Below are 72,089 nucleotides of genomic sequence, written 5' to 3'. Positions count from 1 at the left end.
GTATGCATGTATTTATTGATTTATTTAGTACTGTTAACATATCAGAGTTCTGAGTGAATTTTTCTTAAGATAGGCAAAGGCCATTTATTGATCACATATAGGCTGTTAAATGTTTATTAAAAACTAAAAAGCATTTAAAAAAAAACAACTGAGGCATTTATTGAGTCACTAAAATACTGTAGAGTACAGACCACATCAGCATGATTATAAGCATCCTCTGGTAAATGAACAACCAGATACTGATGTCTCTCACCATATGGACTTCAGGAGATGACTGGGGGATGATAAACTGTGACCTACTGGTTGGGTTCTCTCTGTTCTCATGTTTCTTACATGTTTGTCCCTGACAGCCGGGTCCTAATGTTTTTTGAGCAACACACCATACTATGACGTTTTTACAATGATGGTTCTACTATGGAACCAGTTTGACATGTTCAGGTGTTCTTTGTGTGAAAACTCAGAGATTTCAGGGATCAGAAGGTGGTTTTCAACTTTCTTTATTAACTTTCTGCTTCAGCTTTAAATTAAATTTCCTTCACTAACCCAGCCCTCTGGACTTCCAGTAAGCTGTGTTCCTATTGGCTGTCCAGGTGGCTGCTAGGTGTTATCAGGAACACCTGAGCAGCTGCTTGGTGTTATCAGGAACACCTGAGCAGCTCAGTGTCTTCCTGCTTTATGTGGCTGCAGACAAACATTTCCTCTGCTTCTCCACAACTGAACTCAGTTTGGCTCCATTGCTTTAGTTTGTTCTTTAGGTGTTGGCTTGCAGCTTCCAGCAGTAAAATCGTCTTTAATGTGTTTCTTGGTGTTTTAGGGCTTTGTACTGGATAGTTGTCTTGGTAAATGTGGTTCTTTAGCCACAGTTAGCACATGGTGCTAATGTGTGCAGTGATTAGTGGATTTGGTCCAGCTGAGTTGTGTCTTTATCTTGGCTGTAGTGAGTCTTTAGAGGTTTTTGGTCAGACACATTCTGTATTCTTGTTTGAGAACCAGCGTTGGTTGTCCAGAAGGTAAGAGTTCCTGTCCTGATTCTCTGTTCTCAGAGGTTCTCTGGTAGGCTGCAGGAGACTTTAGCGTTTGGGTTGTGCTAGTTTGGTTTTTGTATGGTTTCATTTGGACGACTATCTTGAGGCTCCTCCATGTGGTTTAGTGAGGTTTTCTGGAACAGTTCTACAAAGCAACCTGCAGCAGAAGAGACTTTGAGAGTTTTTAGGAAGTTCTGGAGACCAGACTTTAGAGCAGCAGAAACATTTGTCAGCAGTTTGAGCAGGAGAAGGTGAGCTTCAGAGTAGAAATGAGATGGAAACCTTCTTGATCTGTGTGGTGAGGTCCTGTACCAAGAGTTTGAGCAGGTTGTGAAGAGTCTGTAGTTCTTTGGTCTGAAAGCACAAGAAGAGTCGACTCATTAAAGGAGAAAACAGGAGATATTGATGGTTCTTCTGTAGCTCTGCAGTTTCCTTAGACTGAATATCAAGTTTATATATTAAATGATTTCCCATGTGAGCCCAAGAAGACTTCAATAAACTCCCTCCATCCCCTGGACACAACATATTTTATTACCATGTTAAATTTTTTTTTTTTTCATGTTTTTGAGTTTTAATCACAGTTTTAGCATAGTTTTTTCCTCTTTGCTTGTTTAGTTTTGTCATCTGTGTAAAAGGTGCTAAACAAATAAAGTTGAATTGATAAACTGAATAATTGACTAACTCATGATTGTGACAACAGAAGTATTTTCATTGTGATTTAAGGGTTTATTTCATTTTTAAGGCTGGGGTTAAAGTCTTGACAGAAAAAGAAGATTCAAGAAATAAACTACATAACAAAAAGCAATTAAATCAAAGGAAAAAAATTAATACAATAAAACTTTTAAAAAGTTTTATTATTAAAAAGATTTAAGAAATTTAAGATGTAATTTTCTAATTAAACATTTAATTTTTTAATTAAATGTTTTGTCTTTTTAAAGGTTTAATAATCTAATTAAATGTTTTGCATTTTTAAAAATTGTTTACTATTCTTCTTGTTTAATTGTGTTTTTTAAATGTTTAATGATGGAAAATATTTTATGTGTAATTTTTCATATTTGTATTTTAAAAATTTTGTTTAATTTCATAATGACATGCATTGTATCTTGTTGAATTATCTAATTCAATATTTTGTCTGTTTAATAGAGTTGAACATTAATTACAATTAAATTATATATACATATACCACCTTTTAATGTTTAGTTTTCTTTTTAAATGCTTCATTGTATTTTCTGTTTAATTCCTATTTGAAGTTTTATTGTCTTTAAGATGTAATTTTCTAATTAAACATTTAATTTTGTAATTCAATGTTTTGTCTTTTTAAAGGTTTAATGATCTAATGAAATGTTTAGCATTTTTTAAAAGGTTTAATAGTGTTCTTGTTTAATTGTATTTTTTTTCAATGTTGAATGATGGAAAGTATTTCATCTGTAATTTGTAATATTTGTATTTTAATAATTTTGTTTAATTTCATACTGACATGTATTGTATCATGTTGAATGATCTCATTCAATATTTTGTCTATTTAATAGAGTTAAACATTAAATTACATTACATTCTATTAAACAGACAAAATATTGAATGAGATCATTCAACATGATACAATACATGTCAGTATGAAATTAAACAAAATTATTAAAATACAAATATTACAAATTACAGATGAAATACTTTCCATCATTCAACATTGAAAAAAAATACAATTAAACAAGAACACTATTAAACCTTTTAAAAAATGCTAAACATTTCATTAGATCATTAAACCTTTAAAAAGACCAAGCATGGGTACCCGTATAGCTCAACGGGTAAAGTGGGTGACCCATGTACACGTGCTGGTCCCCGATGCAGCGGCTGGGGTTCAAGTCCCGCTCGCGGCCCTTTTCTGCATGTCTTCCCCCGACTCTTCTCCCCCGTTTCCTGTCTGTCTCTCACTACGCCTATCCAATAAAAAGCTGGAAAAGGCCAAAAAAAAAAAAAAAAAAAGACAAAACATTTAATTAAAAAATGTAATGTTTAATTAGAAAATTACATTTGAATGTTTAATTAGAAAATTACATCTTAAAGACAATAAAACTTCAAATAGGAATTACACAGAAAACACAATGAAGCATTTAAAAAGAAAATTAAACATTAAAAGGTGGTAAAACATTAAAAAAAAAAACCTTAAAGATTTAATCGAAACATTAAATATTGGGAAAGAAAAAGAAACTCAAACAAGCCGATAAAACATTTGAAAAAACAATTAAACATTAAAAAGACAAAACATTTGGAAATCAAATCAGACATTAGACAAGAATAAAAGGTGAGAAAAGAGCAAAACTAAACGTTTAAGAAGAATCAAACTAAAGACGAAACATTTCAAAAGATACCAGTTAGACTTTAGAAGATCAAATTAAACAGAAGAGACAATAAAACGATCAAAAAGAGCAAAAACATACAGGTCTTAAAGCGTTTTCTAGTCTGAAACAAAAACATCAAGTGGTTTCTTCAAACATTTCCTCTTTCTATGTTCTTGGTTTGATTGTGGATAGATTTACAAAGAACTCATTTCAGAAAACTGCTTTCCAGATAAAGTCTACTAGTAGTTGAAGGCATTGATCAAACTAATGTTACCTTCTGATCTCCACAAACTTTACTGTTCAGTGAAGAGAATCAAAGTTTGTTGAGGATTTCTAAAAAACCCACAGGTGGAGGTCTGAGAAGAACTCATATGGATGGTCTAAATGTGAAATCAAGACTCATGGTCACAAGTTTTAAGGCTTCTGTTTACCAGAAAGTTCAAACTAACAGAGAAGTACTGAGAAACTTTTAAAATTTCAGTCCTCAGACTGTCTGAAGGTTCAAACTAACAGAGAACTACTCAGGAACTTTTAGGATTTCAGTCCTCAGACTGTCTGAAGGTTCAAACTAACAGAGAACTACTCAGGAACTTAGAAGATTTCAGTCCTCAGACTGTCTGTCTCAATCGTACGACGCAGTGTGCAATTGTATGCAGCACAGTGAGCCGGCATACTTGTTTCCATTTTTACGCTGTCTACATCAACGGAGTGCACTGAAACGTTGCCCCCACTAGCTTAGCCTCGCCGTAGCACGCAGCTCAAAGGGGCGTGTCCTATCTACTCATTCATATCTATGAGAACAACGGTGGCTACACATAAGGACGCCTGACGTTGATTAGCTGCGTAAATACCATTATATACAGTCTATGGTAAATACGTATGTGAATCGCATCATTGGCTGCAGCAGCCAGTCACCGGTCACTCACTGACTCACATTGGAAAAATGGCACAGAATGAATTGTTAAGTGTCTATTTTATTTACAATTTAGGTTGGATTTTTTTTTTTGTGCGCAGCACAGATTTACTGTGCGCGGAGACCGTGTCAGCAGTGCGCAATTGCGCACGCGCGTAGCTTAGAGGGAACAGTGCTCATATGGCACGTTTTTACAACATGTTGAAAAATCACATTTTTTTTCGGCATAGTGTACTATGGAGTTTTTCTTGCGCCAAAATTCATGATGATTTTTTTTTTTCAAAGAAAACTTTACCATAGTGTTTTTCACGGCCTGCTTTACATTATTTCCTCATATGGCACGTTTTTACAACATGTTGAAAAATCAAATTTTTTTTTGGACAAAGTATACTATGGTGTTTTTTTTGTGCCAAAATTCATGATGATTTTTTTTTCAAAGTAAACCTTTCTGGAGTGTTTTTCATGCCCTCCTTTACATTATTTCATCATATGGCACGTTTTTACAACATGTTTGAAAAATGGCATTTTTTTTCGACATAGTATAGTAAGGCGTTTTTTTTGCGCCAAAATTCATGATGATTTTTTTTTCAAAGAAAACCTTTCTGGAGTGTTTTTCACGGCCTCCTTTACATTATTTCATCATATGGCACGTTTTTACAACATGTTTGAAAAATCGCATTTTTTTTCGACATAGTATAGTAAGGCGTTTTTTTTGCGCCAAAATTCATGATGATTTTTTTTTCAAAGAAAACCTTTCTGGAGTGTTTTTCACGGCCTCCTTTACATTATTTCATCATATGGCACGTTTTTACAACATGTTTGAAAAATGGCATTTTTTTTCGACATAGTATAGTAAGGCGTTTTTTTTGCGCCAAAATTCATGATGATTTTTTTTTCAAAGAAAACCTTTCTGGAGTGTTTTTCACGGCCTCCTTTACATTATTTCATCATATGGCACGTTTTTACAACATGTTTGAAAAATCGCATTTTTTTTCGACATAGTATAGTAAGGCGTTTTTTTTGCGCCAAAATTCATGATGATTTTTTTTTCAAAGAAAACCTTTCTGGAGTGTTTTTCACGGCCTCCTTTACATTATTTCATCATATGGCACGTTTTTACAACATGTTGAAAAATCGCATTTTTTTTCGACATAGTATAGTAAGGCGTTTTTTTTGCGCCAAAATTCATGATGATTTTTTTTTCAAAGAAAACCTTTCTGGAGTGTTTTTCACGGCCTCCTTTACATTATTTCATCATATGGCACGTTTTTACAACATGTTTGAAAAATCGCATTTTTTTTCGACATAGTATAGTAAGGCGTTTTTTTTGCGCCAAAATTCATGATGATTTTTTTTTCAAAGAAAACCTTTCTGGAGTGTTTTTCACGGCCTCCTTTACATTATTTCATCATATGGCACGTTTTTACAACATGTTTGAAAAATCGCATTTTTTTTCGACATAGTATAGTAAGGCGTTTTTTTTGCGCCAAAATTCATGATGATTTTTTTTTCAAAGAAAACCTTTCTGGAGTGTTTTTCACGGCCTCCTTTACATTATTTCATCATATGGCACGTTTTTACAACATGTTTGAAAAATGGCATTTTTTTTCGACATAGTATAGTAAGGCGTTTTTTTTGCGCCAAAATTCATGATGATTTTTTTTTCAAAGAAAACCTTTCTGGAGTGTTTTTCACGGCCTCCTTTACATTATTTCATCATATGGCACGTTTTTACAACATGTTTGAAAAATCGCATTTTTTTTCGACATAGTATAGTAAGGCGTTTTTTTTGCGCCAAAATTCATGATGATTTTTTTTTTCAAAGAAAACCTTTCTGGAGTGTTTTTCACGGCCTCCTTTACATTATTTCATCATATGGCACGTTTTTACAACATGTTTGAAAAATCGCATTTTTTTTCGACATAGTATAGTAAGGCGTTTTTTTTGCGCCAAAATTCATGATGATTTTTTTTTCAAAGAAAACCTTTCTGGAGTGTTTTTCACGGCCTCCTTTACATTATTTCATCATATGGCACGTTTTTACAACATGTTTGAAAAATCGCATTTTTTTTCGACATAGTATAGTAAGGCGTTTTTTTTGCGCCAAAATTCATGATGATTTTTTTTTCAAAGAAAACCTTTCTGGAGTGTTTTTCACGGCCTCCTTTACATTATTTCATCATATGGCACGTTTTTACAACATGTTTGAAAAATGCATTTTTTTTCGACATAGTATAGTAAGGCGTTTTTTTGCGCCAAAATTCATGATGATTTTTTTTTCAAAGAAAACCTTTCTGGAGTGTTTTTCACGGCCTCCTTTACATTATTTCATCATATGGCACGTTTTTACAACATGTTGAAAAATCGCATTTTTTTTCGACATAGTATAGTAAGGCGTTTTTTTGCGCCAAAATTCATGATGATTTTTTTTTCAAAGAAAACCTTTCTGGAGTGTTTTTCACGGCCTCCTTTACATTATTTCATCATATGGCACGTTTTTACAACATGTTTGAAAAATGCATTTTTTTTCGACATAGTATAGTAAGGCGTTTTTTTTGCGCCAAAATTCATGATGATTTTTTTTTCAAAGAAAACCTTTCTGGAGTGTTTTTCACGGCCTCCTTTACATTATTTCATCATATGGCACGTTTTTACAACATGTTGAAAAATGCATTTTTTTTCGACATAGTATAGTAAGGCGTTTTTTTTGCGCCAAAATTCATGATGATTTTTTTTTCAAAGAAAACCTTTCTGGAGTGTTTTTCACGGCCTCCTTTACATTATTTCATCATATGGCACGTTTTTACAACATGTTGAAAAATCGCATTTTTTTTCGACATAGTATAGTAAGGCGTTTTTTTTGCGCCAAAATTCATGATGATTTTTTTTTCAAAGAAAACCTTTCTGGAGTGTTTTTCACGGCCTCCTTTACATTATTTCATCATATGGCACGTTTTTACAACATGTTGAAAAATCGCATTTTTTTTCGACATAGTATAGTAAGGCGTTTTTTTTGCGCCAAAATTCATGATGATTTTTTTTTCAAAGAAAACCTTTCTGGAGTGTTTTTCACGGCCTCCTTTACATTATTTCATCATATGGCACGTTTTTACAACATGTTGAAAAATCGCATTTTTTTTCGACATAGTATAGTAAGGCGTTTTTTTGCGCCAAAATTCATGATGATTTTTTTTTCAAAGAAAACCTTTCTGGAGTGTTTTTCACGGCCTCCTTTACATTATTTCATCATATGGCACGTTTTTACAACATGTTGAAAAATCGCATTTTTTTTCGACATAGTATAGTAAGGCGTTTTTTTGCGCCAAAATTCATGATGATTTTTTTTTCAAAGAAAACCTTTCTGGAGTGTTTTTCACGGCCTCCTTTACATTATTTCATCATATGGCACGTTTTTACAACATGTTGAAAAATCGCATTTTTTTTTCGACATAGTATACTATGGCGTTTTTTTGCGCCAAAATTCATGATGATTTTTTTTCAAAGAAAACCTTTCTGGAGTGTTTTTCACGGCCTCCTTTACATTATTTCCTCATATGCAATGTTCCCTGTAGTTTTTCCTGAGTGTGAGCAAACACACAAACTCCCTGAGCGTTCCTTGGACCACTGTGAGCAACATCAGACGTGTGCACTGTGGTCACACCAGCATCGCATCAATTCAAGTTACATGGTTTATTAAAAGAATCAAATTACAGCATTTACATTTCTGTTAAAACACTTTGTCAACAGGAGCCAGTTGAAGGCTGCAGTGATTTTAGTGACACTACAATGTATAAGAGTGAAGTTATTGAACATTTGTCTCTCTTTACTGTTGCAGTGGTTTTGGAAATTGCAGACGGACCCTGTTCACTCCATAGACACCAGTGTTATTCCTGTAGCTTGAAAGACAGCTACTTTTGATAAAACTGGGCTTGTAGCACATTGTCTGCCTTGCAACAATGGGAAAGAGGCACCGTTTATGTTTTGACAACCTATATCTAATGAGTTATTGATGCTGGAAGTCTGAATCTGTGGATATCTTTCCAACTTTACTGAACTTGGGGCCACTACCACCTAAGGAGTAATATATTTAATTCTGAAAAAAGCATTTAGCCATACTTAAAGCTTTAAGTGCTTTATTAACACAGAACTAAAAATTTTGTATTGTTTTATTATCACAGGTTCTGTCTGAAAAGAGGTGGCATCATTTTAAACAGTGAAATCAAACTAACAAAATGTAATGACCAACCAGTGAGCAATACTGGATTCTGCAAAAACATAAACAACTTTTTAAAAAATCTAAATCTTATCTTAACACAGTTAATGTATCAACTTTTTTTTGTGTGTATGCATGTATTTATTGATTTATTTAGTACTGTTAGCATATCAGAGTTCTGAGTGAATTTTTCTTAAGATAGGCAAAGGCCATTTATTGATTACATATAGGCTATTAAATGTTTATTAAAAACTAAAAAACATTTTTAAAAAAACAACTTAGGCATTTATTGAGTCACTAAAATACTGTAGAGTACAGACCACATCAGCATGATTCTAAGCATCCTCTGGTAAATTAACAACCAGATACTGATGTCTTTCACCATATGGACTTCAGGAGATGACTGGGGGATGATAAACTGTGACCTACTGGTTGGGTTCTCTCTGTTCTCATGTTTCTTACATGTTTGTCCCTGACAGCCGGGTCCTAATGTTTTTTGAGCAACACACCATACTATGACGTTTTTACAATGATGGTTCTACTATGAAGCCAGTTTGACATGTTCAGGTGTTCTTTGTGTGAAAACTCAGAGATTTCAGGTATCAGAAGGTGGTTTTCAACTTTCTTTGTTAACTTTCTGCTTCAACTTTAAATTAAATTTCCTTCACTAAGCCAGCCCTCTGGACTTCCAGTAAGCTGTGTTCCTATTGGCTGTCCAGGTGGCTGCTTGGAACAGGAACACCTGAGCAGCTGGGTGTTATCAGGAACACCTGAGCAGCTCAGTGTCTTCCTGTTTTATTTAGCTGCAGACAAACATTTCCTCTGCTTCTCTTCACCACTGAACCGGATTTGGCTCCATTGCTTTAGTTTGTTCTTTAGGCGTTGGCTTGCAGCTTCCAGCAGTAAAATCGTCTTTAATGTGTTTCTTGGTGTGTTTTAGGGCTTTGTACCGGATAGTTGTCTTGGTAAATGTGGTTCTTTAGCCACAGTTAGCACATGGTGCTAATGTGTGCAGTGATTAGTGGATTTGGTGCAGCTGAGTTGTGTCTTTATCTTGGCTGTAGTGAGTCTTCAGAGGTTTTTGATCAGACACATTCTGTATTCTTGTTTGAGAACCAATGTTGGTTGTCCAGAAGGTAAGAGTTCCTGTCCTGATTCTCTGTTCTCAGAGGTTCTCTGGTAGGCTGCAGGAGACTTTAGCATTTGGGTTGTACTAGTTTGGTTTTTGTATGGTTTCATTTGGACGACTATCTTGAGGCCCCTCCATGTGGTTTAGTGAGGTTTTCTGCAACAGTTCTACAAAGCAACCTGCAGCAGAAGAGACTTTGAGAGTTTTTAGGAAGTTCTGGAGACCAGACTTTAGAGCAGCAGAAACATTTGTCAGCAGTTTGAGCAGGAGAAGGTGAGCTTCAGAGTAGAAATGAGATGGAAACCTTCTTGACCCGTGTGGTGAGGTCCTGTACCAAGAGTTTGAGCAGGTTGTGAAGAGTCTGTAGTTCTTTGGTCTGAAAGCACAAGAAGAGTTGACTCATTAAAGGAGAAAACAGGAGATATTGTTGGTTCTTCTGTCGCTCTGCAGTTTCCTTAGACTGAATATCAAGTTTATATTTTAAATGATTTCCCATGTGAGCCCAAGCAGACTTCAATAAACTCCCTCCATCCCCTGGACACAACATATTTTGTTACCATGTTAAATCTTTTTTTTTTTTATGTTTTTGAGTTTTAATCATAGTTTTAGCATAGTTTTTCTCTTTGCTTGTTTAGTTTTGTCATCTGTGTGAAAGGTGCAAAACAAATAAAGTTGAATTGATAAACTGAATAATTGATTAACTCATGATTGTGACAACAGAAGTATTTTCATTGTGATTTAAGGGTTTATTTCATTTTTTAAGGTTGGGGTTAAAATCTTGACAGAAAAAGAAGATTAAAGAAATAAACTACATAACAAAAAGCAATTAAATCAAAGTGAAAAAAAATTAATACAATAAAACTTTTAAGAAGGTTTATTATTAAAAAGTATTTTTTGAATGTTTGTATTTGAAAAATTTGAAAAATTTTGTTTAATTTCATAATTACATGTATTGTATCTTGTTTAATTATCTAATTAATATTTTGTCTGTTTAATAGAATTTAATTGTATTTAATGTTTAACTATATTAAACAGACAAAATATTGAATTAGATAATTAAACAAGATACAATACACGCAACTATGAAATTAAACAAAATTTTTCAAAACATTCAAAAAATACAATGAAACAAGAAGAATATTAAACATTTAAAAAATACAAAACATTTAATTAGATTATTAAACCTTTAAAAAGACAAAACATTTCATTACAAAATTAAATGTCTAATTAGAAAATTACATCTTAAAGACAATGAAACTTCAAATAGGAAATAAACAGAAAATACAATAAAGCACTTAAAAAGAAAATTAAACATTAAAAGGTGGTAAAACGTTTAAAAAGAAAAACCTTCAAGATTTAATCGAAAAATTAAACATTGGGAAAGAAATTAAAATTTTTCAAACAAGCCGATAAAACATTTGAAAAAACAACAAACATTAAAAAGACAAAACATTTCGAAATCAAATCAGACATTAGAAAAGAATAAAAGGTGAGAAAAGAGAAAAACTAAACATTTAAGAATAATCAAACTAAAGACAAAACATTTGAAAAGACACCAGTTAGACTTTAGAAGATCAAATTAAACAGAAGAAACAATAAAATGATCAAAAAGAGCAAAAACAAATAAAGATCTTAAAGCGTTTTCTAGTCTGAAATGAAAACATCAAGTTGTTTCTTCAAACATTTCCTCTTTCTATGTTCTTGGTTTGATTGTGGACAGATTTACTAAGAACTCATTTCAGAAAACTGCTTTCCAGATAAAGTCTAGTAGTAGTTGAAGGCATTGATCAAACTAATGTTACCTTCTGAGCTCCACAAACTTTATTGTTCAGTGAAGAGAATCAAAGTTTGTTGAGGATTTCTAAAAACCCACAGGTGAAGGTCTGAGAAGAACTCAGATGGATGATCTAAATGTGAAATCGACTCATGCTCACAAGTTTTAAGGCTTCTGTTAACCAGAAAGTTCAAACTAACAGAGAAGTACTGAGAAACTTTTAAAATTTCAGTCCTCAGACTGTCTGAAGGTTCAAACTAACAGAGAACTACTCAAGAACTTGTAAGATTTCAGTCCTCAGACTGTCTGAAGGTTCAAACTAACAGAGAACTACTCAGGAACTTAGAAGATATCAGTCCTTGGACTGTCTGAAAGTTAAATCTAACAGAGAACGACTGTGGGACTTAGAAAATTTCAGCCCTCAGACTGTGTGAAAGCTCAGGTCCTGAGGACTCGGGAGGTCTGGAAGCTTTGGAAAGTCTTGGAACTGAGGGTTCCACCCTCCAGCACAAAGGCTGAAGTCCAACCTCCTGAGAAAAACGGTCGAGACGAGACTCGAGTTAAAAAAAAAAACTCGAAAATGACAAAAAATAGATGATAAATGCGCAAAAAAAAGAAGAATTAGTATCTGAGCGGTTAGCTCAGGGGGTTAGAAGAGAGACTACCAAGTGGAAGGTCGCAGGTTCAAGACCCGCCACTGGCATTTTTCTTTGTCTTTGTCAGGATTTTGATAAAATTTAAGAAGTGTCTGGTCTTGAACCAGCGACCTGCAGCTCCACAGGCAAATCCTTAACTCACTGAGCTACAGATCAGATACAAAGAAATAAATTCGTCGTCCCTTTGGCATCGTAGTTAATAAAGTGACCACATGGGCAGGGCCAAGGCGGAGTCTGGGTGGAGTCAGGGCGGAGAGTAGGCGGGGAGGTGGGTGGTGGCCTCCCCCCTCTACTTCCCCACCTTCCCCCGCCCGACGAGTTCTTCGAGTCTCGACGAGTTCCTCGAGTCTCGACAGGTTTTCCCGAGTTTCTTGAGTTTCCACAAGGTCGGAGGCAGAACAAGTTGTCATGAAGAGGTGTTGAAGTCGGCCAGGATGGACTGACTTTTTACAGCGACTAGAAGGAAGACCACTAGAAGAGCAGGTCTTTAACCACCATCCATAAAATCCATGGAGTCGACTCCAGAGAAATGAAAGAAGGTCAACTTTCATCAACCTCCATCCAGATGTTCAACTTGATATCTTTACTTTGAGATTTTTAGCACCACAAACCTTTAGTATCACACTTTATTATCATTTATTAGGACTTTCATGGAATCCACCAGCAGATTTAGTTTTTGTTGACAAACTTTATTCTTGTCGTCATGGGACTGCAGTATTTAAAACTGTTCCTTCTATTTGACCTCATGTTTATTAGTTTTAGTGGAGAAAGTTATTTTAGTTGTCAATTAGTCTCTTAAAAACTAAATAATAAATTGGATTAGTCAAGAGGTTTAAATTTCTTACTTTGTCATATTTTAAATATGACAAAAAAATATAAAAATAAAGCATCTTGAGACAATTTGACATGTAATTGGCATTATATAAATAAAATTGAATTAAAATTGTATCTTGTAATATTGGAGTAATTGAGCCATACATGTTAGAAAACACATTTTCTTTGTCCATTAATCTGTCGTTTTCTCCAGTAATTCATTTCTTGTTTTGGTTTATAAAATGTCAAGCCCAAATATATTCAGTTTACGGTCATAAAAACCAAAAACATTTACATTCATGATGCAGGAATCAGGCAGTTTTTCACTTTTTATCTTAGTTTAGTCAGAAAGATAGTTGATAATGTGTAAATTGTTGCAGCTTGTGAGCCGTAGAAGGTTTTAATCTTTGGGGCCGAGTGTCAGAAAACATTTAGAAACAAACATCAACAAAACACTCAGCAAAGATTTGAACATCATTAAAGGGAAATCCAACTTTTGCATGACAATGTCTAATTAAAGGACATTTATTTCCAACTTAAATGTGTGATATTCATCCTCTGGAGTTTCTCTTCACATCGTCTTCCACCTGGACTGGTTTGGTCGGGAGCATGTGCAACAAACATTTGAAAAACTGCACTTTAACATCAATTAATGACACTGAAGTTAAATCTCTACATAAATGAGACTGAGTCTGGATGTGCTGCTTTGTCATCAACTCTTAAGTTTAAGGAAAGTTCAAACAAAAGAGGACAGTTCAGATAAGACTTGAGAATGAGTTTATTTTGAACAAACATGTCAGACTTTCTGAGCTTCAGCACCTCTAGCAAGATAATTTAACAAGTAACTCAAGAGATCCAGAAGTTGGAGAGAGTTAGCTTTAGCTGAGCCAAAGAACATGTTGGACGCTAACCTAGCAAACATTTCAGACTTTTCTCTGTGAATTCTGACAAATAATTTCCTATTTAATGACAGAGCTACACATCTTAACTCAGTCTCATTAAAACAGACTCTAATTCAGTGTCATCCATCCATATTAAAGTGCAGTTACCCAAAATGTTTGTTGCATGAGCTCCAACAAAACCTGTCCAGGTAGAAGGCCACTTTGACAAACAGGAAGTGGAAGATTCCAAGCAGATTTATAGAAGGGGGAACCGGACTGTACTAAGTGTGGTCGAGTATAGAGGGGTGTTTTGTGGGTTTTTAAGGCTGATAATGATTATTAGTGAGACATTTGGAGTCGATATTCATTTGCAGTAAATGAAAGTATTTAAAATCTTGAGTTAAACTTAGAACACAAACTCTAACAGAAAACTGTGTTGATGTGTTTTTGTTTTGTTTACAGATGTTAAGTTAAAGGAGTTTTATTCGTTACGTATAACCAATCAAATCACTCCAGAAGACAGAGCGACCACAGGCAGATAAAGGTTCAGAGCCAAAGGAGCGCCATTTTTAAATTTATTTATTACCGTAAATCAGTAAAAAATAAAATACTGATAATCAGTAGATCAGTCAGCCCACAATTACTACAATTCTACAATGTATGTCTCTTTCCTTTGACTTGTTATTTGTACAATCTACGATGTATATGATGGCGTTTTTTCATACCAAAGGCTATACTATGATGTTTTCTAAGAGACATATGATGCTACTCTGCCTGTTCTGGCCCTGGGATGCTGCACTCCTCCTCTGTTGTTTTCTGGATTGTACTCAGCTGCATGCCTTCGTCCACCTGGCCTCCGTTGACTCGTCCCGCCTGCCGTCTCTGGAGCTGAAGTTGGATTGGAACAGACCAAAGTACAGTCCAATCACGATGCCAGCTGCCTCTCAAAAGGTTCCTTCATCTGGCAGCACTTCTTCTGAGGGGAAGCTGAGCTGGCCCGGCAGAACTTTGGAGATGTGTTCCAGTGGTTGGTGGATGTGTGGGGAGATGGAGAGGGACCTTTGAATTGTTCAGAAAGGAAAACAGGGAACCCATTGGTAGTTTTAGTTTAGGGTGCTACTGCGGTGCGTTTTGGGGTTTTAAGAGGTGAACAGGAAGAGTTTTTTTTTCGTATTGATTATCTTTTACTTTGTTTCTGGTTGGAATGCCCATCAATGTCAACATGAAGTTCACTTTTAGTTCTGTTGATTTATTTTTATTTTACTAACACCCATTTGTTTTTAACTCCCTCACATGTTGTGCTGTTGTAAACTTACTCTTTCAAATAAATTCTCATCTAACCCTCTGGAAACCAGCGTTTGGACTGTTTTTGTGTTGCTCCTCACCTACTGACAGCTGTGGACTAAAGGCTATACTGTGACGTTTTTAGAGCGACATGCTATACTATGATGTTTGTTGGGTGACACGCTATACTATAGGCTTTTTTAATTGACATATTACTGTGACTTTTTTTGTTTTAGTTTTTTGTTTTTTTTAGCAACATATAAGAATTCGAAAAGTTTTAAAAGTTACTATACTTTTACTTGTGCAATGAAATTATTATTCTATGGCATTTTTTAGATGACATATTATACTCTGATGTTTTCTTGAATTACATACTATTTTGACAATATACTGCACTATGACATTTTTTGAACCACATATCATACATGACAATTTTAGGCAACATCCTATCATTTTGCGCTTTTTGAACCACATAATAATCTATGTTTTGTTTTTTTTTTCTTGCCAACATGCTGTACTATGAACTACAGGCCATACTATATTATTCTTGAGTAAAGTATACTATACTTTGACGTTTTCTGAACTACATCCTATACTATGGCGTTATACACAGAGTGCTTTGTTACATGTTGATTTATAATCTAGATTTTTTTCTGTTTTGTTTTTTGATGGGATTACCACAGACCTGACTGTGAACACTGTTGATACCCACCTCAGGAAGACGCTGTCTAAGATCTCAAGGCTGCTTGGTCGTGGTCTTTCTGGCACGTACTCTTCCAAGATGAGCCGGGAAGTTTAACACTGATGGAATGACACCAGGTCTAAGCCGACAAACTTCCAATTCCTCCTCAATCCATAGTCTTTGGGAAACCTACATGGAGTAAGAAAAGTAGACAGAGAAGTAAGTAAGTCTCAGGGGCGGATCCAGAAAAATATTTATGGGGTGGCAAGAAGGGGGCAGGCATTTTTGAGGGGGGCAACATATGTATACAGATGTATATATACTGAATTTAATAGTTTGATGAGAAATAGTATATACACACTACATATGGGCACAGGCTGCCATTTACAATCTCACACAGACAAACTTAATCTCATTTGAAGTTTCATGTGAAACAGTTCATACAGTACTTATTAGGAGATAGATGTATGCTAACACTACTGTAAGTGGGGCATTATCACAGGAAAGGCATTAAAGGAAGCAAGCAGTTTTTGACTGTGTCAGAGTGGCAGCGTTGCAGGCACCATTTGTACAAGAAGAAACTACTCACAGAAAAACTTACCCATGAAGATCTATAGACTGAGCTGTGCTAAGGTGAGCATAAATACACTGGGTGGAAATAAATGGGTCCCGGCACTCAAACAAGGTACTGGACATCACTTTTATTCTTTACTGAGAACACACATTCTCTCCACTTCTCCTTCTGTAGTTTGAACATTTTTTTTTTGATAGATGAGGTGTTTAGTGATTATTTTGATGTTGTATTTACTTCATACAGTTCATACAGGGCCTTTCTGTACAGCTTTATAATGTATATACAAAAGAACATTAAAAAACAATAACAATACTGCTTCCTGTTCAGCAGGATTTACACCATTTACACTAGTGTTACATTTTAAACTTTTTTTCTCACACTAGGTTTTATTAAAAGTGATATCAGATTTTCTCAGTTGCCAAAACAAAGATAGAAATACAGAAAAAAGAAAACAGTGCAGATTCTGTTGAGGTCACCATTGAACAGCTTTGTAAAGGCTCAGCAGTGAGCGTAACATGACGTTGGGATGCCTAGAACAGCTGAATGCGGAGATTTCCATGCTGCTCAGCAAAACGCTTCACAAGTTTATCTAGATCTAATGCTTTTGTGCGTTTTCATTCAATGCTGAGTACAGCCAAACTCCATAGTCTCTTTTCTGTCATAGTAGACCGTAAATAAGGCTTTATGAGCCTAAGAGATGAAAAACTTTGTTCACAGGTAAAACAACCACTATTTTACACAATCTGAACAACTCATAAAAACATCCTGGTATGGGTCCAAAAACTGAGTGACCTCCATTACAGTGGTAGGACTCTCCTTTTCCAGCTTTTTTCTGTCCAGTACTCTCCTCGTCTGATGTAACTCGTGTTTGAGATCCTCAATATTTGAATCATAAGCTTCAGCCAGTAACAGAACAGCTTCCTCTCTCAAAAAACTTGGACTTGACGGATTTAGTGCCTGGACACCCTGCATAATTTTACAATTCATGTTAGAAAATCTTCTTCCTATTTCTCCAACCATGTTATCCAGAACTGGATAGTACACAGAGACAAAAAAAGTGTGTTTGCTATCTGGAACTACATGCTGTCCCAAGGTGACAAGACGACAGTATCCTGAAGCACCTTTGTTGTCTGTCTTGGCCTCGTTGGTTTGCTTTGACTTCTATCAATGTTACTTCGTTGACATAAATCAAGAATTTCACTCCACATTTCCCCAAAAGAGGCTTGACTACGGTACTGGACCAGTGTCTCTTTAAGTGCTTCAATAAGTTCAACAGCCTTAGCATAGTCCACTGTTTTAGACTGGAGCATGTCTGATAAAAATTTGGAGTCACTCAGGACCTTTCTGAACAGAACAAGAGATCCAGCAAAATTCAGATCTAAGCCAATATCCCTCTTGCTTCAACAGCTCTTTGTGGATGGTTGTCAGATGCCAGCTCCTCAAGCACCTGTACTATTGCAGCCCACCTGTCCATAACATTGCGACATGCTATGTGCCTACAGGCCCAACATGCATCACTTAGCTGTTGGAGGCTCCCTTGGTGCACCATCAAACATTTACATTACATACATTATTTATCCTGAATTGTCTTGTTCTCTGTCCATGCAAACACTGCATTTACATGTCCTTCAGATCTGGCATGAGAAGAGAAACCACTGTCTTTCATTGTAGCCTTTTTCCAGTTGTGATAACCCTCGAATGAGGTGAAAACAGTCTTTGGAGCATTCAGGAGGGAAAAATGTCGACATGCAAAACAGTAAGCTGCATCTTTTGATTGTGAGTTTTCTAACCAGGGATGAAATTCGTACCAGTCGCTGCAGAAGCTTCTTCTGGCTCCTCCCTGGAGGGTCTTAGGGAAACTGTCTCGCATTGGCTGCACTGGAACCTCACACCTGGACTTGGATACATCTAGAAGATGGAGGGAAGGAAAGATTCAAACTGCATTACATCTGAACTAATTATACAATATAACAACTAGTAAAAACATCATTGATTATAACCATCAGACTGTGTTAACATACACTAGCATTTTAGCTTGGGAGAGTATTTTTAGGTTCATTTTTTTAATTTTGGAATTCAACCTGGCCAATATATCTAAAACACATTGTACACAAAATATTAAAACTCTGTCCCCATCTCATTACACATTCACAATTTTCCCACAAGTTTCCTCAATTATTCATATTTAAGCAAATATTTTTATTTATTTGAAGAAGTCTACATTTGAAGAACAAAATGTCTGTTAATGTCATTTGTTGTTCTTATTTATATGTAACTTATTATACTATGCTGCAACAATTTCCATCCCATGAGGAGCAGCTGGACTGCAGATGGTTGGTGATGGATCAGGAACTCTCCTTTCCCTTTCACTGTTTGAACCCTGCATATCATCTTGGTGATGCTCTCCCTCCTCCATCTCTTCTCCAACCTCCTCCTGTCTCTGCTCACCATGGGCTTGTATTTCATCACATTTCTGTTGTCTTTCTCTCTCTCCTTCCACGTCTTCGTCTTTTCTCTCTCCTTCCACCTCATCTTCTCTATCACCTTTGCTCAATTGTTCATTTTCTATTTCTGTCGCCTTTCTCTTTGACGAGAAAAAACTGCAAATGCTGCCTTTCCTCTTCATGTCTGTAAGATTCAAAGTGATTTCAGCGTTTCACAGACGGCGAATCAATCTTGGCTTTTGTAGCCTACTTTACACAGATAACGTCAGACCTAGCTAACATTACATGTGTTGTTAGCAAAACAACGTTCTTCAACCTGATTTTAATTATCTCAAAATCAGCACTGCAACTATATTAGCACTGTGCTTTCATTATAATTACATTTCTTAGTAGATAGACATATCGGTAGTTGCTCAGTTTCTACCTCTTTCCTCCTGTGTCTTCTTTTCTTGCGACTCCTGGCTCCCTCACTTTTTCGAAACAAATCAGTCTCTTACTGTGCATGCGCTGCAGCCGCTCGCTGCCGCTCTGGCCTCATCTCGTGCTGCATTCAGGGCAGTCAGACATTGGAGTTCCTCGGTCGTAAATGTCAAATTCGTCGGTGCAAACTGGGGTGGCAGCAGGGGTGGCAAGGCTTTTTTTTAGGGGGGCATTTGCCCCCCTATGCCCCCCCCAGTAGATCCGCCCATGTTAAATCTGTACACAACATATTAAAAAGAAATCATGCTAATAAATTAAGTACAAAGAACTGAATTCGCCAATATACTGGAGACCAGAGCTATTTAATTTGATAAGTATAACCTTGTTTAGTAACATTTCAATTATTTGAAAGCAGTCCTAAAGAACTGCCTGTAATCCCAATCATAAAATGGGTTTGGAGGAAGAACATAGACGATAATCTGGATATACATGAGTTAGGCTTTATAACTGCTATTGGTAGTATTGGTGGTAGTAATAGTAATGTGACTACTACTAGTAGTAGTGATAGTACACACTACTCCTGCTGATAGTGGGACCGCTACTACAACTTGTAATACTATTACAAATGCTGACACTACTTCTACGACTCTAACAGCTGTTTATACTACTACTGCTGCTTGTACTTTTAGCATTACTACTACTGCTTGTACAACTATACTACAGCTACTATTAATCGTCTGGTATTTGGTTGTCAAGCTACTAGTTCGCCTTAGCGTTTTGCTAGTGGCTAACTAGTTAGCTCTCATAGACTGGAAGCTCTCAACAAGATTTCATAATGAAAAAAGAGCCAAAAACTATTCTTACCTATGAAAAGTCATTCCAAGTTTCCTTGTCTCAATCGTACGACGTAGTGTGTAACTGTATGCAGCACAGTGAGCCGGCATACTTGTTGTTTCCGTTTTCACGCCGTCTACATCAACGGAATGCACTGAAACTTTTCCCCCACTAGCTTAGCCTCGCTGTAGCACGTAGCTCAAAGGGGCGTGTCCTATCTACTCATTCATATCTATGAGAGCAACGGTAGCTGCACATAAGGACGCCTGTCAATGACGTTGATTAGCTGCGTAAATACCATTATATACAGTCTATGGTAAATACGTATGTGAATCGCATCATTGGCTGCAGCAACCAGTCACCGGTCACTCACTGACTCACACTGAAAAATAGCACAGAATGAATTGTTACGTGTTTATTTTATTTACAATTTAGGTTGGATTTTTTTTTTGTGCGCAGCGCAGACTTTCTGTGCACGGAGACCGTGTCAGCAGTGCGCAATTGCGCACGCGCGCAGCTTAGAGGGAACAGTGTATGTGAATAATATAGGTACGTTTATAATTTTTTTTGCTTGCATATGACAGGGGATGGGTATTTATCATTGTAGCTAATACATTATTTAAAATAATTTCAATAAAATATACAACATTGTCACACCCAATAGTGCAATAATTTATTGAAAATGTAATGAAAATTTGCAGTTAACTGAAAATGTAACAAGACCCAATAATTTAATAACATAATCAGTAATGCAGTTAGAAGTCCTGATGGATATTGCAGAAATACTTAATAAATTAATACTGTTTACAGATATTGTAATAGTATATTCATATTCATTTGGGTTTTAGGAGTTTTATACGCAGGGGCTGCACAGTGGCGTAGTGGTTAGCACTTTCGCCTTGCAGCGAGAAGATCGCTGGTTCGCGTCCTGGCTTTTTCGGGATCTTTCTGCATGGAGTTTGCATGTTCTCCCTGTGCATGCGTGGGTTTTCTCCGGGTACTCCGGCTTCCTCCCACAGTCCAAAAATATGCTGAGGTTAATTGATCATTCTAAATTGCCCGTAGGTGTGAATGTGAGAGTGATTGTTTGTCTATATATGTAGCCCTGTGACAGACTGGTGACCTGTCTAGGGTGTCCCCTGCCTTCACCTGAGTCAGCTGGGATAGACTCCAGCCCCCCCCCCCGCAACCCTAGTGAGGATTAAGTGGTGTATAGATAATGGATGGATGGATGGAGTTTTATACACATTGGTTAGGATTAAAAGAAAGACAATTAGGGATGACATCTTCCTCAGTATTTAAAACATGTACATTTGTTCTCCAAATAAGAACATGAAAGAGAACTTTACAGAACATTATACGAGAAAATGTAACAAAATTTGCATGTAACGTAATCAAAAATGAAATAAAACCCAATAATGTAACAACTTCAACCAATAGAATGTTCAAAATTATGCCATTATGTCAATGAAGGGGAATTTTTCTGCACTAGTTTGTATCATTTCTGCATCAGTTTATGGTGGAAGTGTCTGTTTAAATAGAGAAAACACAAAATGAAGGAACAGATGACAGTTCAAAAATATAACTGAACATAATGCAGTAAGGCTCTCGGGCCTTCTGTACTGGTTTCAAATATTTATTCCACGCTACATCAACTCATTCTCATTTATTATTATCCCTGCTGAGTCAACACACATATACAGTAGGCATGATTCACACTTCTGTCCTCTGCCATGTCTTTTACTTCGGGAAAGTAACACTCTTTAAATGTGCATGTGGGATCTTTTCTCTCAGATGATTCATTTTAATACATTTATAAACCAATGGACTTCTGGCCATATGCATATGGCCGTATGGTGGTCAAAGACTGCAGTTTCACCTAATAGCGTTCTGTCATTCCAAACCAATGTATATAAAAGTTCTTAAATCAAAAAAGTGTAGAACTCTTGAAAGAAAAATGACCATAATCTTACAATATCAGTCAAAAATATTATATTGAGAAATATTACATTACCAGTAACGTTATAACAATATTAGTTAGGACATTTCACATCTTTTTGGGGTCTTATTACATTTTCGGTCAAGTTAAGTACATATTCTATTACATTTTAAATAGATTATTACATTATTCGGTTCTATAATGCTGAATATTTTCTTTAAATGAATTCTGAAACTTATGTAATGTTTTGCAGCACTGATATATTTGTACATGCCAGAAATAAGAGGCAGGTTTCAAAGCAGCACATTGCATTTAACCATATAGATTTTCGCATATGTCAGCTTGTGATTGACTAGCTTTCCAATATGTACAGCTTAAAACAGAAAAGTGCATGCTGGTTCTGCAGCCATGATTTCAGTAGCTGTAGCTTCACTTCATTGCATTTATGATATATTTTTTTGATGTAAAGTGCTTTTAACACTTTCATCCTTGTGTGTATCGTTTAAGCAAGTTAAAGTATTTTAACATGTCACGGAAGGACATAATCAGAGGTAAATAATCAAATTAGTACTGGCTAAAGTCCCTGTAGCTGCTTTAGTTCCAGGCTTTAAAATGACTCAGTCTTATGTCTTACTGGAACCCTTGAAAAGAGTCATTGATGCTTCTTGTAACGCCCATAATCCAAATGTAATTTTCACTGCCACCATAAGACAAGATAAGATAAACTTTATTGATTCCTCACAGTAGCTAGATGCAAATGGGGCATGGAAGACGCCTGAAATCGCTATCTGATCTCAGTTTCTCGCTGTTTCTGGAAGCGGATTCAGAGAGTTTCCATTGAAAGCAAACCTTAGATGTCCACATTTAATTGCTCAACTTCTTTGTGCTCGCTAAATAAATAAGACCTCATTATGTGTTTGTGTGGTGCCAGGATTCTGGACTCGTGTGCCATCTGCTGAAAGAATGTGGTGTGTCTCAGCCTTCCCTCTAAATGCGGGACAGTATGAAAACATGGGTGGGTTTGGCAGAAGAACAGCTGACTGGCTTCTCCTCTAAAGCTTCTGACAGTCATGCAGCTGACACTTACTAAAATGGCTGCCTCGGTGTGAATCAGGGAAGCAGGGTGATAACAGGACACATGCAGCTCACTCACTACCTTTTTTATGAATTATTAGTTCTGTTCACACTGGGAAATATAGAAATGCAGCTGTGGCTTCGTCCCTAAATGTGCCAAACACTGAACCGTGACATTAAGAAGAAAGCTCCTCTTTTTTTGGTTCTGGACTCAGGGAATGACAAAGTCACACTCCCCAATCACCGACTGTCACAGTTCTATCACCTTTCTAATTATAAACCTGAGTCTCGACTCTCCAAGAATGGAAATTTAGCCAGGCCCATCTGTGGCCTAAAATTAGCCCCCAGACACCCCCCTCAGAAAGGAGCTGTGGCCTCTTCACATGCACACACACACACACACACACACACACACAAACACACAGCATACTGCAGTTTTCACAACTTATAGCTGCCGTGGGAGAGTCACACACTCCTTGGAGGACCTTCTCTTTCTTTCTTTTCTCCACGTGACCTATAATGGAGCTCTGAAAGTGTGGAACTTCTCCTCTAAGATCTTTGGAAACACCATCAACAGGGTGAGGTAGGTGTCTTGTTACAGTGATTCCCATTTACTGCTGTTGACATGAAATGATTTGTAGTGTTGTGGTCAGAGTGTTTATTATTTCACTTTCATATGTACAGCTGGAATACAAAAACCACTCTACCAGAAAAATAACCCAAATGACAGGCGCATGTCAAGTGTGTATGGGTGCGTTATCGTCTTCCCTGCCATTTCAGATGGAAGGGTTTTGACGTGTGCTAGCCTGGAGTTACATTATGGTTCTGGGCCGAGCTGTCAGCATGAGTTTGATGGACATTTCCAAGATCTTCTCCCTGCTGCAGCCCAAGGAGGAGGATGAAGACAACGAGCAGTGTCAGGCCCTGAACAACGCCGTGAGCAGCGACAATGTCACTCTGCTCGCCGAGCTTCTGTCACAGGAGAATTACAGGAAGTCTATCAATGCTAGAAGTGGGTGGGGGGTCCCGGTAACCCCTTTGCGCACTGCTGCCGCTCTGGGACACCTGAGATGCCTGGAGTTGTTGTTGGAGCACGGTGCAGAGGTGAGCTTGTTGTTGTACAGCTTTCAGTTAGGGATGGTGAGATGGATTTTAGAATGGGTGTGAAGGGACCCCACAGCTGTGCCTGCTGGTGGTTGTAATGGATTTAAGTATCCTATTTAACAACTAAAAATACACACTGCACTCAGCCATTTCATGTAAAACCCCCCCTTCAAAAAAGGTTCCCAAATTGTTCCTTTTTCATTTATTAAAAATGATGAATAAGAAATTAGATCATTACATTTTACATTTTGTGCATTAAAGTTGCATTAATGATTTTTTTTCATATGAACAATGGAGCAAATGTTTAAGTATGATATGAAAGCAGTCACCAGTAGCCCATATAGAAATATCATTCAACTCAGATTCAGTTTTTCTGAGCCTGTTAGCATCTATTAGCTCTTCTCTGCTCTTCAGACTCCTTCTGTCACCAACAATCCATTTCCATAACCGTCCACCATGGCCTTGATGCTCCGCACATGAGCGACCAAATCTCTATCAACAAATTTGCAAAGTCTACCAACAATACTGAATGACCATTGTCTCTGGATGAATCAGTGGCTTTTGGCAATAGACTCTCCCTCACTTGTGGCCACAGGTGCCATTGTCAGTGATTCACAGTACATTAGTTCCTCATTAAAAGCATTTTATGGGACTGTGGAAGCCATGAAAGCAAATCATAAAAATTTCACTTGTAAATGATAATGTGATGCTGAACTATTAACCTTATGTACCGTGTTTGTGTAGGTTTGTAGTGGAGTGAAGGTGACAGCTGGGATTAGAATGGACTGAACCAACATTGAAAGTCAGACTGTGTGAACGATGATACGTGGTTATTTCACTTATATAATGCCGTTGATGCATTCCCCTACAGCTGTACTGTGATGCATTCATTCACTGACATATGTGGTGAGATGCATTTGAAGGGTGATGCAACCACCATGCTTAGAAAAAATAAGAGAAATGAACCACATAGCCAACGACTATGAATCTTTGAAGTGATTGTGATTCCCATCCGTGCACCCCTGAGTCTGACAGTGATGAAGGAGCGCAGTGATAGATCACTGGAGTCCTGGTTTGTATTACCAAAGACACTGTTTGTCCAGAATGTGTTTCCTATTGTTCAAACATGTTGCTGTTTCTTTTAATCCAGATTGACAGTTTGGACGTGAAGGCTCAGACGCCTCTGTTCACAGCTGTCAGTGGGAAACATCTGGACTGTGTGGTGGCTCTGCTGAAGGCCGGAGCCGATCCTAACGGCAGCCAGTACAACAACTGCTCCCCGGTGCTGACTGCGGCCCGAGAAGGTGATGTAGACATACTCCGAGAGCTGCTGCGCTTCGGAGCAGAGGTGGACGTCAAACCCAAAGTACCAGAGTGGGCCTCCAACGCCACGGCCTGCAGAGGCCCTCTGTATATCTCAGCTGTGTACGGACACCTGGACTGCTTTAAACTGCTCCTTCTTCATGGAGCCAACCCCAACTACAACTGCACAGACGAGAAGATGCTGGCCAGGATAAAACAGCCAAAGACAGTTCTGGAGGTGTGTCTCCGTTACGGTTGTGGGGTGGAGTACATTCAGCTTCTCATAGACTTTGGGGCAGATGTTTATCTACCTACACTCATCATTGACAAAACCACAAAGCAGAATGAAGCCCTGGTTCTTCTGCTCAAGGAAAGAGGTGAGACCCGTTAGCAGACTCAGCACTCATTGTGGTAGTCTGGGATATTCAAAAATGTGAAATGTTTCATCTTTCTTTGTCACTTCTGTTTCTGCTCCAGTTTGTCCCAAAACACTGATGTCGCAGACTCGTCTGGCAATCCGAAGCTTCCTCCCTTTTGCGAGTAAAGAGCCTGAAATTGACAGATTGGACATTCCTCTGATCCTGAAGAACTACTTGAAACATGACACCTCGGAACTCATGTGATGCTCAAGTTAGCCTGTGCCTGTGTTTCTTATCTTATCTCTTCATCTTTTTTTCTTTTTTTTTACCTCAGTGCTGTAAGCTCATGTCTGGATGATTAATTTCTTGGTTTGCTATATCTCCCCACTGCCAGAACAAGATAAAGGGCTGCTTTCAGTGTGTAATATAAAGTTTACATGAGATTTTTTAGCTCTATTAAGCTCATAAAGATGTCGCTTACCAGCTAAGAACAATGATCACCCTTAAGGGCTCCATGTTGCTCTGTCCTTGGAAGTGTAACACCAAGGCTGACCACTAGAGACCACAGTAACACTGCACATTGTTATAGCACACGTTCAAGTCTTCTTATTGGCAATTTTACTAATTTGTAGCCTTTTTTCAGTTTACACCTGACATCACACAGAAAATGTAATCTCACTACAGTAATTTAGACATCCAGACATAACTGAAGAAACACACACACACATACACAAGCTGTCTGTGTTACACCAGGAAGTCTTAGATCTCTCCTGAAAAACAGTCTTGCATCTTTGGACTTCAAAACATCAGGAAGCGGAGTGAACAGCCTACACTTCATTACAGAAAACTGGGAGCATATATCTGCATAACTCTCATTACTTATTGATTACGGCATAGTTACTTGCAGGCTACCATTTGTGGTCAGAAGTTTGTTGGATTCCCCCCCCCTTCATTTTGCAACTTGTGAACGCCACATTGACAAGGTTATTTATCGTGTTCCCTTGAATTTTTCCTTTGTAATGTATCCAGGAGTCAGTGTGTCAGCTGTTGGGAATGAGCTCTACAAACAGGAGATGATATCACACGACAGGAAACCCAGCACAATGCTCTCACTCGCACATTGACGCCTCGACACGCAGTTCGGTAGAGGTTTTATTTTCAACAAAAGTACAGCTATATCAGATATGGATTTATTTTTTACAGCGAAGTACAACATATTCCCAGTGCTTCTGATTACATCAAAACATATAATGTACATACAGTTAACATCTCCACTCTCCCATTCACAGTTTCTGGATTGAATAGGCATTATTTTTCAGGTTTTTCATTTCTACAACAAATAATTGAACTCAAAAGGCCAGCAAGAAAGAAAATGACAAACGTTTGCATATGGTGACAAAAGGATATGGATACTGTGAGTAAATTGTTCTGTGATAGGAAAAAATCTAGACCTCAAACTAGATGGTATTATACAATGACTAGTTTCCAAATGGGGGATGTCAGTCTTCTGTTTACCTTGTTGTCATTGAAAAACCACATCAGCATATGGCTCATTGAAGACTTGTACCCTGACTATTCTGAAACAACACAGGACTGCGTGATCAACTGCAAAGGTGTTCCTACTGAAGATGTCACTATGCTTAAATGTGAGTGAACTACACCCTGGACTGAAAGGAATAACAGAAATCTGAGCAACCTCTGGTGCATTCGGTTGACAGTCTGCTAACTTGGCTGTCTTGGTTATATGACCGTAAAGGGGGGGGGGGCCGAAAAAAAACAACTGCACAGAAGGCTGTCCTCTCAGCTCCCCGTACAAGGTCAGATTCATAATTGTATAAGAAAAATAAAACCAAATATATACACCCTTTAAAACAGCGTGGCCACATTGTAATACTGTTGTCAGTAAATACAAGTGAGGAATCAATTTGTGATGTCAAGTCATTGTACTTCAAAGAATCATTTCTTAAGTAGAAACAAGAGCATGATATGAATTGCAATGAAGTACTGTGTGTATGTGTCTTCAGGATTATGTTTATTTTTAGCTCATCCCGAGAGGTTTTCGAATTTATTCAGCTCTTCTGCTTGACTACAAATCTATACACAAACACCCATGATCAGTGCTAACTCCTATTTGGTTCACTGTTGTCATAGAAAAATTATACCCGTTTTGCCTCCGCAGATAATGGCATTCCAAAGAAACATTACCAGCAGTCTGGAGCATGACAGTGTAGGTTGGACTCAAAGAAAAAAAAAACGAAAAGTTATAAAATAATGTTACAGTTTATAGTACCCATTTTATCTGGGCAAAGAGAACATCAGTGCCTTTCATTTCACCTATCAACAGTTCAGTCTTTGATTCAGCGTGAGGAAAAGATGCTTCCCTCCACTTGTCAATAAATAAAAAACAGAAGCTACAACCTGTAATGTGCAGTGAGCAGGAGACAGGTGGACAGAGAAAAGAACTCCCTTTAGTGAGATGCTATTGGTTTTACAAATGAATGGTTCTGCGTTGTGGAAAAAATAGAAAAAAAACAAAAAAACAAAATTCAATTGGAAGTTAAATGAAACTAAACAATCTGTTAAGAGTTGCCTTAAGTCTCATGCAAAATATTGGATGCCACAAGCATGCATTTACCTGGTACTGAGGTCTACCGCACGCTAGAACTGGAACAACATTCGTCTCCAACGCAAAATACCAATATCCAAATATATGATCTGTTCTTTTTACAGTATTTACAGTGTGTATCTGATAAAGGTAAAATAGATGATTCTTCTTTTGATTCATAACTCGTTGTTAATAATATACTTTGAAATGTGAAACCTAAACTTGACTAATGAAAACTGTTTCCTTTTTAGTATGTTAAATAGATAACAATAAATGAACTCTATGCAGTTTCTAAACATCTGAAATTCTTGTGCAATAAAATTGCTGCTATGTAAGTGTGACAGAATATAATAAAGGTGTTTTTAGGTGTTTCAGTCAGACAGCACAGTATATCTACTCATATGGAAAAGGCCTGACCTCTAAAGTTTCTGTCCGTGTGGATCTCATGCACTGGGGAACGAGGAATTCCCAGTGTGGACGAGAGACAGAGAGAGAAAGGAAGAGAGTGAGAGATGCACTGAAGGGAAAATACATGACTAATTCAAATCTGCCTGTGAAACTGAATAGATAATCACTAGTGGAATGCTGGAAGGCACTGTTAGATAGCATCTCTCTTCTCCGCAGCAGAACGGGCCAGCAAGTGCGTATTATGTGTGTCAGTGTTGTGTGTTTGCCTGCATGCTTGTGTCTGTATGTTGGTACTGGTGGTAGTGTTGAAAAGGGAGAGGTGTGTGTGTGTGTGTGTGTGTGTGTGTGTGTGTGTGTGTGTGTGTGTGTGTGGGGTGGTGGAGGGGGTGGGAGGAGGAGGAGGAGTAGGGGGATGGGTGGGGGGTGGGCGTAGCACGGGACCTGAGGTTATCATGGCCTGGGAACCATATCTTTTTGCTGTGCCAGACAAGAGAATTATCTTCCAAAACAATCTCACTGGGAGCCATCTCTACAGACACCAGCAGCCAACTCACCCATTTCTCAACTTTCTTTACTGAAACAGAACATAAATTACACAACATACAAAGGAATTTTCTAAGGTCTTTTTTTTCTCCAATAGGTTATAAGGCCTGTAAGAAGGCAAACAAATGACAAAGAACAATATATAACTCTTCCATATCACGTTGTAGTGAATAGTGAAGATATATAATGATATATCACATTGCACAAGTTGTCATACTGTATATGTACTGTCCATCTGGTGATAATTCAACACAAAATCTGTATCTGAGGTCAAAATATGATCACAAACCATGGACAGATGTTTCACTTACATTCCAAGTGTAGAAAAGAACACCTTCATGATGTGTGTAAATTGGTAGTTTCTCGTCAGTTCCTCGGATCGTCGCTTTTCTAACTCCTCTACTGAAGGACTCTGTGGCAGGATCTCTCTCACACAGCAGCTTCGGGGGCTTTGTTGATTAAAAAAAATCAATCTGATCAGGCCACAGTCCTTTGTGAATCACTTAATAGCGCCGGAGCTAACTGCCAGAACATGGATCAGATCAGGAAAACAACGTGACGGGGCGGAGAGCCAAGATTGGAAGCTTCAGTCTTTAGAGATGCGTGAATCTGTCAGAGGACACCTGCATGCTACAGATTAAATTCACCTTTCTACCTCCCTGCGGTATCAACTCGCACTACTGCAGTGGACTTTTTTTCAAGTACTGACTCAAAATGCAGTCCACTTCCCACAGCATATTCCATTTTTTGACCATTTCCCCCTGTGCTGGATGGGGTTCCAACTACTCCTCACACTGTAGCATTGCATATTTGTATCGCTCGTACTCAAAATGAGAGAAAAAAAAAGAATTCAGGCTGAATATGTGCTGTGCTTTTTACAGTGTGAGCAAATCGTTAACTGAAGAAGTCTTCTTTTACAGCTGACACGGAAAAAAAGAGATATTATTTTAGACCTTGGCCAATGCATCAACTTCATTTTTTAGCACTCATTTCCAGAGGTAGGCTGTGCTCTTTCCAAACACCCAGTGAGCTGCCAGCACAGTGCTACAGGGGTGGTCTCTGGGGAGATTGGGGGGGAGGGACTGCAAAACAAGGCAGGTGGACCATAGCCTGCCTATCTCCTGCTCCCAGCTGTTTCATCTGAGCAGCAAGCTCTCCGTCAAATGCAACGCACAGACCCTCGCGTGACCGAATATGAATACCCTGTCACAAGTGGTTGGTGAAAGGATGTAAATATTCTATTGATGTTCAGACTATTGATTCGCTGCCTGACCCATCATATCATGGCCAATGGCAGGTGTCCAAAGGAATGAACCTCCTCCTCTGAGAGCTGCTGACTCACCGAGGCTGAGCAGGTGGATAGAGAGATAGAGAGGGACAAGAGGGATGCAGGGCAACGCTGAAACGTCACACTTTGCGAAGAGAGGGGCTAGAGAGAGGAATGTGGAGCGCTGAGAGTGAAGTGGAGATCCAGATGCAGACATCAGTAGAGCAGAGATGGCCTGATCAGCCTGTGATCAGTGGTGGAATGGATCTAACTCAGAGGCGATGCTGACAGTCGAGCTTGGCAGGTCCTTCGCTCACCACAGCCAGCAGCTGAGGTCGTCGTTAATTCAATCTCACATTCAGAAGAATGCAACAAACAATCTCACATAGCAGCACAGCAACATCTCAGCTTTTGGACACAATCATACAACTAGGAATGACCCGGCTTGACCTTGCGATTCTCTCCAGATATGATGGGTTATAAATGAAATCAAAAACAATCTCAACAATTCCAGGACATTCAGATGATGCGTGAGTATGCAGAATCCAAGGGAAAGAGTTCATGACAGTTGACTCGGCTGGAGAAGCATGATAACTAAGAACGGTACTAACATATATGAATTGTAAAGTTGTATTTTTTTTCTCAAGTCTTCAGTCCTCTCGCTGCTTCCAATCACACTTTATATTAACATTGGTCCTTAACTTCAAAGTCTCTTGTGTATGTGTGTTTTTCGTATTTTTCTTCATCATGGGACATGATCATCCAGTGTTTAGTGCTTCTAAGAAAAATAGCTGGTCCTTCAGAAGAGTCTGTGTATCTCTATTTCTTAAATGGAGCTAATCTACTAAAATTCTGCCAGAAGGGAGCCTGGCCTCTTTTGGGTTGACTGAATTCAAAAACCTCTCCTTGTGCCATGTCCTCCGTTACCTCATACTGCCCCGCACTGAGGGGGTCCTGAGGGGGCGGGTATGAGGGGGGCGTGCACCTGTTTACACCTAGGAAGGCAGGTGCAAAAACAGCCAGAAGGGGGTGTGAGGGGGAAGGGGGCAAGAAGGCAGTGCAAGGCACAAAGCAAAAGAGAAAAAAGAAGGGAGGTGGACAGCAAAGAGGAAACATTATCAGTATTGTATCAGGAACAGGCACAACAACACAACATCAAGTCATGCTTCCACAAAAAAAACAGGCACGTAGACGTACAAAATGAGCCCTTAGTGTTAACATTCCTGCATATTAATCCTGAGATATGGCACAGTATGATCATATGATGAAAGCTGAATTTGGAATAAAAGTGGAATTCAGCTCTTGCAATGACACAAGGGAGACTAAAGATGCTATTCAATCAAATTCTGTAGCAGGCAAACAAGAGAACCAACAGATTACATCTGATACAATGAGGAAACCAGGCATTTGGACACGGGACACTGTTCTTCCATGTTTGTTAACAGCACATTTGTTTGAATAGCACCCTTGGCACTTGAGAACACAAGAGTGGCAAAAATAGAGCCAACAGAAAGCTGTTAATATGCATTTAACTACAGTCTACAATGTCATTTAGCTACAGTCTACAAGCATCACAACTATGCTACTGTAATTAATAAATAGATACAATCAATATTTGGAGATGAAATATTCAAAAGTTGCCATGGCATCTTCAAAAAAAATGAAAAGATGAGAAACAGTGTCTTTTGTTACGCATATTTTGCCAAACACTGTTTTAGCAGTTAGAAGGGTTCAGTCTATTAGTGTTAGTAGAACCTGTTTATCTTGGATAGTCAAGATAATGCTTGTAAACAGATTGGACAGTGACTGCATGCTCCAATGCCAACGTTAAACACAACACCTCCCAATGCTGCTTAGCAGTTGCCATGGCATCTTATTGTGCTAGCTCTAAGGAGAACTCTAATGCATATACCTTTATCATTTTCAAACCATGTCCATACAACATGGCCCTCTTTCTCAAGATGAAATCTATAAATGAATCTGAAATTCAAGAGAGTACTTCACCTTGTGCCAGCCACGTACACATACAGCACTTAGAAACACACAACATTTACTTCTGACAGACATCTACAGGGATCCTAACGTCAGAGAGAACATTCCAGCAGTCGTCATTAGTTCATTAATACCTTAATGGATGGTCATGCTTATAGTGAAACTGGCAAGAACATCAGTAATGGTAAATGTACAAACATCTAGCCTAGCACTAAAATGGCTAAATCTTAAAGGACAATACCAGCAGTTTGGATTTCTAGGTTTTCTGTCGCTGATGCTGTCTGAAAGTAGCGTCTCGAATAACTTGTTCGACATGCTCCTCTGTTACTGAGATAGTAGGCAGGTGTTGGTGAGGACCAAATTATAAGTGAACTGATGTAGTTTTTAAACATATGCGGCTTTAAAACAGAGCATATTAAACCATAAAAGTTAAAGAAAAGACATGATTCTCACAACTTCAGGGTGACGTGCTATTGTGGTAGAAAACGCAACACAAATCATGACTCACTGGGCTATGTGTGGGCTGCACAGTGGCTTGGTTATTAGCACTGAGATCCTAGGTTCACGTCCCGGCCTGGGCCTGGGATCTTTCTGTGTGGATTCTCCATGTTCTCCCTGTGCATTCGTGGGCTTTCACCAGGTTCTCGGACTTCCTCCCAAAAAAACCCTGCTCAGGTTAATTGGTGATTCTAAATTGTCCGTAGGGGTGAATGTGAGCGAGTGTGTGTGTTTGTCTGTCCAGGGTGTACCCTGCCTACGTCCTGAGTTGCTCCAGCCCCCCACAAGCCTAATGAGGATTAAGTGGTACATAGCTAATGGATGGATGGATGTGCTACGTCGTACAGAGACATTAACAATTATTGAAAAATGTCAACCAAGAAGTGCAGTGCCAGCCTAAAGAGCTGCTTTTTGCTTCGTCACTTTGGATGTAAATGTAAATGGAAGCACCAACAACCACCCTAACTCAGTAAAAGAAAAAAAATCAAACAGTCGGCTGAGGTATTAAATCAGGTCTAGACAAGCGTGACACAAGACCCACATGTCATGAACACTGGTATCGTCCTTTAAACTCAATACTTCATGCAAACAGCCCTCTGTCTTTTCATTGATGCTTAACAGCTGCTTTACAACTCATATTAAGTCATCCTCATGTACGGCCTGACAGACATTTAACTCAAAAGAAAAATATTGGTAGTAAAATAGCGAGAAGACATGAATCCTCTTGACTCTTCTAGCTTATGTAGTACAAGGCTAGTCTACGTGTATTCATAAACAAAGTATGTGTTTAAAAAAGGGCGTAAAAGTAAAAAAAGAGAGCAGGGTAAAGGAAGAGTAAACAGCGATGAGAAGACAGAGCACACCAGCGAGGAAAAAAAAAAAAGGGAAATCACCTGATATCTTCTTGTTGCCTCACCTTTCTGTTTGGTCACCTTTCTCACTGTCATGGCTGCCTGTCGCTTCTGATACTCAGAGATCTCGAAACCTAAACAACGACAACATTGTAGGTTGGACACATGTTGCACACAAGGTCTGCAGAAAATGTAAGTTAGAAGAACTTGCCTTTTATTGTTGCTACAGAACAGCTAAAGCAAAAATAAAGTCAAAGTATAAAAATATCACCTGCTGCAATCCTAATAATGTGTCTTCAGAAACAAATGTATCGCCTTCTACTACATTTTGATCTAGAGCCAAAGCCTGATCATCATGCTCATTCTATGCCAACTATGGTTTTAATATTGTACGTATTACACATTGCAAAAACTCAAAATCTTACCAAGTCTATTTGTCTTATTTTTAGCCAAAATGTCTCATCCCACTTGATTTAAGATAAATTCACTTAACAAGTGACATTTCAGCAAATGGAGGGGCTTGTTTTAAAACAATGGATCTTAAATATCTTAAGTCAAACAATCTTGAAATGATCTTGTTTTGAGTTGAATTTTACAAGAAAACTCAAAATAAGTTCAACCCTCGTGTCGTCCTGCGGGTCAAATTGACCTGTTTTAAAGTTTGAAAATGTGGGAAAAATACATTTTCACAGTGAAACTTCTGATGTCCACATTTTCAACAATTTTGAGAAATCTCTGAACATTTTTTGGTAGAAAAAAAGAAATGTTAACAATGTTCTTAAAGAAAATATTAGACGTTTTACTGATATATCTGTAATCACTTTAGATATTTTTGGGATTTTTTGGGAAGATTTTTAGTCATTTTTTGAAAATACTTACAAGAATTTTCTTGCCAAATTTGAGGGATTTAAAAAAAAATAAAAAATTTTAAGGGAAATTTTTAAGGAATTATTGGAATTTTCTTCCTGAAGATTTTGCAAATTTTCAGAAATGTGGGGAATTTTTTTGCTGATTTTTTTGGATTTTTTTCAGACAAAGAACCAATATTTTTTGGTGCCTGTAAATGAAGACAGCAGGAGGGTTAATACATGAAAATCTATTTTTGAGTGAAAAACTTCTTTTTTAAAATCTTTTTCATATCTGGCTTATTTTAAGACACCTAAGCTTGGCAATCCTGGTAAAATATAACTTAAAATAAGTTTTCCCAGCTAATTTTGAGATCTCAAGATTCTAAATATCATATCTTATTTCAAGAAATCGTACCAAGCCATTTTCACTTGTCCATTGGCAGATTTTTCACTTATTTCAAGGGAAAAGTTCCTTGAAATAAGTTTCTTTTTCTTGTTTTGAGAGGGGTATTTTTTCCAGTGCACAGGAAAGCTCATATTGTCTGCTACAAATTCCCCTTCTAGTGTGCTGCAGCAACATGTAACTGAAGCTTCAGAGCCCACTGTGAATGAAACTAATGGTTTCCAAACAGGGAGGTGCAGGGAGGTGTGTGACTAACCGATTTTCTCATCCTCCTGCACCATCTTCCTCTCCTCATGGAAGGCCCTGAGCCAGCGGATCTTCTCCTCCGGCTTCTTGGCCAGGAAGATGTGGATCTCCTCACTGTCTTTGTTGCACAATTTGAATGCGTTCTTCACACTGACGTTGAAGTCATCGTCACGCCCGTCGATGGCGTCCCGCACCTCATAGCGATCCATGTCGATGCGGCCCTTGTAGTACAGGATGTCCCGGCGTATCAGATCCTGGTGAACAGAAGAGAAAGATGTCTGTTATTGTGTGTGTCATTTGAGTGTGTGTGTGTGTGCTGAACCTTAGAGGTGTCAACAAGCATCTTACCCTCGGTATCCTCAGAGTCGGTCTTATGCAACCCTTTCCATCTGCTGCCCAAACATACAAACACCTTCCACCACACATTGCAAAATGCCATATTTCTTAGTAAATCTGCTCTTGGCAGCAGAACGTACACATACTAGTTTGTCAAGCACGCCAGCAGTCTAATGCATAATCACACTACAACATTGTGATAAATCCAATCTTTGCAAAGCTTACAATGCTCAGTTTTCAATCCGTTTTTGTCAGACAGGTGTTTATTTGACTGTATTCAACTCTATTTTTTTGTTGATGAATTTTGGAGGTGGTTTGGTTGCATAATGATTGTTGTGATCCATAATTAACCCTCTGAATCCCAAAACTGGCAGGTTTGAAAGACGTTACCTTTTTTTAGAAAAAAAAACATCAAAATTCCACAATTTTATCATAGCTACAAACTGTACATCCAGAATTAATAGTTCTGACTGTGCTTGTACTACTCGTCTTTGATGTGACACTCTGACCAAATCTAAGCTTAAAATTGTAATATTTCATCAAAATCATTTTTTCCTGCATGCCAATAAAAAAAAAAAAAACGCAAAAACAAAGCATTTATACTAACTATATTCTGTAAAATACAAACAATTCCATGCTCATCTGCGCAACCATGAAGCCATTAGTAACTAGCGACCAACAATCACATGACAAAAATGTAGGGACTTTTAGCTAAACTGGGCTGAACTGCAGGCTGTGTTTGCACCGTGTAGATAGGAGTACAGAAACAGATTTAAAATGTAAACAGTAAAATATCTATAGTTTGAAGAGCTTCCTTTTTTCCAGCGTTGCCAACATCTGTGGGCAAAAATGATGACTATGTTGATTCCGGGTTTTCTCAATTTTTGTAGAATAAATAATCAAAGAAACTGGACTTTTTTTTTCATTTTCAAAAATGATTTATGGCATTACAACTTTGGTATCCTAAAACATCAACATTTTGGGTTCTCTCTGCTTCTAGTGATGGTTGTTTGCACAGAGGTGCAGGACTTTACACTGCAGTGAAAAACGGGCTCACAGTAAGTGACAATGCGACAGAAACACAAAAATGTCCAAACTGCTGGGGGTTCATAAATACCACAAAAAAATGCTACTTTCCCAGAAATATTTTATTATTTCCAATCAGCGATTCCAAAACCTCAATATATCTCAGTTTATGATAACAGATAACCAATTTGGATTTGAGAAGCTTTTAATTTTCTGAGAAAATGATTTATTAATGATCACCATTCATTGTAACTGACTCTGCAGCTATTTTGGACTGCACTGAAGCATGTTTCTTCTAACACCACCAGCAACTACAACACATATAGCATATATGTGCATATATGAGATACATTAGGAGGAGATGAACATTACTGCTGAACAGCTAAAAATAGCTGTTATCTGACATTAGTGACGGATAATTGATTTTCCCCTTCAGATAACAGACTGAATAAGAATGGGACACTTTGCATTTGAACTCCACACAAATAACCAATGTAACCTTTAGAATTTGCACTAACAAGATGGCCACATAGTAGAGTAAGTCCTTGCTGTGACCTCTCCCTTAGGATAATATAACATCCAGTTACGCTATAAGGTCAAGGAAAGTACAAAGAAAAAGCGGATATTTTAATAAGCATAAAGACGGAAATGTGCATCTTTGTGCTGATAAGGTAGAGATGAGAGGAAAAGATGGAGGGCTACATGCCACGTGCACCTAACACACCCTGAGGGCTGTTAGGAGGCAGTACACATGTTATGCTGAGAGTACAACAAAGACTGGAATTTATAATTTAGTGCGTCTTGGAGCTGACTTTAGTTAGTGGACCAGAACAGCAAACACACATGGTGATCTGCAGACAAACTGGAGTTCATTTCTGGTGCCAGAGATGTTAAATTATGATAGAGAGGAAGAGGATAAGGACAGAAGGAAGGACTGCAAAAAGGCAATATATGTATATGTTAGTTCTTTCTGTGTGTGTTTGTCTGTGTAGTGATGAAATTATTGTTCTCCTGTGTGTGTGTGTGTGTGTATTCAGCCTCTGTGCATGTCCAAGTGTCTGTCTGCATTTGTGTCTGTATCTCTGTGCATGTACTGAGGCGAGCCAAGCGTGAACATTTGTCTGACAGCAGTGCACAACCTCGGTGCATTAGAGCCCAAACTACCATAGCTCCATTTTGTGAAAGGTGCTGAGGATTTGAACGCCTCTTCATTGAGGGCTGACGCGTCTCATACAACATTATGTAATCTATTTGCAGCTCTTGACTAAGAGGTCACATTGTCTTCAAGCATCTCTGTCACCAGCCATGTAATACAACTACTTTCAAGAACACAAAATGAGGATGCATTTTAGCTCATCAGTTTGTTTTCACCCAACTGAATCTTGAAATAAAAGAAAGAAATTGAACAAAAAAGCAGAGAGAAAGCCTACCTTCTTACAGAGGACCAGCTGGTGGTCAAAGAGGAAGAAGACTCGCTGTTGGCTGCGTCCATACGGCTGATAGATCCATGACAGCTCCCCAGTGTAGATGAGCTCCGAGCTCCTGTCCAAGATATCATCCCCCTAGACGTGAACACAAATAAATAGTAAGTTAAAAAGGATTTTCTTGGTACAGAAAAAAATCAGTTTACTTGTCATTGTTAGTCTTACTCAGCCGTATATGCAGGAAATATAATATCGTTTTTGGCTTTGAAGGATCTTTCACAAGTGTGAGACATTAAACCTGATAATATAACTGTTTCTTTACAGTTACATGTTACAAAACATGGCTGTTTATCAAATCCTAGCTGCAGTTTTGAGCATCCATACATTCACTCTCCAATACATGGATGGGGTAACAACAGGGGACGAAGAGACGCCCAGGCCTCCCTGTCTCCAGCAATTTCCTCCAGCTCCTCCTGGGAGATATAATCCCTACAGCGAGTCCTGGGTTGGCCTTGGGGCCTCCGCCCAGCTGGCCATGCCTGGTGGACCTCTAAAGGGATGCACCCAAGGGGCATCCTTATCAGGTTCCTGAACCACCTGCACTGGCTCCTCTCAGTTTGAGGTAGAAGCAGGTTTAAACTGAGCTCCTCCTGGAATTTTTATACGCCTTTACAGTCTGACAGTCGGTCTAATTTCTAATTTAGGATCAGGTGTAGGTCTGAAAGTCAAGATGTCCTTTTAGTTTAATTAAATAGGGAAACATTTAGGGAATTCAAGGAGTAATTCAGGGAATTATGAAAGCATAAATGGAATGCTTTTATAAATTGCATACAAACACATACCTCCCAGTCAAGAACCGAGGCTTGCCATTGGGCGATCTTGTCGATGTTCTCCAGCCTCCTCTTCCTCTCGTTGATCTGCTGAGTGACGTTCCGCATTACTGCCAGAGCTGCTGCCACGTATCGATAGTCACTGCAGACACAGTGTAAACATAATTACTCCGGGGTGTTAAAGGGTAAAATTATAGCTCTTGGAGGTGGGCCATTCAGAGACATGTAATGTTACAGCAGTGAATGATACTGGGTAGCCTATTAAAGACAGGGGTTATAAACTCAAGTGACAGTAGTAAGTTGGTTGGAACACGGTCAAAAACCACACTGCTGTTTAATTCTAATCAGCCATTCTCTATTCACAGTTAACTCTGACTGCGCCTAAGCTAAGTGAGCTGGATTTATCCCTCTGGCTTAGATGTGCTATGGATCCAATCCTCACTTTGGAAGATAATGTGTGTGTGTGTGTGTGTGTGTGTGTGTGTGTGTGTGTGTGTGTGTGTGTGTGTGTGTGTGCGTGCCTGCATGTGCGACAGAGACAGGCCTATATCTGGCAGATTCTCCACAGCTCCTAACAGTCAAACACTGTGATCTGGCGGGCCTTGCTGGCAGAGCTGGCACCTGTCCCTCTCTGGCTGAGAACGCGTGGTTTGTGAATGACCTGGAGCTGGCTGAGACACGCTGAATCACTTACACCATGTTTCTGTGGGTTTGCACGCATGAGTTTGCACATCTGGATACTCAAGCATTCGTCTGTGCGCGAGAGCTCAACTGCAAATGTTTAAATTGTATACTATGCTTCTGTGCTGTGCATGAAACGTGTGGGAAATGTTGACTCTCGTATATGTGTCGGCGAAAAGCCCCAATTCATATTTAATCTGCAGTTTATTTATAAACACAGTTCTGCGCAATGATCCTATGGTGGTGAGTTGAGACAAAGATGATATGACTTCCTTCTAAAACATTCACAGAAAGGTGGTAAAACAGTGCAAAACAGGATTTGTTTCAGCTTGTGTCTGGATAATTACCACTTCAGTATTATAAACCCAGCGTCTGCAACAGCTGCATTGCAACACAATGCATCTGGAAAACAATGATGCATCAGTAATGGCTTCTTTTAGAAACAAATGAATTACTATGAAACAACAACAACATTCAACAGATTAAATGTGGTCCTGGTCACAGCCTACAGTACCTGTGCTCCTGTGCGGTGTATTTAAGAAGCTCAGCCAACTGGAGTGGATATTTGCAGATTTTCTGGACAGGGGTGAGCAGGAAGCCGTCTATGGCAATGTCAATCATTTGCTGGAGGAGGCGACAGGCCTCGAAGAAGTGCTGGTACCTGCCATCCCTCATCAGTTTGCTCAACTCCATACAGGCATCCAAGTGGTTGTTACAGTATTCTGAGTAGATCCAGAAACCGTCTTGCTGTAGTGTAAAGGAGCAGAGTGGTGCACAATCAGAGAATACAATAACTTTTAGACCCAATGAAACATACTGTGATGGGGAGTGCCAAAATGTACAGAGGGTGGCTACAGTTTCTAAACTTTATTATTAGAACCCAAGATCATGACTTAATTAACTCCTTATCTTGAGATAAACGGGTTGCTGGTGACTTAATTATCTCCACAGCTTAAATGTTATATCAAGATAACAAGATAATTAAGTTCAAATCTTGTGATAACGGGCCTATCAAAATTATTAGCAATTATGGCTGCTCTTGGCTGGACAGTGTGTATCATTCCTTTTTGTGTGCTGAAAAATAAGAAAATACTCACATGTTCTAAAAAGCAGGGCCCGATTTCAGAGAGGTGCGGTTCCTCTGTGTTGTACTGTTTCTCCAAATCTCTAACAAAACCCATCTGGAAGCGGTAAATGTCCTCGATGTTTCCAAAGATGACCTTCAGCTGGTCATCATTAAACATGTCCACACGCTTCCTGCACTGGCGCAAGTAGCCCTACAACAACATAGAATTATAGAACTACTGTACTGGCTCTCAAAGATGACACTGAAAATCTGAGCAAAAATGTTTTCACACTAAGCACCAGGCCCTGTATTGTAACTAGGCTACTTGTGGTCAACTAAGCAGCCCAAAGCTTTGGCACTTTGTGAAAGGAGCTGCTGTATGATACCCCAAATTCTTGCTGTTGCTGTGAAATCCTTTTTGTTTGGTGTCTTAAAATCAAGCTCAATCCAAGTATCAGAGCGAAAACTCATTTCACGTTTTTCCATTTAGATATGTGACCTATTCCTGGTTATCTAATAATTCCTGTTAATGAATTGAAACTACTTATCTTGTATATTTTGCAGTGTATATAAACACAGGAAACATTGTCGTTGATAACCAAATTAGCAACTAGCACAGACATCACAACCATAGAGGATTTTAACACCTCATTTTGAGTTCTTTTGACATCAGTTGAGCATTCCTAAATTCCTAAACCATTTAATGTAACCTCCATAAAGGAATATGTTTGAAGATGCTTATGACAAAGTACAAATCTCCCCTCTCACTGACTTGTTCACATCTACTTCAAAGTGTCACTACACCTCTTGCCTGTTCATGCAAATGTGAAAAACGCAGGATGCTTCCATTAGCGAGAAGTGTAAAGGTGAGAAGGTGAAAATTTACGCTTTATTGCAACTATTTTTAAACATTATGCCTCACCTAAAAAACAAACAAAGGGTATACAGGGGATTAAGGAGAGATGATTAGATAAGCTAAAATGTGCACTAGAAACCACCCAAAGTCAAAGTACTGCAAAGGTGCTGTGTATTATACTGTATTTTTATATGACCGCTATGACTGCTGGTGACAAACAGCATTTTAGAGGGAAAAATACCCTGAAAAGTGGACCAGATTTCTGCACTCCTTCTTGGCTGTTCTCAGGCTTTAGAAAATGTATTTTAGGAATTCAATTGTTAATATATTCAAATGGTGTATGTGTGACATAAGTGTTTTCAAATGATATTAAATAATATGTTCAGATTTTACATTCAGATTTACAAAAAGAGGTTTGTTTTAAGGTTTTATAAAAGGCTTACCGTCCTAATAATATAACAAATGGCGTGTTTTTTGTTTAATTTCATTAGGTGTGAATTCTAGCTTGTCACTTTAGTATGATTCATAATATAATGACAAATTTCTGGGCTGCCAGGATAGCTGTGTACAGCTGACATATTGTGGTTTTGTGTTTAACAAAAAGAGCAATATTTTTGGACTGTTTTGAAATCAAGTGGAAAAAATATGCCTGGAATAAAAGTGTGAATGTGGGAGTGTTACAAATACATAGGCCGCTTCCTCTCTTCAACACGTTTCAGTTGATTCAGCTTTTTACCGCTGCACTACCGGTCCTAATCTCGCTGAAGGTATTAAAGCGCTGCAGTTTACTGTACGTGCACGTGTGTTGGTGGACGTGTGCACATGTTTAGTACCTCACAGATGTCCTTGAGGTGTTTGATGTAGTGTCTCTCTGTGCTCATGATCTCATTGATGACGTTGGCCCTCATCTGGTCTCGGTTTTGGAGGGGTGAGCCCAGACACAGGCAGTCATTGGTTGGATCCAGGTGCCCGTTCTGCACCTCACTGGTCCCCTCGGCTGGCTCCGCTCCACCGTCCTCCTGATTCACCCACAGCTGAGGACAAATACATTCACACAGACCCACACACGCACTTGAGTAAGAAATGTGCACTTTAAAGTGTTAAGTGTATAAATCTGATGAAAAAAGTATTAGTAAATTAGTAGTAAACAGATTCATATAGAATTATATATAGACATTAATATCACACTATCTTTGACGTATAGTACCAGACACTCTTCAGTATGAAGGCACACACACACTCAAACCACATACACAAACACACATCTCACACACACAGAGCTTCATTTAGAGCGTTTTCGGTAGTTTGGACAGCAAGTAAGACTCTTGGTCCAGCATGATAGAGAGGTGAGGAACATACTGCCAAACACTCCGGAGTGCAAACAAAAAAGCCTCCTTCTGAGACTGAGGATATTCTGAGGATATTCAATTGCCAACTTTGGCCCTGTGTGTGACTCAAAAAAAATCACCCCCCTACACATATGCATGCATATACACTCACACACCACCTCGTGATTTCCTCACACAAGCATGCACTCGCCAACACACACTCACACACAGATCCACATATATAGCGTATTCCACTCTTGCTCATAGAAAGGGCCAAGTGAGCGTGGTTTCAGATGCCCAGCAGCCAACACCTGATGACACACAGTTTGCCAAGAGAACATCAAAGAACCGACGGGTAGAATGCCAAACACAAGATGAGAAATGTAGCGCCACAGACAAGCAGAGTGACGGGTGGTAGAGCACTGACTGCAGACGAGAACTAGTAGCGCAGCGTTAGGACTGAGAAAGAGTCAGAGTCAATAGTAAATAGAGTACTGAGAAAAATGATTCATATTTGAAATAGAAATAACCATGAATGTTAGCAAGAAGAATTATCCCAAAACTAGGCAGATTGGTAGAATTTTAGCACAGGCCATGAAGAAGACATTTCACATTATCTTTACTTTTGACTCATCAGTTCTGCCTTTCTATCGACCCCGTTGAGGAATGATGTGAGAACGTCATGGGTACGTTAAATGTTTGGTAATGTCGAGGGTACGTTGCGTGGACAGACTGGAGCGGGGCGGGTGGGCGGGCAGGCTGGATGGGTAGATGAAGCTGGGAAAAACGCACCTTTGACGTGGTGTTTTGGAACCGTGGAGTTGCTATGGGGTTGATATAGAAAACCTGTTTTGTTTGGGGCTGAGGAGGGTGGGGTTCCACCTTGGAGAGAGAGAATGACAGAACAGAAAGATACTTTTTGGTCGACAGTCAGTCAGGCTGTCTGCCCTGCCCTCTCAGGAGTGAATATGGAAGGGTGGACAGGTGGGAATGGCCATGAGAAGTGTCTGGGAGGGAAAGGGGGTGTTCCTTTGTGGGAAGCCTCCACCTACACCAAGGATGCTTATTCTTCCTTCAGTAAAATAAAAATCCACTCCAGGCATGCTCAAAGGTATACAAAAGTACTCTGCTTTATGTGATAATTAGGGGCCGATGAAGTTTTACATAAAAAGTTAAATTAGCTACACCTCCTTCCTCATTAAGCATTTCAGAATCTATATGCATAAGCAAATATTTTTCAATTTACAAGTTTCACTTCTGGATACAAGATGTTTCCTACTTTACTGAAAGTTTATTCTCATTTTATGTGCTGTTTTCAAGTTGCCACATCGTCTACTTCTAAACAGATCAGGACCAGCTTCCAAACTGGTCAAAAATCATAGTCGCAGATGTGTTTTCAACTTTTAGCTCAGAGAAATTCTATGTTCATCGAGGAATTTAAAAAAACATATTTTGGTGTCAAACAGTCAAGGTCCAGCAGCCAACAATAGTACATTCAAAAGAAATTAGAAGTTAAAGAAGTATGGAACAACATGCAGCAGCTGCATCAGACATATGTGTTCATACGGTTTTGGTTTTACTTGACCTAATATATGGGTAAAATTATATAATCACAATTTTAAAATGAGGATGTTGTAAATTTAATTGGGTTTCAAGAGTAGCAGTTGAAGGAGATGCCAAAATAAAACAGAAGGGCTCATCAGCATCTTTGTTTCCTTGTCCCTGAACACCCGATAAAGGCACTTAGCTAGCTGTTCTCTAATCTCCTGGGTGTTATATATTATTAAAATAAGGCCTTATTTAACTGGAGCAAGCATATCTAACGGGTATGTTTTGTGAATGTGACTTTGTCTATATGACAAAACAATTGTGCATGTGTACCTTCCAGTTCGTGCGCATATGTTCATGTGCCTCCATTTTTGCTCGTGTGTGGGAGTCTGTTGTGTCTATGGTCACTGGCCAGCGATGGCTGTAGCTAACTCACCCGTACAAAGCTGGCAGGGAACCATCCTTCCTCCTCATCAATCTGGCCCCACCACCAGTCCTTGTTGGAGGCGTCCAGAACCTTGATGACGTCACCGGCCTTAAACGCCAACTCCCGGTCCGCCATGGTCACATGGTCCCATACCGCCTCAGCGTTGACGATTGACCCTCCACTTATCAACTGAAGGAACGAGAGGGAGACACAGTGTATATCTCATGTTTTATTCTTGTTACGTAAAGCCAATCTTCGGGAAACACCACTGAGACAAAAATGAACATCAGACACTGATCAATACAGAACACAACCACGTCATCTGAAATCAAATTTGAAACTGACTGTAATACCGTAATATGCCTCATTTTGGCCTCAGTTTGTGTGAATCCTTGTTGTTAAACCCACTCAGATTACTAATGGATGCAAATACACACCCTCAAAGCCAGAGCCCACTGGCAGCTTAGGGATTGCATTGCAAATAGAACAACACAATAGCCAACACGGACCATAGTACAACACAACAAAATACAAAAACACAAAAAGGCAGGGCCATTAGTGGAGAAACAACACAGCGCTCAGGAGCACAGCACCAGTCTCTGCACAGGGACGGTAATTGGCCCATTATGACATTAGAATAATTACATGTGTTAATGTAATATAAATGCTGAGGAGCAAACAAATGTGAAGGGATAATCTCCTTTCCTTCATGCTGTCACCGGGGTTGATATTTTATCTGCAGCACACTCGCCCATGAAACATGGAAGGATGACTCATCAAATCTTTTCTATCGATTTCAAAATCATGAATAAATAATGTGGACATTATGAGACGCTGAAAATAAATGTTTAAAATGTACAACTGCGTGCATGTACACGAGCAGAGTACGCATCAACTGAGTATAGCCAGAGCATGGCAGCCAGTCAGGTGATCAGTATTCTTTGGGGGATCTGGAGAGGCTAAAGGTTGCTCTCATTAAAGGACAAGAGAAGGGAGACAATGTTCTTGAGACGGACCAGAGTCTGACATCATCAATCTACAGCCTCACCATCCATCACTCCGACGACTGAGCTTTGTTGCCTCGAGAAGTGCACACCCATGCATACGTGTGGCCACACTTTCAACTTTGTATGCATTGAACCGGTGTATGCATCTGTGGCACAGTTCCAGCTGTTTGTTCCAATTGTTCTCTCCACAGCAGTGTTCATCAGCATTCTCCAGTCCAGAGCTAACCATGCATCCAGTCCCTGGGGCTGTGGGCAGAGCAGCGCTAACCAAGCCTGACAGGAGATGCTTAGGCTCTAGGTAAGGAATTATCAAAGGCCTGGAGATAGGGATGGATACAAAATTAGTTCCTTACTTGTATTAAGGCATTTGCATAATCAAATCAAGCCCCTATTATTTTCTAAATTAAGCTAATTGTCTTTTTTCACCCCCTTCAATCATTGAAGATTATTTTGCCTCTTACAAAATCGACTTCATCATTCTGACACAAAAATGCTATTCTACCTTCCTGCTGATGCGGTGTGTTTGCAAGAGTGTCCAGGAGAAACTGCAGATTGTGTGCACGTTTGTTTGTATCCCTCCACACCCCCCATGAGGATCTAAGCACTCAGACTCAGCAGCTAGGTTGGCCCTTCAACCTGTAGAAAAGCCCACTCCCCTGATGGCTTACTGAGACAGCTATAGGGGACATAAGCCAATCAGGGCAGAGAAGTGAACACGGGGAGGGATGTCCACGCCTGGAAGGGAAAGAACAGCTGTCGTCATGGTGACAGATGAGGATGCTTCACTGGTATTGACAAAGATGACGGGGATGAGGCAAGGACACTTCAGGATGCACCTGAATATTCCCAAATTTAGGAGTGTCTGAGAGAGCCACACACAAAGGGTGACCACTGAGTAACTGCAATATCAGTCTGCATTAACATCATTTTACATTGACATGATCAGCTCCACGTCAATGTATAATGCAAATCTATATAGCACAGGCTAGACAGGTTTCACATGAAAGATGTCATTGAGCACATCTATTCAGTTAGGCATCACTTTGGACCCGGGAGCTGGGGTAACAATAGCTGTAGCCTCCACTACAGGAAGAGAGGAGGATTACTGCAAAAACATGTGTCAGGCTGCCATGGAAACAGGACCAATGAATAGTGCTCAAAAACATTAAAAAATCATTGTTGATTCTGGAAAAGGAATTTGATTTAAATCACCTGCACACAAGCAGGAATAACTAGCGGAAGTTAAATCAGTTCTACTTGACCGTCACCATCTGATACTAGGACCTCTGCCTGAAACGGCACCGTAGAGCAGATGAGCCTTGGCACTGAGGTCAGTCTTGCTTCTTGCCCTCCCGCCCCCCTCGTCCTCCCTCCAGCTCCACTCCATTTTCAGCCCCATTCACTACAAGCACAATCTCTCCAGTCCCCATCAATCTGCTGTAATACAGGCAACAGACAGAAAGAGCAAAGCAGGGAGAGACAGAGATCCATTCACAGCCAATGTTCTTCCCTTCTCAGTCCTCTCCTTCCCCTCATCCCTCCATCTCCCTAATGAGATCAGCACTGCCCTCTCCAATATATTGCATCCTTTTTTCCCTCTACATGTCTGAATAAATTAAAAGCATTACATAATCAATCTTTCCCGTTCCTGCCTTAGCACAGCCTCATACCTAGCTTGATCAAATGGCATACAGTAAACACACAAACACAGGGAGGTCTTTCTCATCATACTCATTACCTGTGTGTCTAGCAGCTGTAATGACCTATGTCATCGTTATGGTTACACTGCAGTTACAACATCAAAGATCAGAGGGCTAAGCAGCCCACAAAACCTGTATTTGGGTCAATGCAAATGAATGCAGAGAAATCTACCCTATACAGAGACATACGTGACAAAGCTTTGTTTCATCTTGAAGCACAGACATGGAGCCTGACAAGGAAGTATGTTACCATAAAAAGCAGATTGACTTGCTCATATCATCTTTGCAGCGCAACACATCAGCATTCACTGCACTGGCAGATCCACTGCATTCCAACATCCTCCTCTGTCTGTAGCCATAGCACAGCTGCACCAAAGCACCTATAGCATCCCTGAGCAAACACACACTCACTCTCACACACACACACACACACACACACACACACACACACACACACACACACACACACACACACACACGCTTTTAGCCAGCCTTACCATGTTTGTGACATGTAACTGTTCAGAGAGTGTATGCATGGAGATGTCCGGTTCATACAATCATGATAACTGAATCCCTTTTGGCAGCAGTCGAAGTGACGATCCTCCGCAAGAGCTGAGCTGAAATGTCAAGTAACAAGGTGCCGTATTCCAGAAAGAGGCTTCTCTTTCCGACGCACCGAGTGAGTCTCGCGGTCCGTCCTCCCTGTGTCTGCCAACCCTGTTATGTAATACACTTATACCCTGAGTCTGGGAGCCAATCAAAGATGCTCTGCCTAAAACTGGTGAGAGATACACACACACCCTCACACACACACTGTTGTCTCGCTCGCACACACCATCTGCACATCGACACTTCTGACTGCACAGCATTTAACAGAACTCTATTAGAAGGCACCTGCCTTGGAGGAGTTACAAATGTGTGAACACTTGGGATGTGTGCAGGACTCCGACTCAAAGAGGAACAACGGATAACACCCACTGGAGAACTACCTCTCACACACTGCTTAACATGTTCACACGTGAACACACATCTGTAAGTAGCACAGTCCTGTCGTTGTAAGCTGTACGAGCCACAACCACTGCAGTGTGCATTTTCATCCGGTGACATTATGATGGTCTATATGTTGACAGTCCTATGGAGTCTCTGCTCGGGGAGGATGTTTATGAAAACACCAACCCACATGCCATGGCATGTGATGGAGGTATCTGTGTTCATAATACATGGCTGCCTAACATTTCTCTCTACACTTACAGTACAGCATTTGCCACTTAACTATATACACACAAAAAACACTGCACTTAGCCTTGAGTGTGTGAGAGCACATACAGTATCTTCAAAAAAAGCCCTTGCCAGCCTACCGTCCCTATTAATAGGACTGTCATGGACGGCTCTGGGATAGGCTTTTAGCATATCTATTTCTGACATTCATTCAACATTCATGACACCTGCCTCCAATCCTTTATTAGACTATGCCACTGCGTTTGGAAGAAAAGGACATTTTTTTCATCATCTCCACCTGACAAACCTTTTCACTTGGAAGACATTTCATCTGAAAGAAATATCCAGATACAATTACACATTTTATAAGTCACTATTTAGTGACCAGGTGTAATAATATGTGGTCCTCAGAAACAGGTGCCACACTGACCTTTTTTCTTTCTTTTTGCAAACAGGAGAAATGTGGATTTTGGGGGACAATGAAATGGGAGCTGACTTTAGCTGAATCTAAAATGGGGGAAACCTGAAGTGATGGAGGCCTTCCTTTATTAGGCCTAAACCTGCCTGCTGTTGGTTACTGTTCAGCTGAGATTACAATGCTGCTCCGGAGTCTCTGAGCAGCAGCACAAAGCTCTCACTTGCACCGCTATTTGCTCCAAATATCACATTAACTTCTGTGGAGAGATCACTGTACAGCTATTAGCTGCCATATTGTGGATGTGGCTACACTGGATCACAATAGAAAAACAAGTCCTGACGCAGCAGTAGGCTGTGGTTTAGGGAAAACACACTGCCAGATTATCTTTTCCATCAAAAAATCCAGTCATTATAGAATAAAAATGCACCAATGCGCATAATCCACAGAATACAACATGGAGGAGAGGGAGAGATCGACGTGGGGGAACATGTTTAGGCTGTATGCGGGGAATATGAATTTCCAGTCACCACAGAAAAGGGGGAAGGAGCACCACAGATCTGTATCCGCACAACTACGACCACCACCAGACAACACTAGCTATCACAAACGGTGAGAGGACACAAGACATAACGAAGGATTGGGGAGGTGGGTGGGGGGGAAACAGAAATACATTATGTTGTACCAACGTCATTCATTTCAACGCGTAGCCGTGATGGAGCGCTGGGTGTCCCCGCTCTCGACCAACGCGCACCGCCTTTCTCTCCTCTCCTGTTTGAAAGCGTGGTGCGCTGCGAACAGGGCCCCAAGCGCAGATCCATTAACGAGTACCGAGGATGAACATCAACAGCACGTTCACAAGCACCAGAACCGCGATCACCGTAAACACCGCGCAAGTCTGGACATCCAAGGCCATGGCGCAGCGCTGCGGGCCGATGCTGAGATGCGCTCTCAGTTAACGGGCGGTATTCAGCTCCCCGGTCTAGACACGTAGCCTCAAAGCGACCAAGAAATCCACCATTACAGTTAGGCGAGAAATTAAAAAAAAAAAAAAAAAAGCAAAAAAGAAAAAGATGCCCCTACGTCTCTTCACACTACGCGATGTAATTCATAAAGGCACGGGAAGAGATGCATCATCCTCACCATCATCATCGTCATCAGTCTGCACCGCGAATTCTCCCCGCTAGTCAACACCTGCCGGTGTTTCGCCTCTTCCCTTAAACCAACCAGGCCAACAGATTCTCAAAGCAAACAAGCGAGAGGCTGTGCAGCGGGGCTGTTCGCAGCTGCCGAGCTGCCCTCCGGTGAGTGGGGACCAGGATGAGGCTGTGGAGCCCGAGAGGCGGTCCTGTGTTAACGATCAGCGCTCTGCTGCGAGACTACCGGCATCAGCCATCACCTACAGTCGGGGGAGGGGCACCGCCAGCCCCTCCGACCACAGAGACCAGAATCATAACCTCATTCATCTCCCACCCCATCTAAAAATATCGTGCTGGTGTCGTGCTGATTTATCATTTATCATTAGCAGCCCGCGATGAAGGAGGATAAATGTCAACATAATGGATGCATGTTCCTCAAAGTGATCACCGTTTTATAATTTCATCGGCACAATGTCAGCCTTTTATGCCAATTTATCGGTAGTAAAACATTAATCAGATACACTATGCCCAGATGATATGATAGTAAACAAAATTAACACCTTGGTGCACCAAAACAAACATCACCGAAGCAAGAAGCATCATTTAAAGGTCCCAACATCCAAAGGTTTCTCAATATGATCAAAGAATCTAAATATTTCATTTAGTCCTGTTTCAGTGGATACATTCCAGATTATTGCATTTCCCACAAATGATCAGTTTCTACCAGCAGTTTTAAAACCAACTCAAGTTCCCAACAATCTTGTCAGAATTGATTTGATGTGCATCTACTGTAGAGGGAGTCCTGAGACGTTAGGTATAGTAGACTCAACTTATCTGCTGTAAACATTGGGGCTGCAATGATCAAGTGATCAGTTAATTGGTTGTCAGAAACTAAAGCAACTGACAGCTATTTTAATCATCAATTCATTTGTCTTATTGGAATCAGTCTTGAAGGGAAAAAGTCCAAATTCTCTGATTGTAGCATCTGAAATGTGATTAAGTTTTACTTTTTTGCTCCTTACATTAAACTAAATATTTTTGGGTTGTGGACATCTTGGGCTTTGAGAAACAATGACCGATATGCTTCACCAATTTCTGGCATTTTATTCATCGGGGTGGCCACAGACAACCAATAGTGAAGCCTGTTGAAAGGCTACTCACCTGCTCTTATAGCTGCAGTTACAACAGTTAGCTACTATTGTCCTGGAAGGACTTCTTTGTTCCCATTTAGACGCATTTTAACAGTACAACTACCCTCCATTCAACCACATATAATCAAGTAGCTCTGAACAATCTGAATACATTTATACTGATTTTACAGCACTTTAAAGATTCTGTGTTATTGTCACAGAAATGTGCATATACATATGAAAATGCATCTATTTTTTTGTAAGTAAATGAAAAAAATGTGGATATGTGGTGGAATTCGGTTTCACTGTGGATTTAGTTGAAGCTCTGGTACAGACTTAAAGACCATAGGAAAGAAACATACAGCTCTGGAAATGTGTGGTACAAAATCCTGTTAGATTATTTATGACATTGCAACTTTTTTCTAATATTATATTTTTTTTTTCCAAGATTTGTCCGTTTTATAATGTCTTATTGTTATTGCACAGCCTTGAGAATAGTCACTTTGCATTTCACTGCACATACTGTATGAGCATGACAACTAAAAACTCTTAAATCTTGAGTGTCCCAAAATAAGAAACTGTTTGGCCTATAGAAAAAGAGGCTGAACAAAAATAAGGAGACACTGTGCCACTCCATTGTGTGAGTAATGATCTGAGCCTGGCCAACCCTATAAAACGTCTGGCTCCACCACTGATTGTGATTAAAATTTTACCATTTGTATTACTAATTATATACACAGTTAAAGTGTAGCTGTTAAAATGGAATGGCATTTTTTAAAAGGATGCCTCCAGAAATGCTGTGTTACACATAGAAATGTGCCAAGCAAAAACAGGTTTAAAATGCTGAAAGTGACAATGCTAAGACCAAGATATAGTCCGTGTATAAAGTATACCCCTTGGGTGCCCATAAGTGATCTCGTTTTGTATTGTTATTTTTTTGCAGCAAGGATTCCAGCTGGTTTGTTGGAGTTGCCCACTCTCATTACTGCTGTTGAAATGCCCTTGAGCAACCTAGTTAACCTCAGTCAGTCTAGAGGAGCTGTTCAGTGGCCAACACGTCCAGCTGTGGCTGTAGTGGCAAACTCTAAGAGTAAATTTGTGTAACTGTGTGAGTGTGCAGCAGGACATGACCTGAAATAGTGCAGGCAAACCTGGTCTAAATAAATAAAAGCACAGGAAGGCTGGTTGAAAGGTGAAATGGCTCCACAATGTCAGCTAGAGTTGAAGTTAGTCATCTCAACTGAACAAAAACTACACTAAACATATAAAGTCTACTTTATGTAACAGGTTTACACAAAAATATTTTTGAACAGTATTTTCAAGCTCGCAACACATGTGCTACTAGGCAGTGAACCCAGAAAAACATTTGTGAGACATAATTTACAAAAGAACAAGAAGAAAGCATCTGCCATTTCCTGAGCATCACACGCATTAAAAAAATCAATATCATTTTAGCCCAATGTAATTTTAAAGGTCAAACATGAGCTGTGTGACGTTATTCTTCCATGAAATCATTTTTTTTTTCATAGTAGTAGGAGCTGGATTTGCAGGTTGTTGTGAATAGTTTGAGCAATTACAGAGGTCATTTTAAAATCATGCTGATTACAACAGATTTTTACAGCAACTCAGCTTCGAGCATCAAAACGTCAGCAGGAACTTCCCACATCGCTCCTGCAGCTGTTCATTCGTGCACAACATGTTCCAAACTGTCACATTTACACCAAAAATCTGCTGGTAAACAGGTTGCAGTTACTGCTAGCTTAATTGACTTTTTAAATTCAATGCCAACATAAACAAGTGCAGTTGTGGGTTGATATCTTTTTGGCAAAAGTCTGACTGTTTGGAACACACCAAGATACCAAGCATATTGATGTAGCTGGAATACACTTTGGGGGTGTTCAGAGAAGTTTCTGTGAAAGCTTTGACGCTTACTATTGGAATCAGCTGCTCTGAATTCATGCAGGCTATAGCTGATGCCCAAACGAGCAAGAAACAAACACTTCTGAGGCAATTTTCAAACCAAAACGAGGAGAGTGTTTTAATGTTCAGATCATTGTTTTTCTGTGTAGTGTTGCTTTAAGGTTCAGTGCTGTCAATGACAGGACAAAAAGGGCCCTGTTCCCATCTGATGCACACGGTTGCCACTGGCATGCACATCATCATTTTGGCCTTCGTGTTTATGGAGATACTTAAGATGACTATTTCTTACACACAAGCACATTCAGGCCTGCAGTCCTTGTCCTAGTGTCTCAGTGTCGTATTTTTGGCAGATTATGAAGAGAGCCCAATGTGATCATGAATGAATTCATGCAGGAGAATCACTTCAATTCAGTCCTTCTACTTTTAAAACCAGCCACCACCTAGTCAACCATCCAGACTCTCTCCGAACTGCACTGTCTTTACTCTCAGCTGAGAGCTTTGGGATGGATCAAAAGACCTCAGAATAAGTTTCAAAGAATAACGCCAGTGCGGAGTGCAATATATCAGTATTTTTAAAGCCATAAATAATTTCCAAGGCACTTTCTGCACATACATGCTGATAAAAGCAATGGCTCCTGAAAGCCAGGCTTTCAGTGAAGCAGAGAGCAGTATGAGGCATCACAGCTAAGATATGACAACCGTCCTCAAACAAGCTTTTTTTTCGTGCTCGGTGCTTGTGTGTGTGCATGCGTGTGTGAAACACAGAGTGAGCAGATTACATAAGCCTGCCCTACCTCTGTGGGCTCCCTCTCCAATCTCCCTGACATTTAGACAACAAAGGTCACATCTGAAAGTCTAAATCTGCACAGACACCAATGCTAATATACTCATACATATACAGAAGAGAGGGAGAGATGGTATAAATATCTTCCACCAGCAGAGAATCACATGTTAAATAAGACTGAACTAAGACGTACTGATTGTATATTGGAAACAGAACAGGCAGAGATGACGCTAAATTATATGAACAACATTATTGTCATTATTATAGGGGTTTGAGGCTACTGACAGCTAATCTTAAAATTTGACAATTTTTATGGCAACAACCTCAAGGAAAGCTGAACATTGTCAAAGATATACAGAATTCTTTACAGAGTAGCCTAAGCTAACAACATTGCAAATCAAAGGCTTAAAAACTCTTCTGTTTTCCCAATGAAAATTGAATGAGATAAAAAAAAAAAATACTTACATAGTTACGAAGCTAACTTTGCTTCATGGCTGTGTATCCTGTTTATCGCCAGGCCTGATACGCTGTCTACTGCTGCAGCCACTACACCAAACTGACAGTCAATTTCATGACCTCACACTTCACCCTCTCATATGAAAATGACACAGAACACTTTCCACTGAAGCAGCTGCTAACTCCGCACTTGACTGGGACATGTTTTCCCTGTGAGACAACTCCTTCGGTGCAAATCGGGTACCATGGTCCAATTAGGCCAAAGGGAGAAGATAATTTGCAAATAAAAGTGGCCGACCTCATGTCACCACAGTGGACTCTCTCCAGACCTCAAGTGTGCCTCAGTATCCTGTTAATCAGCGGTACAAACACATGTGAATACGAAGCACCTTCCTTGAACAAGGCTGGTGTAATGCTGCCAAAAAAGCATGATGCCATTATATTGGTCAGTCAGTATTATAAGTTAATCGCAGATATATGGGTATCAATGTAAATTTTGCCTGATATCTGCCAATATGAAAACTGTATGAAAACCTTTCTGTTTTTTTTTTTTTTTTACAGAAAATGATGCAGAAAAATACGGTTGGGTTAATTTACAAATGGTGTCATCATATAATCTGTCTAGCAGGGCAGCTAGACAGATTATATGACTCCATTGTTTACGACACACTCAGCAATGTCTGCAGCACATGTAGTAGAGTATGTATCACAAAGTCAAACGGTGTCCTCACAGTAAGTTGTTAAACAGTTTGAGAAATACATTGCTGGAAAACTAATTAACACAATACCAATATTGTTCCTCTTCAATACATCTTGAACATACAGTATGTACATGTACAGATGGGCGACAAATTAAAGGAAAAACCTGAACCCTTGACTCTTACAGTGAGGGGGTCCTGCGGTTCTGGTCTACTACTCATTTTTATGGTGTGATTTGGGTCCACTTGTCCCCTTAGAGGTAAAAGATCACAGCAAAACAAAGTTGTTCTAAGTGATCACCTTTATCTTGTGATCAAACAATTCTAAGCTGACGGTAATGGTGCGTACAGTAATGACAAAGCCCCTATCCACAGTACACAAGGGATCACTGAATGGTTTGAAGAGTATGAAAATGATGTGAAGCATACGTTGTACCCTTCACAGTCACCAGATCTCAACCCAACTGAGCACCTATGGGAGATTTTGTTAGACAGAGCTCCCTACCACCATCATCAAAGAAACAAACAGGGGTATATGTGTTGGAGGATTTCTGTTCCATCCCTCTAATAGACTTCCAGAGATTTCCAAATCAGTGCCAAGGTTATTTAAAGTTGTTTTGGTGGCATATAGCAGACCAACACCTACTAAAATGCTATATGTTGGTTTTCCTTTAATTTATCACCCTTTTGTGTATGTATTTATACAGTATATAAGAATAACGGCAGAATAATTTATAACATAATTTTTAACTATGTAAAAATCGGCATTGGCATCAACCACAAAAGTCCAGTATTGGTCAAGCTCTTGATGTAAATGCACTATTGCCTCAGAGCACTAATCCACAATTTATGTATCAGGGGGCAATATCTACTAATAATAGTAGTAATATCCTGGTAGGATACAGGCAGGAAGCTGCCCAGCTACTCTAGGCAGCAGTCATTTGCTACAATGGCTAATGTCATCTATGCCACAATGAGACTGACAAGCACTTCTCACCTTGGGATGAAAGACAGTGAAAATATTAAAGATCCATCCTATTTTTTAAGCATTAGTTTAATTTGAACACCAGTAAGAACAGCATGTATCACACTCTCTAAGTTTAATTCATTAAACATTTCATCTGTGTCTGCAGACTTTCTTTGAAATTCTGCATATGCAGTGAATACTGCCGGACATCCATTCATTATATGGTCAAACTGTGTCGAAACATAATGAATAGGCTGAAGTCTACATGGTGTCTGTTTAAAAAGAGCATTGTTCATTTACTGGTCAGAGATCAGCTCTTTGAGATCATCTACTCTGAGTTCAGCACTAACCTACTTCTCTTTGGCTAACGAGCTACGTCTTTATAAAATCTTTCCCTGAATAAGAATACAAGTTTCAATACTAGCAAATGATTCTGTTTGTGGTCAGTAGGTATTTAGCTAATGGGAGGCAAAGCCCACCACACCCATTTCCCCTCCAGTCTGCTCCAATTCTTTTCTTCCCCTCCCATCCCCACGACAACCACACTGACTTCCTGCTTCCTCCCAGGCCCTCCAGCCACAAAGCGCCCTAAAAATAAATCGCTGGACTTTTCCTGAACACAGTTTTGTCACCATTGTTCAGACATCAGCTGTTTATTCGTTCAGCTCAATTTGGCTTTTAGTGTAAAGTCAAGTCAGTGGGTCAGAGCATAAAAAGAATTGGTAAAGAGAGTAAGATAGATGACACGGAGGAGGCAGGTCATGCCAAGTGGGGTGGAGAAATCATGGTTAAATACACCAGGAGCGATATCACAACATTCCTAGACCTAATGGCTGGAGGACAAATATTCCTGCGCATGCATGTTGTAGCTGTAGGGCCAGCAAAAATGAATTAATGATAAATCAGCACATTATGTGTGCGTTCTGGAGACTGTAGAAGAAGATGAATCTGCCCTGTGACTGTGTTCTCTGTGTCAGCCTCTAGTGAGAGGCACAACATTGTGCAGTTCTAGCAGAACTGAAAACAGAAAGTCTCTGAATAAACGCTGCTAGATCCTAGGTTACTTACGGTTTCTTGGGGAAAAAAATAGAAATTAATTAATTAATACAAATCTGTAAGACTAACATGAAATTAGAAGCACATTCATTACAGGTGTCTTCCACACCGTGCAACGTGCTATGCTACTTTATAAGAGAGACTAGTTTAATTATGGCATTAATAAATGAAAGCATACAATACACAGAACTGTAACTCAACACTCTGCCCCTGTACCTCTATTAAAAATCCTAATTACACTGGAAGCACTTAGGCAAACTGTCACTGTTTGCTGTGAGCTCAGAAGCAGCTGGTTGATGCTTTATATTTATTCTACTGACATGTGAGTGGTATCAATTTTCTCATCTCTCAAGAAAGCAAATAAGTATTTCCCCAAACATGAAAGTACTTTAAGACGGTCACACTAGATTTTATTACATTATTCGTTGCTATTATTATACGATAAAAAAGATGCAATTAAACTATTAGATTGTATTGTGTTTTGTTTATACTTTTACTGCATGTCTTTAAACTGCAAATTTCTTTGAGCTAACTCTCTTAGTCCCTGAATAATGTGCTACTTTATTTGCTTTTGACTCTTGTACATCTCAAGAGCAGAAGCTGCATTAAGCCACTGGTTTAAAATTTATGTAAAATTCTCCAAAGAGGCAAAACAATGCTTCTCCAAAAATACACTGGTACAAGCTCCCCATACACAGCACTGTTGCTGTTCACAAACTTAAACAAACAGGAAGCATTGAAGAACACTGCTGAAAACACAGTGCCTTATTTTATTTACGTTTCTGTTCAGCATCAGTGCCCGTGTGTGCTTAAATAAAGCCCACAGATTGCTCATTTGAAAACCCAGCTGCAGCATGAAGGATAAAGTCAAATGACTTACGCTAGGATTTGGTTGGTTGCCTAAAGCAGCACTGCTTTACTATGCTGCTTCTCTGCTAGTTGTGAGTGTACTGAGCATGCTCGCTGGTGTCACCATTCATCAGAGCCCTGTCTGCCACCTGCGGCTCAAAGCACGGGGGAAGAACGGAGAGTAGCGCCTTCCTAGTCTCCCTGAGTTTTCTGACTGCTGCATTTGCATGTGATGTTTGCTGGTTGTTTGTACTATGTCCCTCCAGGAGTAAAATATTCTATATTTAGTTTTCTGCTGTAACATTTCTGGTGAGGCTACTCAGACAACCCGAGAGACAGCGGTTGGCGATGAAGAACCCACTCACCCACTGTAATCAACCGTCATGCCGACTACAGTACATGCCATAGATGCGCAACTCGCTCTAAATGGGAAGGGGATGGTTACAACAACTCCACCTGTCCTCTGAGATGAAGTGATTTTGCATTCTCACTGCTTCCACGCCACAAGAGTTCAAAAGGAGAATAGCAGATTGAAATGCAAAACTCTGCAGTGAAACCATATTTGGGTGAAGCTTGTTTAGTATTCTGTGTTTCTCAGCACCCTACTTTTTTTTTGATAGGTCAGTTCCTGCCATCAAAGGCTTCGCCGACTCCACCTGATAGCGTGCCGTCCTGTAAAACATTCACTAACAAGCTTGTCATCTAAAATATAAGATTGCAGACAGAAAACTGGCATGCTTGCATACTTACACACACATACACACACACAGCAGGCCACAGGAAGCAGGTGTTTTCACATGCCTGGAGGGAACAACGGACGAGGGGAGCGGGAGCAAGGTGAGCGAGCATATAAAGAACAGTGGGACAGAGAAAACCTGATCTGAGGAGAGGAGAAAACAGAGATAGACGTGATGGAGGGAGGGATGACGAGCTCTGAGGTCAGGAAGAAAGGGAGGTGGATGGAGATGGGGAATGAGGAAGAAGAACAAGGAGCAAGGCGGTTGCATAATAGGTGTATGTGATGAAGGGTTTTTCTCTGATGCCGCATGTGGTGTAGCAGGAAGCCAGGGAGGTCAGAGGCAGAAAAATTAAGCTAAATAATGTACACAAGAAGTGGCAGCTGCCAGGAAAATACAGCCCAACCTTCACAGAGGCCTGCAGGACACATTCTAACTAGCAGAGTACTGTAAACGCAGTTAGCTTCTGCCTCATTATTTCAGGGCAGAACAAAGGAACCAGAGCTGGAGCTATGTGTTCTGTTCAGATTACGTATTCTCAATTGAACGGTTACCAAAAGTTATTCAGATCAGAGCAGTTGTCTTGAAATGTACAAAAACAAAGCGCTAAACTAAAACCCCTCAAGTACTAATAAAAACACAAAACTACTGCCCTCTTGATGATCCATTGTTTGTACAACACTTGTTCTGAGCTCATAAAAATGTCCAAAATAACTGTATTATAGTACACATTAAATATGGGTGTGCTTACTATTTTGATCCTAGAATTAAAAAGTTACTTAAATAGAAACTAAATGGGTAAAAAGTATTACAATAAAACATGCTTTGTTATAATAAAAGTACACTGCATATAATGTGTTTTCAAAGAGCTCATCACAATTATGAGGCACAGTAAAGGCCAGACATTAGAGAATTTTCTCTTTTACTTCACATTTTAGATTAAAATGATCTACTTTTTGTTTATCATTATGCAATTTATGAACTGTTACTAGTTACATTAATCAAGTAAATAATTCAGGAATGCTTCAGCGTCCACAGCTAAAGACAGAACAATTAAGTGTTTTTGTTTAGACTAAAGTTAAGTTCATGCACTTTAGAAATTATCACTTCACTGTAAGCATATATTCAGAATACAAACCCAGGAAGATCTTAAGCACTTTCCACGTGCTACTAAACAATAGGATTGAGCCTTACAACTTTCTCTTTACAATCTTTTCTTCTTTACAATAGGATGTACTGCAGAGAGGTAAGTAGTAATAAGATAATGAGATATGTTTCTATACAATTTTAGAATATTATTATACATACATATATATATATATATATATATATATATATATATATATATATATATATATATAGTATAATAAGTACTGTATGTATAGGTGAAGTTATAGTTGTTCAAAAAAAGCACAAAGAAGGGCAACAGTGAACATGAGCAGTAGAAAGATTACATTCATATAAATTCCACATTTTGCCTGTGAAAAGAAAACTGAAACACATTTTTCCTATGGGGTTTCTACTTTAATACGATACTGTCAGATAATAAGGGATCATCATGTTACATACCACAAGGTGACTGTGTTGACTTAAGAGCAAAGAAAGTCTTTATCCCTAATATCAACCTGCCAAATAGCCATGAAAATAAACAGTGTATGACACAAACGGGAGACACCAATGGCTTTGGGCAAATCAGCTTGGGAAAACCATCACAAATGATACAACTGCTGCTCGATAACAAGCTCCAAAGTGCTTTAGGCCTTAAACAGTCTCATAACAGAGATCGCCGCATGTTATGATATTACTGAAACCATCCACCAATATATCCCCACTGTCCTGTGGCAGCAACATAACACAGTTTGTCTGATAAAATGGTAGAAATACTGGCCCTGTTGAGATATGTGCTCCCAGAAAGCACAAACACAAATCTGCACATGCACAGGCATGTATGATCTGCCAAAATACGGGGCATAATGCTGAGATACTGTAAAACAGGATACACCAGTGAGTCAGAGAATTAACACACAGGACTGTTCTTCCACTCCTGGGGAACATGCAGCCATCTGAAAAGTGGAAATGACTTTTGTAGCAAGCAAAGGAAACCTTCTCCACAGTTATATAAGAGAAAGGCCCTGAGCCTCTCCTTCTCTGTAACACACACAGAAACACACTCAGCTTACATGTAAGCACGGAGTCACGTGGTTGTGTATAAACCATGAACAACAACACACACAAACCTGACAGGGAGAAACCCATTCTTAGGAATAAACAGCCTGGGGATGGTCTGACACAACCACCTGCTCAGATTCAGTCAGAGGCACTACTATTTATCAGAACCCATCACATCCTATGAAACAGCATTAGCTGGTGGCTGCAGTAAGTCACAGCAGATACTTGCCCGCACCTTGGCAGGGCAGCAGCATTGAATGAACACTGATAAAGGACTCTCATTTGCCTGTGGCTCATAGTGCAAACTGTACAGACACGCAGTTATTTTGTGGAAGATCTATTCCCGTGCTTTCTCTTTCAGGGCTCTAAAACAAAGCCTGGGGTGAAACAAATGCTACACATTCGCAGTGTGTTTGATAGAGATATCACTAGTTGGTGCTATTGATTCCTCACCAAATAATGAAGTTGTCAATGCAATGACTCACACATCCTGACAGATGAATTCTGAATACGTCAGAAGAGCATGTGAAGTGTGTGTGTGTGCGTGTGTGTGTGTCTGTGTGTGTGTGTGTTATGAAGAGGGTGTATCATAGGGGCCAAAGGCCTTGGACACAAATCCAAAAAGAATCTATGTGTATGTTGTTAAATTAACAAATATAACATGAGCGCGGATGCTGCCCACATGTATAAGTGTGTGCATAAGGAGCCGTTCAAGTGAACATGTGCTTTTTCATCACTTCGCTATTATTTGCCCAACTAGCCGCTGCCTGCTGACTCATGCGTTCATAATAAATAGATAGCATTGCATAATATGATTATGACCAGACAGACCTAGGTTGGCCCAAACTTAATCATAGAAGATTTCGGTTGAAACTCTTAATCTGCATGAAGCCCTTAATAAGACGGTCCCTCTTTCTGACAAGTTGACAGCAGAGCTTCAGGCGCAGCTTTAGTAACACACAGGAAACTGTTCTCTCCTCTGCATAGGACTTAAAGACCGCTATTGCCATGGTTTGTCGGAGTAGGAGAGGAGAGGAGAGGAGAGGAGAGGAGAGGAGAGGAGAGGAGAGGAGAGGAGAGGAGAGGAGAGGAGAGGAGAGGAGAGGAGAGGAGAGGAGAGGAGAGGAGAGGAGAGGAGAGGAGAGGAGAGGAGAGGAGAGGAGAGGAGAGCAACTGGGGGAGAAATCCATTTAAATGAAAGGGAGAAGAGAGGCGTCAGCATTAACAGTTAATCCACTGCAGTGAGGATGCTTTCTCTCTGCCTGCGGCCTTTAGGCTCCAACAGTCATCCTAACAGGAAGACTGTAACATACACCACACCGTAGCACAAACAGCAAATCCAACCATGATGGCCCTATGAGATCCATGCAGTTTTCAACCGTTTCAATTATGTCGTATTGCTGTGGCCTGTCACTACACACACACACAAACGTGCGTCTACATTTGCTTGCTGTAGGTTCCTATTTCTATTTTTAATTACCCATATCATAAAGGAATTCCAGCATTTCACCCTGGCTACAAATGAACTTCCCTCGCCATTCAAACGCACACAAGACATTTCCAGTGCTATGTGTCCATGCTGCCTACCCCAGGGGAGGGCCACGACAAAGGGAGCATCTCTCTCTTCCCTTCTCTCCCACCCCTTTTCTCTCTCTCACCCACACACTTTCTCTATATAGCTCACGCTTAAAAAGGCTGCCTAAAGATAGAAGCAAGGAGATGAACAGGAGCCAGCGAGTGTCATGGCAACAACGTGCAGTGGTTCACAAACACTGTTTAGATCAGCAAGAAAAAGTTATAATCAAAGCCTAAATGCAGTAGTGTCACTTCTTCAAAGACACAGTTCAGTAAATTTCGATGCAAAGACATGCCAGAGTTTATGGCATCGCTGTTCCAGAATGGACTACTTGCTGTAATTCCTGTGCTGTGGTAAATCCTCAGAGACTACTTGTAAATAGCTTTAATTTGAGTCTATTGCAGAAAATGTGTGACCCTATCATTTTCTTTCTTATATCTTTCATTCCATTTAACATCAGTACTCAATATTGAAGTGGGAAATATCTCACTGATACTATTCATATATATGCATATGAATTCAGGATTCAGAACATATAGTGAAACATCCCTATGATCCACTTTAATCTAAGAAAAAATGGCAAAATGAATATACCTACTCATTCGAGTTTCAATTTAATATGATCAAATAATATGCAAATGGTGTAGGTCCTATGCATTACAGTTCTGTAGGTATAGATGCTGGACACGGCTCCAGAAATGTTCACTACCCTGTCAGGATATTTGAGAAAAGCTCTGTATCTCCTTCCTCAAGAATCCCCCTGAGGCCACCTGCACATCAAAGCATCGATTCTGAAATGCCTGGTTTCACTTCCTGAGTAGTAATACTCCAACACACTGAGGCTAATTTTACACAGTTGACAAAGACACGTTCTCGTAGACACTTCCCAGAGATTCCAGCACATCAGGTGTATAGAAATGATTTAATGTCATTCCTCTCTCTGACTGTGAAAGTCAGCCAGCTTGTCTGCATGTGCACTCGTCAGATTTAAAGAACACATCTGAAATACTGGGTACCCAATTCAGGATGACTAATGGCCTAAGAGTACTGCATGACATTAATCCACATGGCCACCATCTTCATGGATCAGTTCCTTCATTATCTTGTGAAACATTGACCGGTGTCTTGTCAACAACACATTACCAGTATCAGTGAGCAGTTATTTATCAGTCTTATTCATTTATGTCCTCTGTATTTGTCAGGTGAGCATCCTCAGTGTGACATGTGTGTACATATAGGCTCCGTAAATCATGTACGCAGTGTTTCTTTTACTAATTTGTGCATACGGTGGTTTTTCTAAGTCTGTCCAAAGATGTGAAAGTCTGACAGAAATATGGGTAAATGCAGTGACCACAAGAATTTACATGTATTTATATGCATGTGTGTTTAAGGGGTGTGTCCGACTCACTATGTTGACCTGTAGTGGTTCTGAGCCAGGTCTTAGCAGCCTCCTCCTTCTGCAGCTACCAGAGCCTCCAGACCGCAGACGCACAGACGATGACGACTGACCCATGTGTGCTGGACAGACGGACAAACACATGATCACTTTAACCAATTCAAATCTCAATCTGCATATTTATGCAAATAAAAATCTAAAACGATACCTGATTGAGGCAGGAGCAGCGCCAGGGCAGTGAGGGTGCTGGGGGGTAGGGGCAGGGAGCGACACCGCTGGAGAGATGCCCTGTGCGGGGGCTCTAACGGTGACACACCCGGGGGGCGAGACAAGGCCTAAAGGGTACTGAGTAGTTAGGACATCGCCTATATTCCATACACACACACACACACACACACAAGGCTGAATGCACACACTCTCCTGCCCTTCACTTAAAAAAAAACAAAAAAAAATTATTCCTGCCTTGTCCCCTTTTTGCAGTGAATTAAAGTATTTCACATCCAGCAAGTCTATTCTGGTGCATTGGTCGGTGTGCATGCCCTGCAGCAAACCATGAGAGACTATACATCATGCCAACCAGGCGGTCTCTCAGGTTAAAATGAACTGACTCTGAGTTAGGGCAATGAGAAGTAGAGCTTATGGGAGCGATGAGGCAGAAAATTGGCCACAGAGAAAGACTGAGAGTGAGGGAGAGAGAAACCACAATGAAAAAAAAAGAAAGAGAGGGTGAGAGAGAAGAAAAGAAAAGAAAGAGATGGAGAGAGAGGAGGAAGTGAGCTGAGGGAAAGGCAGCATCCAGAAATACAGGCCTCTATAAATGAGGCTGAGCATGCAGGCATTGTTGCAGCTAACAGTGAGCGGTATATAAATACTGGGTTAGTACTGGGCTGCCCTTCAAAGTCTGGAGTGTGTGTTTGATTCATTATGGGCTTGAGCTATATTTATCAGTGAGTTGGTGGAGACTACTAGTGAGACTTGGCCCTCCTACTGAAATTTTGTCCAACACTAGTATAAGATGTGTGCTGTACATACATCCTTTGCCTGTGTTGGTATATTTATAAGGCTGCCTAATTGTCATTTTCGTGGCTATATTTGTATGTTTATTTTCAGTGAATTAATGCAAGAATGCCCGTGTTGTTTAACATCTTACTCTGTGGTGCAGCTCCGTGGAGTACGTCTCCCTAGTAACACTGGTCTCTATGACAGAGCAAGGCCTGCAGCGAGCAGCCGTCCGGGAGTGTTGCATGGTGGTTGCAGGCCTGCGTCTCCGCCGGGACAGCGAGCCGACCTCACTATAATGGTTGTAGAGGTCTCGGTCTGGGTTGGGTCTCCGCAGGTCCAGTACAGCTGAGGCCGGGCGAGGACGAGGCCGCAAGCGCCTGTGAGGTACAGAGGTCTTCTCTGTGCTAGAGTGGGGCATGGCTGGGCCCGGCTGTCTGACACTGCAGCCTGCCTGGCTGGCAATCTGCTCGCACAGCTGTGATTGGCACAGATACTCAGCAGTTTGGCCCAGATAAAGGTGCAACAATGCATTTCTTGTCTAGGGAACTGGGAAAAATATCCCTGTAGATTCAAGAAAATAAACCTCATATTTCATTTTAGAAGATTCCACCAGCCAGGAGCTCGTGTTCCTAATTGCAGTGCATCAGTAGCTAACCAAGTGCCAAGACTGTTGCAGATAAAATCCAGAGAAAAATAAGTACAACAGACAGGTGGATTTAATTTTTAAACAGTTGGGGAATTACGGAGGTGGATTTTTCCAGTGCCATCGCTTCACCTAAACAGGGCTCTACAGTACAAACATGTCGCTCACATATGCAAGTGTGTATTTGGTTGCATCACTGTGAGCGACTCTTGAGTTCTGACACTCTTATTATCAAAGCTCAGTGTACAAAACATTCAGGTAGCTGCTTCCCACATTTTGTTGTCGCTGTTCCCAAACTTATGTTAATCCTTGACTTAACTTGATCACAAGCCAAAACAAAAATTTACTTTTGTCGGATTTGTGTCACTCAGCAAGCCAGAGGGAGTAAAACATACTTCAACACAACTATACTGTCTGTGCTCATCAAAAAATTGTTTACAATCTCAAATAAGCATCACTCTGCAACACCACTGTACTGTGAAAGTGTTCTTGTGTGAAATCTTTGCTGGTAAAAGCATCATGTCACATAAAGTTCAGCAGTGAGCATCTGGCAGTGAAATTTTATTTATGTCAAATCAATAATTTCAGTGTATCAACTTTTACTTCTTAATCAGGAGCTTCAATATTTAAAGCTACATATATAGGAAAATAAAGTAGTGTTTTATCAATGTGGGAATACTTAATCACCATGTGTTACATTCTGCTGCTAGATATTTATTTTTACTATGTACACTGAGCAGTTTTGGCACAAAAAAATGATTGTAGGTGAATTAGGTTCTGTCTTCTCCCATTTCCAGGTTGGAGCTACAGGTTGTGAACACTAATTAAGCTGCCACTCAAAGTTGTGTCTGCCTACAGATTTCAACTTTTGACTTTTCAAAAGTCAAACACGAAAGAGAAATAGGTTCACGAAGAGGTTTAAAAGGATTCAGATTAAATATGAGAATTCATCACTGGATTTAGATTGAATAAATGTGAAAATCCTAGAGAGAATTCCTAAGACTCTATGTCGCTGAGAAAGTGTTTCATTAATCAAGCATAATGCATTTCTGTCCTTTTTAAGGTTCCAAGTGCCTCTTTGGTCTCAAGGTTCTTCCATATTCTTGCAGTTCAGTCAGTTTTCCCCTGTCTTTTACATACGTGTAATTTTACAGATATGTTGTGTTATCTTTGTCCTTTCATTTAAATTCCAGCCCCAATTTTTTGTTTGCCATTTAGGGACATCCGTGCCTCTACAAATAAATGTAAGCACAGAACTCAGCTGAATTACAGTGGGACTGGACACTAAAAGCCTTACCCAAACACATGCTCTCAAAGCCCTTGCCTTTGCATAATAACCCCCCTATGAAAGTGTGCTGAGTATTGAGATGTCATATCTCATTTTGTCATTATGAGTTGGGACTAACATGTCCTGACTCGTCGGTGTGACTAGAAGCAAGATGACTAATTCGTCCAATGGAGTGAGAAAGGAAGGGTGCTGTCATGAAGTACAGACGTCACAGAGCCCTGGGGCTGATGCAGTCACACATGGCTAGCTCTGTGGGAAATGTAGGGTTTCCTTGCAGGCGACAAAAGGCTGGCTAAGCAAGAAAGGACAAACTCCTCTAGTATGGTGTTGTGTACCTTTCTAATTACTATTTCCTCTTTTCTCCAACAGATGGGGCAAAAGGACAACAGCAGAGCGGGTGCCCAAATCCCGTCCTCACAGTCTGGTGCTTTACATGTTTTTGTTTCGCCCTGACAGTTAATGTGCCACACCTACCACCTATGACTATGTGTGAAAAATGAGCAACGGCACTGGCCCCATTAAAACTTGTTGTCGATGATTTGAAGAAGCAAAAGAATGACCATGGTTAAAGCAGATACATAAATGATATTTGGAGCATTTATGCAGTAATTACATGACGCATGCCTGGGGCATTGTTAATGATGTGGAAAAAGCCTGCAATGAAATGTGGTTATGGCATAAATATGTGGCCATTATACATGAAAATTCTATATAAAGAAACAGAAACACAACAGTAGCTTAGCAACACAAATTACTGACTTCTTCAGTAAACATATTAAAATTCAGTAGCTGCTAATTAATGCAACTCATTCTCTATTTAAAGTCACGTACCTTAAATATTTCCTCTGTCGAATCTGATGCCGGTACACTATTGGTTGTGCTTTCTTTATCACCTTGTTGTGATTGGACATTCGCCTCCTGTATCTGGTGGGAGTCAAGTGGAGCATCTCTGGAATCCTGCTCATTTCCTGTCTGTCCCTCTACCTTTTCCTCTCGACAAAGGCCGTTCAATTGATCCCTTTCAAGCTCTTTTTTAGCCTCCGTGTTTGGACCTGAATGAGGGATATGATTCTCTACCATTGCTGTGGACCTGTGGTTTGTCTGGCTGTCTACAGTTTTGTCTGTAACCTCAAAACTCTGAAAGCCATTGACAGCTCGAGACCCTGGACATGCCCGGAAGGCTTTCAGCACCACCTGAGGGGATCGTCCACCTGTTACAGGTGCTGGAATCTCGCTGTCAACGCCACCGGAGTGTGAGGATTTAGCGGTCAGTGGTGATGATGGGGTGGGCTGGGGTTCTGGAAGTCCTTCATTGTGGAGGGTCAGAGAAACACTGTGAATGTTGTCCACTGTGCGCTGTGGGGCCTGTGGGGAGTTCATCGGACTCCTCTCTCCTTCTGGAGGAGAGAATGAGCGTGAGGTTGTTCTCCATTTTCTGGCTGTCTCTGCTACACTGTTGAAAAATTTAAACAGACCGCCAAAGTGCCCCTTGGTGTCCGGGTGTTTTGGGGGCGGCGGCTGACAGTCTCTGACTGTCTCAAAGTCTACAGAACCAAAGTCTGAATCCATGGTTTTGTCCAGTGAGTGAAGCTCAGAGTCAAAGCTCCTCTCTGAGTAGACCGGATTGGTCTTCCCCAAAAGGGAAATCCTCCTCAGGTAACTCCACACATCTTTGTGCCTCCTTCCTGCACTGTGGTGGGTCCTCGGGCTACTCTTAGTGCTGAGCTCTTCACAACCTGCAGTGCTTTTGTTGCAGTTGGTTGAATTGTTGTGGCTTCTTTTAGCATAGGAAACTCGTTCAGACGGTTTACAACCATTCTGAGTCACAGCCTCTCCCAGGACAGTGGGCTGATGGCCATCCATAGGAGCTGAGAGGTCAATGTCTTCGAACGAGCAGTCAAATTCTGCTGTGTATCCAGCATACGAATGCCTCTTGCCACGGTGTCTAAGTGTGCCCCTGCTGGCCTGTTGGGGAGTGCCAATATCACGGCAGAAAGAATCCTCATCCACCAAGGAGCTGGTAAACTTGGCAGTGGACAATTTGCTTGTCTTCCCTCTAAACACAGCAGGGGATTTAAGCTTCTTAAAAGAGCGAACCTTGTCAGCAAATGAGAGTTTAGGGATGGAAGCCTCCCCGGGCAAGATCATGGAGTGGGGTCTCCTCTCGAGCTCTGAGACGGCTCTCTTTCGATTCAAGATCTTCCAGATACCCCCTGTGGCACGAGTCCTCCGGTTGACCTCCTGTCTCTCCTTGACAGGGGTCTGAGAGGAGGCAGCCAGGGTCTCCCCATGCCCCTCTGCAGGCCCTGGCCCAGTCTCCTGAATATAAACACTGCCGGTTTCATTCTCCACATCCAGAGAAACATTAAACACTCGGTTGACAAACCCATTAGGGTTGTTGCTCTCAGGGGCAGGGCTGTCTGTCTGTTCCATCCTCTCTCATTCTACAGCGTCAGCTATCATTTCCAATGGACATCATGTTTCAGGCCTCTTTCTTTCTCAAACACCTGCAGGAAGAAAACCACATTTTTATTCAGATATTTGACTTTAAACTGACTGTCTTGTCATTTTTCATATCAAGCTTATTCTGCCTTAACTTAATAAGAAATGCCTGCAGATGTATGCCCTAAATGCTAAATATATTATATTAAATGCGGAGAACATTTAATTAGCTATATTTTATCTACACTGGAGGTCAAGAATAACAGATACCAAGTGCTACTTAAACATTAAAAACTCAGTGAGAGCATTAGAGGTCTCATTCTGTGACTCTCAGACACGGACTGCTGTACCACGAGTCAACACCCGCCGCCCCCTTCATATTTGGTCCATATTATCCAAAGTAATTATTTGAGACACAGTCCCCGTCCACCATTTAAACCAGGAGGCTGCGTTGTCATGGAAACACTCACTACAGAGATGTCTGGTTATTTCAGGCCCGCTCCAGCTGTGACATCACCACAGCTCAGATAAGCTCCTTCTGAAGGAAGAGGATGCTCAGTGTAGTGCTGCCCCGACACGTTAATTGCCCCCCATTTTGTAATCCCTTTAATGTATGGAAGCATCTTGTGTAATTGCAGCCTCCAGCGCACATCTCTGTTGTTACACAAGATCATAAGCACAGATGTGTTTCAATTAAGCTGGCCTTTTAGCAGAATTTAATTCATAAGCTTTTTATTGATAAGCTAAGTGGCTACTCAAGGGTTCCAAAAATACAGTTTACAAGCTTATATTGTCATACAACACATGCTAATTGGCACTTATATTAATGTTCAAAATGTAAAATGTGATGTTTCTAGAGTTATTTAGCAAGTAATATCCAAATGTGATAATGTGATGTCAAAATGAGTTTGTAAATGGCACTTAATTAGTATTTTTATGTAAACTGTAATGTCTATAATGTTGATCAGCGATTAATATCAAGTTGCTCCAACATATTAATGTTAGTGAGTTTTTAGTTGGCACTTATATTAGTAATTAAATTTAAACTGTGATATTTTAAGTGTTATTCAGCTATTAATACCCAGTTGTTACACTGTGATACGTCATTATGAGTTTTTAGGCACTTTTAGTTGTATTTAAGTGTAAAATGTGGTGTATTAGTGACGTTCTGTCATTAATATCCAAATAATATGATGTGATAATGCCAATATTAGTTTTTAGACACTTTTTAAATTCAAAATGTGACGTTTCCAGTGTTGTTTTCCGATTATTACCCAGATGTTATAATGTCATAATGTCATTATGAGTTGATAGGCACTTATATTAGTATTTTAAGTGTAAAATGTGACCTGTCTAGTCTTGTTTAGCTATTAATATTTAGTTTTTACAATGTGGTAATGTCAAAATGAGTGTGTAGTTGGCACATCTATTAGAGTGTAAGTGTCAAATGAGTTGTTTCTAGTGTTATTCGGCTATTAATATCCAGTTGCTACCAAGTGATAATGTCATTAGGAGTTTTTAGGCACTTTTATTCCTATTTTAAGTGTAAAATGTGAGGTTTCTAGCGTCATTTAACTGTTAATATCCAGTTATAATGTCAATATGAGTTAGATGAGTTGTAACACAGCCTTCTTCTTAGTTATATTAGAATATAAACCAGTCAAATACACAAAATTGAACTTCTAGCTGTCAGAATCCTCCACTGTCACCAAACTTGACGCAACAACTCGGTTCTCCGTTCAAACCTCAGACTGAACTGACAGAAAGGTCTAACTTTCAGCTGCGCTGGGCGTCTGAAGTTAAAAGGGAAATATGGCGTCAATCAAATTTACATTAACGTCAGCTTAATTGGTGAAATTGTTTTGGACGTTAGTTTAAAAAGCGTAACAAGTCAGCTCTAGCTTCGGTTTAAAATACAACAACTTCACAAACTTGCCTATCAAGAAAAAAAAAAAAAAAAAACAAACACCGTCAGCTGTCTTTTCCTTTACACACCCAAAGTGAAATAAAAGCCGTGAACTTACCGCAGCAGACTCCCTCCTTGTGTTTAAAAGGACATCGCGGCTGGCGCTGCTCAAAGTCAATAAAAAAACAAAACACCGCCGGATAAAGTAATCCGCTGGACTTCTGCGGGCTTAACTTCTCTCCATGAGAAAAAGGCGGACGCTGTGTTGTGGACTCGTTTGCAGATCACATGTGTTTGGTCTCTTCTCTTCTTTTTTCGCCTCTAAACTTCGTCAGCTATCATCAGACTCTGAGAAACTCCCCGCGTTAGACAGACCGGTGAACTCTTGCCCCACGAGCTTCTGCAGACGCGACACTGATTTGTGATAAAGCTCTCACGCAGACACACACGCACTCCCTCACGCACACACACACACACACATGCACACACCGCACAATGCATTAAATATACACTACAATTATTTTAATGGTGTTCAACAGTAACAATAGCACGTTTATAGCTTAAATGTTGTATAATTAAACTTTATTTATACCAAAAGGAAATTCTTTTGAGAGATCTGGTGGTGAAATAAAACCCCGAAATGACAAAAGAA

General features: G+C 39.9%; 2 protein-coding genes and 1 long non-coding RNA gene across 13 annotated transcripts; 1 reads left to right on the top strand and 2 right to left on the bottom strand.

The window, feature by feature from the left end:
- Nucleotides 1–14,303: 14,303 nt before the first annotated feature.
- On the bottom strand, nt 14,304–20,271 carry LOC111583138 (uncharacterized). The gene is made up of 5 exons (XR_002747392.3): nt 20,009–20,271; nt 19,149–19,420; nt 18,089–18,188; nt 15,737–15,895; nt 14,304–14,799 (listed from the first exon to the last, which is right to left on the bottom strand). It is a non-coding gene; the product is annotated as an uncharacterized LOC111583138 (long non-coding RNA).
- A 3,105-nt stretch (nt 20,272–23,376) lies between these two features.
- On the top strand, nt 23,377–27,680 carry asb12b (ankyrin repeat and SOCS box-containing 12b). Of its 3 annotated transcripts, none has more exons than XM_035958249.2 (4): nt 23,377–23,569; nt 23,772–24,095; nt 25,246–25,774; nt 25,875–27,680. In XM_035958249.2, exons 2-4 carry the CDS (start codon nt 23,811–23,813, stop codon nt 26,018–26,020), a joined length of 960 nt encoding a protein of 319 aa, XP_035814142.1. In that variant the 5' UTR covers nt 23,377–23,569; nt 23,772–23,810; the 3' UTR covers nt 26,021–27,680. The 3 variants fall into 3 exon arrangements, with proteins under 3 accessions (XP_035814142.1, XP_023147948.1, XP_054872318.1); XM_023292180.3 differs by having other exon boundaries at nt 23,377–23,574; XM_055016343.1 differs by having other exon boundaries at nt 23,377–23,574; nt 23,676–24,095.
- On the bottom strand, nt 26,896–71,815 carry LOC111583145 (rho guanine nucleotide exchange factor 9). Of its 9 annotated transcripts, none has more exons than XM_023292095.3 (15): nt 71,556–71,815; nt 67,921–69,596; nt 65,307–65,633; nt 64,365–64,491; nt 64,169–64,278; nt 44,949–45,128; nt 43,757–43,846; nt 42,470–42,670; nt 40,812–40,991; nt 40,229–40,461; nt 39,046–39,175; nt 38,210–38,341; nt 35,428–35,671; nt 33,986–34,054; nt 26,896–31,574 (listed from the first exon to the last, which is right to left on the bottom strand). In XM_023292095.3, the coding sequence occupies exons 2-15, from the start codon at nt 69,520–69,522 to the stop codon at nt 31,399–31,401; spliced, it is 3,801 nt and encodes a 1,266-aa protein (XP_023147863.2). In that variant the 5' UTR covers nt 69,523–69,596; nt 71,556–71,815; the 3' UTR covers nt 26,896–31,398. The 9 variants fall into 9 exon arrangements, with proteins under 9 accessions (XP_023147863.2, XP_023147888.2, XP_023147871.2 ...); XM_023292112.3 differs by having other exon boundaries at nt 31,432–31,574; nt 33,963–34,054; nt 71,556–71,814; XM_023292120.3 differs by lacking the exon at nt 65,307–65,633.
- Nucleotides 71,816–72,089: the final 274 nt, after the last annotated feature.

Source organism: Amphiprion ocellaris, chromosome 13 (assembly GCF_022539595.1).
Source record: "Amphiprion ocellaris isolate individual 3 ecotype Okinawa chromosome 13, ASM2253959v1, whole genome shotgun sequence".
In the NCBI taxonomy this organism is placed as follows: Eukaryota; Metazoa; Chordata; class Actinopteri; family Pomacentridae; genus Amphiprion; species Amphiprion ocellaris.
The sequence above is the reverse complement of the archived record's forward strand: the minus strand, read 5'-3'. Positions and strand labels throughout refer to the sequence as shown.

Excerpts from the sequence above, each read along its gene's own strand:
- asb12b (XM_035958249.2), top strand. The coding sequence starts at position 23,811 with ATGGTTCTGGGCCGAGCTGTCAGCATGAGTTTGATGGACATTTCCAAG. Across the intron at positions 24,096-25,245 it reads TGTTGGAGCACGGTGCAGAG|ATTGACAGTTTGGACGTGAA; the intron begins GTGAGCTTGTTG and ends CTTTTAATCCAG. Across the intron at positions 25,775-25,874 it reads TCTTCTGCTCAAGGAAAGAG|TTTGTCCCAAAACACTGATG; the intron begins GTGAGACCCGTT and ends TTTCTGCTCCAG.
- LOC111583145 (XM_023292095.3), bottom strand. The coding sequence starts at position 69,522 with ATGGAACAGACAGACAGCCCTGCCCCTGAGAGCAACAACCCTAATGGG. Across the intron at positions 40,992-42,469 it reads ACCTCAAGGACATCTGTGAG|GGCTACTTGCGCCAGTGCAG; the intron begins GTACTAAACATG and ends ATGTTGTTGTAG. Across the intron at positions 31,575-33,985 it reads AAAGGTGACCAAACAGAAAG|GTGTAAACAGGTGCACGCCC; the intron begins GTGAGGCAACAA and ends CTGCCTTCCTAG.